At 36.7% G+C, this 63,794-nt stretch overlaps 2 protein-coding genes across 2 annotated transcripts; one reads left to right on the top strand and one right to left on the bottom strand.

The window, feature by feature from the left end:
- Nucleotides 1-7,181: 7,181 nt before the first annotated feature.
- On the top strand, nucleotides 7,182-47,024 carry LOC110446892 (G-protein coupled receptor GRL101-like). Its single transcript, XM_021492235.1, is given in 20 exon segments — nucleotides 7,182-7,486; nucleotides 13,770-13,843; nucleotides 18,215-18,535; nucleotides 22,568-22,613; nucleotides 23,457-23,617; nucleotides 24,350-24,428; nucleotides 24,961-25,112; nucleotides 26,084-26,266; nucleotides 26,508-26,618; nucleotides 27,525-27,650; nucleotides 28,212-28,421; nucleotides 30,159-30,519; nucleotides 36,779-36,939; nucleotides 38,167-38,316; nucleotides 38,914-39,030; nucleotides 39,461-41,038; nucleotides 41,228-41,358; nucleotides 41,916-41,958; nucleotides 42,589-42,812; nucleotides 44,814-47,024. Coding segments are annotated over 20 exon segments (4,659 nt in total). The 3' UTR covers nucleotides 44,940-47,024.
- Nucleotides 47,025-56,006: 8,982 nt separating this feature from the next.
- Nucleotides 56,007-62,759, bottom strand: LOC110446848 (cathepsin L1-like). Its single transcript, XM_021492172.1, has 5 exons — nucleotides 62,409-62,759; nucleotides 59,875-60,049; nucleotides 58,468-58,679; nucleotides 57,790-58,021; nucleotides 56,007-56,736 (listed from the first exon to the last, which is right to left on the bottom strand). The coding sequence occupies exons 1-5, from the start codon at nucleotides 62,652-62,654 to the stop codon at nucleotides 56,639-56,641; spliced, it is 963 nt and encodes a 320-aa protein (XP_021347847.1). The 5' UTR covers nucleotides 62,655-62,759; the 3' UTR covers nucleotides 56,007-56,638.
- Nucleotides 62,760-63,794: the final 1,035 nt, after the last annotated feature.

The following is a 63,794-nucleotide window of genomic DNA, read 5'->3' as shown; positions in this document are numbered from 1 at the left end:
GAAAAACAACTATGTACATGTCGTTAACTAACAATGTTATAACAACTATAAAAACTCACCACCATCTGTAGTTTGTGCTTGCTGACACCTGACACCTTCTCAATAGCGATTGAGCAAATCTACGTGTGGCTACTCATGGCTACCTGTTGATCTCTAATTGAAACCCGTAGACGGATGACCAAACTCCGGCTTAGCAAATAATATTTCAATTACCCATGTTATCAATGAAATTAGGTTAACATTAACAAAAATATATATTATTGATCGTGACACCATACATACCAGACAACAGGGAAGAGATTACCAAAAATATTGTTTAGTACAGCCTATACATACCAGACCACAGGGAAAGGATTATCAAAATTATTGTTAAGTACAGCCTATACATACCAGATAACAGGGAAAGGATTACCAAAAACCTTGTCCAGTATAGCCTATACATACCAGACCACAGGGAAAGGATTACCAAAAATATTGTTTAGTACAGCCTATACATACCAGATAACAGGGAAAGGATTACCAAAAACCTTGTCCAGTACAGCCTATACACCCAAGACCACAGGGAAGTGATTATCAAAAACCTTGTCCAGTGTGCTAGACCACAGGGAAGGGATAATCAAAAGCCTTGTCCAGTGTGCTACACCACAGAGAAGAGATAATCAAAATCTTGTCCAGTGTGCTAGACCACAGGGAAGGGATTATCAAAAACCTTGGCTAGTACAGCCTATATATACCAGACCACTGGGAAGGGATAATCGAAAACCTTGTCAAGTACAGCCTATACATACCAGACCACAGGGAAGGGATTACCAAAAACATTGTCCAGTACAGACTATACATACCTGACCAAAGGGACAGGAATTCAAAAAACCTTGTCCAGTACAGCCTATACATACCAGATCAGAGGGAAAGGATTACCAAAACATTGTCCTTTACAACCTATTCATCCCAGACCACAGGGAAGGGATTACCAAAACCCTTGTACAGTACAGCCTATACATACCAGATAACAGGGAAAGGATTACCAAAACCTTGTCCATTACAACCTATTCATCCCAGACCACAGGGAAGGGATTACCGAAAACCTTGTTCAGTACAGCCTATACATACAAGACCACAGGGAAGGGATTATCAAAAACCGTGTCCAGTACAGCCTATACATACCAGACCATAGGGAAGGGATTATCAAAAACCGTGGCCAGTACAGCCTATACATACCAGAAAACAGAGAAGGGATTACCAAAAACCTTGTCCAGTACAGTCCATACATACCAGACAACAGGGAAGAGATTACCAAAACCCTTGTCCAGTACAGCCTATACATACCAGACCATAGGGAAGGGATTATCAAAAACTGTGGCCAGTACAGCCTATACATACCAGACAACAGAGAAGGGATTACCAAAAACCTTGTTTAGTACAGCCTATACATACCAGACCACAGGGAAAGGATTACCAAAAACCTTGTCGAGTACAGCCCATACATACCAGGCAACAGGGAAGGGATTACCAAAACCCTTGTCCAGAACAGCCTATACATACCAGACCACAGGGAAAAGAATTACCAAAAACATTGTTCAGTACAGCCTATACATACCAGATAACAGGGAAAGGATTACCAAAACCTTATCCAGTACAGCCTATACACCCCAGACCACAGGGAAGTGATTATCAAAAACCTTGTCCAGTGTGCTACACAACAAGAAAAAGATTATCAAAAACCTTGTCCAGTGTGCTAGACCACAGGGAAGGGATAATCGAAAACCTTGTCCAGTGTGCTACACCACAGGGAAGGGATAATCAAAAACCTTGTCCAGTGTGCTACACCACAGGGAAGGGATTATCAAAAACCTTGTCCAGTGTGCTAGACCACAGGGAAGGGATTATCCAAAACCTTGTCCATGGTGTTAGACCACAGGGAAGGGATTATCAAAATCCTTGTCCAGTGTGCTACACCACAGGGAAGGGATTATCAAATACCTTGTCCAGTGTGCGACACCACTCGGAAGGGATTATTTAAAACCTTGTCCAGTGTGCTAGACTACAGGGAAGGGATTATCAAAAACCTTGTCCAGTGTGCTACACCTCAAGGAAGGGATTATCAAAAACCTTGTCCAGTGTGCTACACCACATCGGCCAACACACAAGGACATCGTACAACACACAAGGATATCGTACAACACACAAGCACATCGTACAACACACAAGGATATCGTACAACACACGACGACATCGTACAATACACAAGGATATCGTACAACACACAAGGACATCGTACAACACCCAAGGATATCGTACAACACACAAGGATATCGTACAATACACAAGTATATCGTACAACCCACGACGACATCGTACAACACACAAGGATATCGTACAACACACGACGACATCGTACAATACACAAGGATATCGTACAACACACAAGGACATCGTACAACACACAAGGATATCGTACAACACACAAGGACATTGTCAACACACAAGGATATCGTTCAACACACGACGACATCGTACAACACACAAGGATATCGTACAACACACGACGACATCGTACAACCCACAAGGATATCGTACAACACACAAGGACATTGTCAACACACCAGGACATTGTCAACACACAAGGACATTGTCAACACACAAGGACATATTGCAACACTCAGTGACATCGTACAACACACAAAAATATCGTACATGTACAACACACAAAGGCATCGTCAACACGCAAAGCAATCGTCATTGCACAAAGACAACACACAACACACATGTACTTCGTTAACAAACAAGGATATCGTACAACCCATAATGACATCGTACAATACTCAAGGATATCGTGCAGCAAACCAGGTCATTGTACAACACTCAAATGTAACGTTTATACACACATGAACATCATCAACACACAAGGACATCGTCAACACCCAAATGGTATCGTCAACACATATCGTCAACGAACAAAGACATTGTCAACACCCAAAGGGCATCGTCATAACACATCGACAATGCACAAGGACATCGTCAACACACATAGACATCGTTTTACACACAAGGACATCGTACAACACACAAGGACATCGTACATCACATGCAGACATCGTACAACACACAAAAGTATCGTACATTTACAACATCGTCAACACACAAGGATATCATCAACACATAAGGGCATCGTACGACACACAAAGGCATCTTCAACACACAGAGACATCGTACAACACACAAGGACATCGTCAACACCCAAAGACATCGTACAACACACAAAGGCATCGTCAACACCCAAAGACATCGTACAACACACAAGGACATCGTCAACACACAAAGGGCATCGTCATCACACATCGACTATGCACAAGGACATCGTCAATACACAAGGACATTTTCAACACACAATGGCATCGTACAACAATCAAAGGCATCGTCAACACACGAGGACATCGTACAACACAACACAGGCATCATTCAAACACAAGGATATCATAAAACACATAAGGGCATCGTACAACCCATAAAGACATCGTATAACACACAAAGGGCATCGTCAAAACACATGAACATCGTCAACACACATGAACATCGTAAACACACATGGACAGCGTCAACACACAAGGACATCGTCAACAAACATGGACATCGTCAACACACAAGGACATCGTAAACACACATGGACATCGTCAACACACAAGGACATCGTCAACACACATGGACATCATATAACACATGGACATCGTAAAACACTCAAATGCATCGTCAATACACAAGGAGAGCGTCAACACACATGGACATCGTCAACACACAAGGACATCGTCAACAAACAAGGACATCGTCAACACACATGGACATCATATAACACATGGACATCGTACAACATGCAAGGACATCGTACTACACCCAAGGGCATTGTCCAACACAAAAAGGCATCGTCAACACACAAGAACTACATCAACACACAAGGGTTTGTCCAACAAACAAGGGCATTGTCCAACACAAAAAGGCATCGTCAACACACGAGGACATCATCAACACACAAGGACATCATCAACACACAAAGGCATCGTACAACACACAAAGGCATCGTCAACACACAAAGACATCATCAACACACAAAGGCATCGTCCTAACACACACAGGCATCGTCAACACACAAAGGCATCGTCAACACACAAAGACATCGAACAGCACACAAAGGCATCGTCCTAACACACAAAGGCATCGCCAGGACCCACATACATCGTTAACATGCAAGCGTAAAGGGCATTCGTTCCTAAAGACAACAACAGAAGTGTATAGGTCACTTATATAAAAGACATTACCTTGCGGAAGAGATAGGCACGATGAAGGATTGTTTGTTCATATGTGTTGTTCATGGTGCTGTCTGTTTTCATTTTATGTCTCCTCTGTTCCTGTTATTGTTCTCTGTTTTGAATTTCCGATTTGTTCTTTTTGTACTTCACGCATGTTTGATCACCAATATTTTTAAACAAATTTGGATAAAGAATGAGAAAAATAAGATTGAGAAAGAAAAACAAATCAACATAAGGAAGGAATATAAAAGTAACCATATGTTTCACCAATCTGAAGTGACCAGTTGTATATTATTAACGGCGTTTGTTATACTTATTGTCGATTCCACTGAGTTCGTTTACAAACCAGATAGTAATGAGATTATTTCAAGATCTACCAAATGCATTACCCCGTGGAATTCACATTAACGAAGTCTTATGGTAAACTTTCCTTGAAACATATTCATGTTCCCGTACAGAAAAATTAATGAAGACTTATGTCACATATTTCAGTGATTTCAGCGCAAATCACTAATTTTTTTATGTGACGTCACTTCCATTTTTATCTTGTTGATGTTACACATAGTGCTACTTAATTATTCGAAACATAGCTAATATTTGGTAGTCTCATTGAGACAACATTTGTTGGTACTACTGTCAATTCTGAATTAACAAGCAAAATGAAATCTTTGTACAAGTTTTACAGACAAGAACATGATCATATACCAATTTGGTCTTAGAAAAACGTCCGGACAGGCACCCCTCTATGACAAAAATAAAATGAACTCGAATCCAAAAGTTACAGACTGCAACAGAAACTTTGGAGACAGAAACGCTAAAAGATATGTATTGTGAACGCCAATACAATCCTAGGAGGGAACAAACAGATCGTGAACGATGTTTCTAGTACATTATGTAAGGAGGTGTTGCCATCGATACCGCCAAACCCAACCCCCACAAACTTTTGGAATTTTTACGGTACTGGTGATCTGAAGCTCATATGATTTCAATTGATATAAAAAAAATATATAACGCATACAGATAGAAACACCAACCATACGTTTCCGATGCATAATGAAAAGGGAATGTAAGTGTTACTCATCTTCATTTTCATTATTATATACCCGAAGCTATACACACCCATGCACAGTGGTCGTCTTTATATTTTCCCTGTTCAAGATTTGAATTAAATTAAAACGATACGTAAAACAGACATTGTACTTCAGTCTCATAATTCAAAATCAGAGACGTATAAAAACAGACTATAAACTATACGGACCCGCGAATGAGTTACAATAATGTTTGTTTTGACTTATCCCTGATTTGTCGGAGTAATCATTCTCCCGGGTGTTGGTTGAGATACATCTAATTTATACGATTTCGTGGTAGATACTAAATACGCCGACAAAAGACGTTCTTGCGACTTGAGACGCTTAAATATTTTCGCGGGTGTTGTTGGTAGGAGGAAAGCATTTATTTCGAGAGATATTATTCTTTACACAGCGGGATAGGTCCAAACAAACCAACTGTAGCCGGGTCCCTGTGAATGAACTTTACCTTCGAAATAACAATAGCCGCAGGTTACAGGGGTTATCCAACGTTTAATAAATTATAAACTATCTGTATATGTATCTGTTTAACCAACTTTTTAGATTAATATCAATGTTCTGAATACCATGCAATCAGTTCTGAGTTTCCGCCGCCTCTGACATCAGACTAAAACAGTTTGACAGATAGACGTCTGGTTTGGGACCAGAGCCCACTAATTACTATGTTTATGCACGGATTTAGATAATTCCGTGGTTTATGAAAACGTAAAATTGTCCGAAACCGTTTGGTATCGGAGAGTTTTAATTGAGATGCTGATAACAAAAATCTACTATGGCAAACACAAACCTCACATACATCGATAAATGGATTATTTATTGATCCAAATCAGCTCTTATTATTATCAACAGCTGCTGAATTCCGCCAGCAGAGTCCTCGAATTGCAATCGTTCAAAATTTCCCACCTGAACGATCGCCATTTTCTAGATCATGGAGGTGACTTATCAACAACAAAGAATACTATTTTCTATTTTCGGTCCGGATCAGTACGCTTTGTTGATTAGTCAATTCCATGACCTACAAAATGGCGTTCATTCAGGTGGGAAATTTTGAACGATTGAAATTTGTAAAACGCCGTCCTGACACGTATTGGACATACACATCAGAACGATTATCACTTACAAAATCTGGCCTTAATTCATTGCTAATATAATATGGTATTTCATGTAACAAACAGGCATATTTACGATATGTGGTAGGACAGTTCTTCCGTGAATATTTGCACGTACTACGTGATTCCGTGATTATGGTTACAATTCGCTAGCAATCATGTATTTGAATTTAAATCGTGCCGTAATTGTCTAGGTATACCTATACATTTGTGGTTAATCAGTTATAACATAGATTAAACGACCACTCTATTCAAACAAATATATGTTGTAGAAATCGTATCATTGACTAACATGCAGTGAAAGCGGCTGCATAGTTCGTTCGTTCGTTCGATCCGACGCTATCGGCCAGGTATCAGTTTATCGGTCGATAGCGGCGAGGAATCATTAAGCAGTTTATCGGCCGGTAGCGATCGTGACATCACAGAAAGTGAATTGGACCCTCCTACTTCCGGTGACGTGAGTCATGGGAGAGTCACGTAGTCCTATGAGTCAAAGACTGTTATACAGTTAATACGTTAAAGTTTGATAATCCTGACGAAATTGTAAACGGAATGATGACGTCAGAGAAGAGGAATTGGACCCGACTACTTATACGGCGCCAACAGACCAATGATCGAATGATCGTGACGTCACAGAAGGTGAATTAGACCCGCCTACTACCGGAGACCTGGAGACATGAGTCATGGGAGAGTCACGTAGTCCTATGAGTCAGGCAAATATGACGTGTGGACCCGCCTACTTCCGGAAAGGTGGCGACATGATTCATAGAGACTGTGACACAGTTAATACGTTGACGTTTGATAATCCTGACGAAATTACAAACGAAATTATGATGTCAGAGAAAGGCCGTGTCATTGCGTGGGTGGGGAATCATCGTGAACGGATCATTGATCCTAAAAATAACAAACGGAATGATGACGTCATAGAAGGTGAATTGGACCCGCCTTCTCATACGGCGCCAAAAGACCAAGGAATGGGGATCGTGACGTAAGTCGATGAACAAAGACAGGATGGTATGTCAATTTGGTCTTCGAAAACTATCCGAAACGGCGTTCTTCTATGACAAAATATTAACTCGAAGCCAATACTAACAGACTGCAAAAGGAACTTTAGTGACATCTAGAAATATGATATTTATTGTAAACCTAAACAAAACCAGTGTACCTCGGTTAATCCTGTCATGTGCGTAGGGCAGTAACCATGTCAAGCTTAAAATGTTTCAATCAGAATAGATAGTTAAAATATCAAACAAGGGAGTTATCAGGACATCCATTACATTATTTCAGCTTAAACTTCTCAGATAGAAAGCTTTGCAGCTTGTTCGTCCAAAGAATACATCTATCGAAAAATTCCTAGAACAGTATCTGGAGTTAGGACAACTCTAACATATGAAAACCATTATCAGAAGAGCCTGGTATGTTTATACCGAGGATTATAAAAATACCAGTCATTGAATTGAATTTGTCATTATTCACATGTAATTGTATCGCACCCATACAAAGTGTAATACAATATTCCATTCGACTGCAGTTTTTATTTTAGAAATAATTAATACCGTATAACAGAAATTGATGAAAAGAGCGATATTGCTATGACAACTCGATCAACATACCTGTAATACACACAAGTTATCATGTTTCCAAATGTATTATTGAAATATAAAGCATCGATAAAAATTGATCGCACAATGAAATAACGCCATTGAAGTACCACTTGGTTAAAAAGTTTCCAAACATTTAAAAAAAAAAAAAATGAAATCGGTTGTGTTGTTTATGTTATTCCTTCACAATATAAACAGCATTTCATGGTTACGTAACTACATATATTGCATTCCAACATCACGTATGATTGTGCAACCACCAAACTTATATAAATAAGATATTTCAGCGTAATAGTACCACAGGATATGATAGCGAAATCTAAAACAATTCTATGTCAATTTCATTGCCTGCGTTTGTCATGTCAATCAAGAGTAATCATGTGGAACAAGACTGCTCAATTCAATTACACATTCATTAGAAGCATTGGTTGGAATCACTACATTTTCATTAAAACACATATGCACGAGTTGGGATTTGAAAATAGGCACCCTTAAATAATACAACACAAATGCTCATTTACATACGTAAGATAAAAATACAAATTTTGAATGAAGATAATGCATGATCTCGTGCGTTGTCCGGGTTCTCAAAATGACCATCTGCGGCACCAAACCATTACCTTCGGACCATTTAAACCTCCTAGTAAGTTCTGGGCTAATACATCACAAAATGAAACACTCACGTTGGAAAGCGTCAACATTTGACCAAACGAAACCATCAAATTAAAACGTGTGACCACTACACGAACATTTAGCCATCACATTAGAAAGTTTGACCACTACACCAAATATAACTATAAAAATCGAAAAATTGACCATTACATCAAATATAACTACCACATAATGTAAGGTGTGACCATTACACCAAATATAACCATCCCATCGCTAAGTATGACCACTACACAATATTACAGAAGTATTAACGATAGGGCCCGGTTGTTCAAAACTATCGTTAAGCTTCAATGTAACGATGTCGTTAGCCGCTGATTCTGCGTTAGTTAACGCACTGCGTTGAATCCTTGTTGGCCCTAATTTATCGATTTTTCAGTCGAATCATGCTTTAGTTGACTCTTTGCTATGTTTTTTTTTCTATAACCATATATGAAATTGTTTAGTAGGATAGGATTAACATTAAAAATGAAGGATTGACCTCGGGGTATGGCTTCGTTCTTGAGAGACTTAGTTCCTTGGTCATAACTTTGAAACGGTTGAGATCCCCCCCCTTTAACCACATACACATTTACAGGGCAGGAGAAAAAACGAACGCAATCAAACTTCCAAAATCGGTTCAGATAGAAGAGCTCTGTTTATAACATAAATGTATTTAAAGTTCATATAGATAATTTTAACGATCTATACTTAACGATTAACATATTTGATCATACAAATGTACCATTAACCATGTTTCTGTCGAAAGTATTTTACGAATGTGTTTTTTAAAGTGTACTTTCAAGTAAATATCGATCCATATTTTACGAATGAAAAAGTTAAGCTGACATAAAAGTGACACATTCAGATCCGGTAAACATTGGTTGTGTATTTTTCGACATCATAATATGAGTGGAAAATATTCTACAACAGTTTATATATACCTGTTTTATACATATTAACACAGAAGTATTAGCCATTTGTTTGTTTTTTCTTAACATTTTTTTTCATATTTGGTTTATTTTCACAAACATTAACGACACAATATCAGCACAAACACACACGTACCTACATACAAATGTTCATACCTGTACATCTAATAAATTGATGTATACCACAATACTTTGATAACATTGAAGTTAATTTTATCATTTCTAACAGAGATTGAAATATTCTTCAACATTTTTAATATATACCTGTTGCATATCTACAAAGGAATGTTAAAGTTTGACACATTTTATTTTATTTTGTTGATGGATTGATTGATTGATTGATTGATTGATTGATTGATTGATTGATTGAACATACAAACGTACACATAACTACACACATAAACTATACAAGTAATATATATCACAAAACATTGATATAATTTGAATTGGCTTATCATTTGGAACAGAGAAGTCATTCTACAACAGTTTTATATATACTTGTTCCATATTTGAACTAATTTCAATGCTATAAAAGTATTGTGCTATACATCACTTCATTAGACTATGTAATAGGTACGTGTGTGTTAGTTTGTGTCGGTATTTTAGCCTTGTGCTGTGTATGTCTATGAAAATGAAAAAAATATATAAATAAAAAGGTGTCTTGAAGTCCTTAGTAAATATGATACAGGTATATATATAAAATGTTGTAGAATATTTTCATTTCTGTCTGTTCGAAACTTATTTAAATGTTGTGAAAGTATTCTTCTATATAACACTTTAATAGATGTATGCATGGATGTTTATTTGTTTTATGTTTCTATTTTTTTGTCTGTGAAAATAAAAATGAAATAAAATAAAATAAATAAGATGAATAAGTGTCCAACATTTCTTAGTAAATGTTATCAAAGTATTGTGTTATACATCACTTTATTAGATGCACAGGTATGTACATTTGTATGTAGGTACGTGTGTGTTTGTGCTGATATTGTGTCGTAAATGTTTGTGAAAATAAACCAAATATGAAAATAATTGATAAGAAAAAACAAACAAATGGCTAATATCTCTTTGTTAATATGAAACAGGTATATATATATAAACTGTTTTAGAATATTTTCCACTCGTATTATGATGTCGAAAACTACACAACAAATGTTTACCGGATCTAAATGTGTCACTTTTATGTTAGCGTAACTTTTTCATTCGTAAAATATGGATCGATATTTACTTGAAAGTACACTTTAAAAAAAACATTCGTAAAACACTTTCGAGAGAAACATGGTTAATGGTACATTTGTATGATCAAATATGTTAATCTTTAAGTAAAGATCGTTATAATTATCTATTTGAACTTTAAATACATTTATGTTATAAACAGAGCTCTTCTATCTGAACCGATTTTGGAAGTTTGATTGCGTACGTTTTTTCTCCTGCCCTGTAAATGTGTATGTGGTTAAAGGGTGGGGATCTCAACCGTTTCAAAGTTATGACCAAGGAACTAAGTCTCTCAAGAACGAAGCCATACCCTGTGGTCAATCCTTATAGTTTAATGTTAATCCTATCCTACTAAGCAATTTCATATATGGTTATAGAAAAAAAACATAGCAAAGAGTCGACTAAAGCATGATTCGACTTAAAATCGACAAAACTAGTTCAAAGTCTGAACAAAGGAAAGCATTACATGGAAGATCCGTCACGTCCTCAGATAGCCCGGGTAGTGACAACAAAACCCACAAGGGACATTAATGCATACTATCAAAAACATAGACCTCCATTTCACACAAAGTGGTAGCATTTTTCCGTATGAGATTATGAAAGCGACCATTACACTTAGTATATAGGGTAGTGACCTGAACTGTTGCCATGTTATGACCACGTGACTAAGTCCTTAGGATCGAGTCTGGACCCCGCGGGAATTCCTGTTGTAGCAATTTTGTGTATGGTACCCAACCATTGATACATCTCCATTTTGATCTTCTGTTCTCTCCGCATCAGGGGGAGTGGGACCACCAACTTTCGTTTTACAGCATGATGTAGTTTGACAGAGTGATGCTCCAGACCAACTAACGTTCAAATCCCTTCACCCTAAATGAGGGTTGGACCCATAGAGTCAATAAAACAACGCTAAGGACACAATGTACGTAAATCGGGATCAACACACGAACACAGAGGCAAAACATTAACGGCATGCAATCCCGTCGACCTCAAATTTTACACCTTTACACATACATTTACTCAGTACGGAAGGATCGTACATCCTACTCAAAATAACGACTAAGATGTATCACTAGACATCAACATCCGTCCCAGTATTTATAAGTTAGCACTGCCACCAGACCAGAATCAAATTTAACGTTAAACAAGTGAACCGGGTTAAAACGTCGACTGTTGGACAGTGTGTACACCATCAGGCGTTGACCCTACTTTTGAGGGCACGAATACAAATCCCAAATTGTGTCGATGGTTTCTACATTACTTGTCTTCTACAACACATACTTGGTAACAGCAGGTGTATTCTTTTCTCATTCGGGGTCTACAGGAGTAGACAGCAACGTCCAACGCACAACAACCTATCATTTGTCTGATACTATTCAATGATATTTCATATTCAGCAAATGTACTCTGCTATTCGAAAGTTGCACGTTATGTACACAGGTGATTACACCTTTACAAATTTGTTAATATGAAAATGAATTACACTGTATCATACAGCTGATTCGTCTTTCTAGGACTCATTAGTGATGCTCGGGGACAACCAGCTGGGGTCGACATTAGTCTGAACTACTGTTGAAACAGAAATGAATTTGCAAAAAGAAATTAAAACATTATGTGATGAATTTCAAAATTTACAGACGGACTAGTTAATTTCAAATTACATAATGAGTACAGTGTATTTACATGTAGTATGTACCATGTCACTAGAAGTGTTTTTACATGTAGTATGAACCATGTCACTACTACATAATGAGTAAAGTGTATTTACATGTAGTATATACCATGTCACTACTACATGATGATTAAAGTGTATGTACATGTAGTATATACCATGTCACTACTACATAATGAGTAAAGTGTATTAACCATGTCACTACTACTCAAAAGAGATTACTGTGACCATCCACGTAATGGCTCACCTTGGGGACCAAGGCATCTACCAGCAGTGTTTACTACCTTGTATCTTGAAAGATGACAGTAACACACACACAGGTGATAACACCTTTTAAGATTGGTATTAGACACTTTGGTAACAGTAAGACAAAAATAGAACTAATGATACGAATAATTTTGAATAGCTGTTGGTTATCTTGATAAGATAGCAATCAGTTGTGGCAGGCTTTATTAGACACTATATGACTGGAGTTCTAATTAGTCAGAATATTTAATTTTTATGCGAGCGATTCATAGGGAATATATTTTAAGATAAAATCCTACTTACAAAATTAGGGAATCAAGATGGCCGCTATGGTCTCTGATGACCTGAGACAATAATGGTTATAACTTTGGAATCCTATTTGACCGACTTTGTTGATACTTTGTGGGATTGAGACATAGAAAGAAAAAAAAGGCCAATTTTATTTTTTTGATTTAAAGATGGCAATCACGTCATCTGATTGACTGAGAAATAAAAACAAATTGTAGAGCCAGGTTATAAGTATGTCTGTAGTTAAGAGTTCTTGCTCGACATTTTGCAATTTATATGGATACTAAATATCGTTTCAGATACCATTTACGTGTAACAATGAACATCGAAAAGTCACTGTTCCGCAAATTCAAATCTAACTGCAAAACTATGCATTCGCGAAGATTAAGTGCAGTTGACTTTGTTCGTTATTATAATACATTTATAAAGTAAACATAAAGGAACTCGTGGTATATTTTAAAAAGACGATAATATCAGAATGAACAATGATAAGTACTATTTTAATACATGGTTAACAAGTCTTAAATTAACACTGACATACTGGATATTCATCCGTTCCGCGAGACAAATAGAATGAAGACACATACCTTCGCTTTTATTTCCTGATACATTAATTAAATACCATAATAGTAAAACTTATAGTATATTAACAGAATCCGTTGTTATTTGCAGGTACATCATCATGTATGGTTTTGGAGTGATAACCCTGCTATTCATGTTTATAGCGTGTGACCTAGCTAATGAATGTAAGTTAACATGACGTTTGAACATGACTATATTTTAAAAATGTTTTATAATGATTTTTCTTACTCATATGTTCATGTAGTTGAATACAGAAAACTTCATTATCTGATGTTATCGTAATGACATGGAACGTTATTTGCACGAATCACATAATTGCATCGTGTTACATAAACACTACATTCCGAGAGATATTGTTTTGTTTTGTATTTTTATTTGTGATATTGACCTTTAATTGAACTATACTTTAGATTGTTATCATTTAACAAATATTTTAACGAATATCTTACACTAATGAAGGTTTTTATCTTTTTGACTTCAGAATAACTTAAAAAAAAAAAATTGTAAAATACGTCCCAAGTTGCTTTGAGCGTAAAATTTATAACGATGCATATAATCATCATAGAGTTAATTGCAAAGTATAAAAGTCCTCAACCGCTAAAGTGGGGATAATGTGGCAGATCTTCAAATCCTTAAATTTACTTTGATAATAGATTTATGTTTTGAAATAGTCCTCAATAAACCATTCCTTTTTACAATGAACGTAGTGATATTGCGAAAATCAATTATCACCCAGAAATAGCATTACCTCCCAAAGCGTCTCGAGGGCTACATGTACATACATTTTATTTATCCTCCAGGATTTTCAATAAATTAATATCACCCTCCTTTTTTTCATGGCATTCACCTAAAAAGTATTAACATAAGGTCACCTTCTTTTGGTCACTTTGAAAAGAAATCATGATCAATATAAATCCCCTACCGATTCCCAGGGGGAACTATAGGTTTGCACTCCGTCCGTCCTTCCGTTCGTCCGTCCGTCCGTCCGAGAAGTTTGTGTTGGACTTATCTTCTATACTATTACACCTGGAGTAACGAGCTTTGGTATACTAAGACATCTTAGGATGGCGGAGTGCACAGTGCAAAACGAAGGTCACTATGACCTCACTGTGACCTATTCTTTGACCTTTGACCTTAACTTTTGAAAATGTTTGTCCGGGGCATATTTTTTATACTATTCCACCTGGAGTAACCAGATGTGATGTACCATGGCATCTGGGGATGGAGGAGTGCAGAGAGCGAGAATTAGATAACTGTGACCCATCACTTCACTTATGACCTTCACTTTTGAAAATGTTTGTCCGGAGCATATCTTCTATACTATTTCATCTGGAGTAACCATACTTCGTCAACAAAGACATATCGGGATGGCGGCTTGCGGAGTGCAAGAATTAGGTAACTGTGACGTATGACTTGACCTTTGAACTTTACTTTTGAAAAAGTTTGTCCCTGGCATATGTTCTATACTATATTACCTTGAGTAAGCATATTTGGTGTACAAGGACATATTGGGATGGGGTATTGCAAGAAGTAGGTCACGATGACCTCCCTGTAACCTATGCTTCCTGACATAAGTGTGCTGTTTTGTAAACATGGAAATCATTACCGGTGGGTGACTATGAATTGCCTTGCAATACTTTGCCTTGTTTTACTTATTTTGTAATCAATATTTCTGCAACTTGCTTTTTTTAATGAGCCAGAAGCTTGTATTTTGTCTGAAGTAACATGTCAAAATTTATTTTATACAACTTTTCATTTTGCTTCATAGTTTTGCCAAAATAAAATACATGAATTTGAAATAATCTATCAAAATTAAATCCTTTTGTCAAGCAAAAAAAACCAACAACGTTTAAATGACCCTGAATTCTGGACCCTTTATCCAGCAAAAACAAAACATGGGATAAAGGATTTTATTCATGTCATATAATCAGTATAAATAATTTCGTAACATTATTACTAATAAATCTGTCCTTTAACCACCTAGGGATGATTTAATTGTTCAAACTAAATCATTACAATACATTCCGGATATTGTGAAACGATATGGGGATATTTTACTACATTGTACTTGATATGTATTGATATTTGTAAACACATGTGGCATCTACCGGAATTATTAACGTTCGATGTTCGGTGTGTGACGGATACATGATAAAGTAAAATTCGAATTGCTGGATTTCAAGTTATATCCTATCGATGCACATTCGTCGTTGTGCATACTCATCCAATCACATTACGTTTGGTTAACAAAACAAGCATCAACATCAGCTTCAGGAGCACATGGTTACAGACGGATCAATACTTGCTCACGGCAGTGCGCACGCAATCCTCTGATAGAGCCCAAACTAAATATGTGCATTTCAATTTCGTAACAACTTCGTAGCTACACATGTATATTGACTCGCTTAATTTTGATCTTTTGAATCGTTTTTAAACCTAAAACATTTTGATCTGAACACACAATCACTTCGGTAGTAGAAGAAGCTTATGCCAGATGCAGTCATAAATAGAAATACGTATGCAAAATGCATCTTTGCCATAAGGGACACCAATGTAAGATTAATAGAATCCCTCAACCCTTTGGGGAAAGCTTCTTAAGTTGCCAAACACCCGTTCTTGGGATTTTTCCCAATATGTTATTTTTTTATTGATATTTTTGATACGATGAAACTGGATAAAGTTGATATACTGGTATGTCGTAATCAGCCTACAAAATGACCTAGTTTGTCAGATGATCGATCGGTCTTTCCATTTCGATCTTCAGACCAGATCCACGCCTGGCACTTCTTCCACTTAAGTCTGTTCAAATATGTTTTCCCCCACACTATGAAAAACAATCATTATATACCCTTTTCTTAGGACAGGAAATTGATGGGAATGCTACATTACTAAGCAGACATATCTGAAATCGTTAATACTTATGTTTAAATAGTTCAGTAACAGCGATCATCTTACGATTCATATCGCCATCAACTGGCGTTAAAGCAGAGCCCAAAATGTCCCAATATTATCTATCAGGGCAGTGCAATACTTTATGTGTGATACCATTTTGTCATTGATTTTGTTTACATTATTAAAAACATATTTCTACTTCTGTCGATTTGCATCAACACAAACATAGAAAAAACTGACATTTTTGCAAGCGTCCAAGAAATAAGGAATGTTTAGGGGGGACAACTCTGCATATTGCTCCTTTTTGGCTACTACATAGTAGGAGGGACAACTCTGCATTTACCTCTTTTTTTGGCTACTACATCTTCTATAAAGTTGGGGGGCAACTCTGCATTTTACTCATTTTTGACAACTACATCTGCTATATATTTGGGGGGCAACTCTGCATTTCACTCCCTTTTGGCTACTACATCTGCTATATAATAGGGGGGGGGGACAACTCTGCATTTCACTACTTTTTGGCTACTACATCTGCTATATAGTAGCGGGGACTACTCTTTTTAGCTACTTCATAGTAGGAGGGGCAACTCTGCATTTCACTCCCTTTTGGCTACTACATCTGATATATAATAGGGGGGGGGGCAACTCTGCATTTTACTCATTTTTTGCTACTACATCTGCTATAAAGTAGAGTGGACAACTCTTTTTTGGCTACTACATAGTAGGAGGGACAACTCTGCATTTCACTCCATTTTGGCTACTACATCTGGTATATCATAGGGGGGGGGCAACTCTGCATTTTACTCCTTTTTGGCAACTGCATCTGCTATAAAGTAAAGGGGATAACTTTGCATATTGCTCCATTGTGGTTACTATATCTGCTATATGGGGGGGGGGGGGGGGGCACCTCGNCTGCATTTCCTCTCCTTTTTGGCTACTACATCTGCTTTTAAGTAGGGAGGGCAACTCTGCATTTTACTTCTTTTTGCGATTATAACTGATGCAGTGGTAACCTTTACCTTTACAAACTACCAGAGTAAATCGATTTACCGTTATTTCGTGCGTATTGACTACTTCGTCATATTGCTTGCACACCTGAACGTATTGTGTTTAGGAAATAAAGTCTGCGTATTGTCCGCAGGTTACCTGCTATATACGAACTATTATCCGCAGTAAATACTAGGTTCAATTTTAAACGTTAGTTAAACAGAGCTCTCACCCTTACTTACCTAGCTATCTATCAATGTTAAGATTCAAATGTGAGTTGAATCTATATATCCTTGATATGTTTAAGTACCATTCACTACTCTGAGGGTTAACATATATGGGGACTTCGAGTACTCCACGTACATGTTTTAACCCAAATATATGACTCAATTTTCAGGCACACGATCGATGATACGGCCTGATAATGTCTTTCATTTTGTTGTGGTTTTGCTTATATTTGCAAAAGTATAAGATTTGGATTTGAAAGATAACGCATAGCCTGCATGTTTTAGAGCATCGTCTCATTACCCGTTTCATCAGATATACAAAGGCATTTTAAAGTGAATAATCAAAAATCCCCGGGCAATGAGCAAAACATTAAGGTACTGGTATTGTATTGTAATACAAAAGTGCATTCTTTGTGTTTTTCTCCAAAGCGTTCGCTGTAACTGGGCCTGACGAGCTGAAATTCCAGGAAAATTTGACGTTGACGTGTACAGCCCCCTATCCATCAATGTTACCCCTAACATGGTTCCTCGTCGGGAACAGAACCAACGTCAAGATAGAACCAGACCAGGGCAGATGGAAGTACAGGACGACAATAACAACAACAACCAACCCCGATCATACCACGTTGAGTGTTTTACAAATTGAGTATTGTTCCATCCAAGACGGCAGCATGTATGAGTGCCGTACGAGTGTTCAGAAGGACACAAATACTTCCACTTCCGCGCTGCACAACGTGTCTGTTTCTTACGGTAAGTACAGTTACATGCTTTATGCTTTAAGGCAGAATATTTAGGAAATCAGAGGATAACAACCAGTATTTACTATAATGTTTAATTATTTGTTACTGTTGGTGAGGACTTAACAATTGCCTGGCGATGCACAATGATCTAGGAATGACAACACACAACGACGAGACGTGTTCATCATTTGTATTTCAACACATATCTATACATATAGTGGAGAGTGTACAATGTAACAAGGGATATAACTCCATGCACAAATACAGTATGAGTAGAGCGGAACTAAACATGTACTGTAATGTGTCATTTACCAAGGCAGAGTATAAAGTACATCCGAGAATAACACCAAGTAAAATATCTGGTTTATCTGGCAATAACACCGGGCATATACCCAGGGAGAATACCCATTTATTAGAGGATAACACCAAGTATATACATGAACGCTTAAACCAAGATAGAAAACCCCAGTATATGAAGTAGAATATCAGAGGATAACACCAGTGTTTACCAAGATAGATTACAAATTGTGTCAAGTACAACGGCGGATAATACCACTAGATATCACGGTAGACTATCATCTATAACGGAAGATAACACCCAGTATAGACCAAGGTAGAATACCCAATATATCAGAGGATAACATCCAGTATATACCAAGGTAGAATACCCAATATATCAGAGGATAACATCCAGTATGTATCACGGTAGCATAGCCAATATATCAAAGGATAACACCACGTATATACCAAGAAAGAATACTCAATATATCAAAGGATACCACCCAGTATATATCAAGATAAAAATACCCAATATATCAGAGGTTAACACCCAGTATATATCAACATATAAAACCCAATATATCAGAGGGTAACACCCAGTATATATCAAAATATAATACCCAATATATCAGAGGATAACACCCAGTATATATCAAAATATAATACCCAATATATCAGAGGGTAACACCCAGTATTTATCAAGATAGAATACCCAATATATCAGAGGGTAACACCCAGTATATATCAAGATATAAAACCCAATATATCAGAGGGTAACACCCAGTATATATCAAGGTAGAATAACCAACATATCAGAGGGTAACACCCAGTATATACCAAGGAGGAATAGCCAATATATCAGAGAATAACACTCAGTATATACCAAGGTAGAAAAGCAAATATATCAGAGGATAACACACAGTATATACCAAGGTAGAATAGCCAATATATCAGAGGATAACACCCAGTATATACCAAGGTAGAATAACCAACATATCAGAGGGTAACCCCCAGTATATACCAAGGAGGAATAGCCAATATATCAGAGAATAACACTCAGTATATACCAAGGAAGAATAGCCAATATATCAGAGAATAACACTCAGTATATACCAAGGTAGGAAAGCAAATATATCAGAGGATAACACCCAGTATATATCAAGGTAGAATAACCAACATATCAGAGGGTAACACCCAGTATATATCAAGGTAGAATAACCAACATATCAGAGGGTAACACCCAGTATATACCAAGGAAGAATACCCAATATATCAGAGGATAACACCAAGTATATATCAAGGTAGAATACCCAATATATCAGAGGATAACACGCATATAACATGACAGCATAGTCAATATATCCGAGGATAACACCTAGGATATAACAAGGAAGCATAGCCAATATATCTGAGGATATATATCAAGGTAGCATAGCCGATATATCAGAGGGTAACACAAAGGATATGCGAAGATAGAACACCCAATATATCAGAGGATAGCACATATTATATACTAAGGTAGCATAGCCAATATATCAGAGGATAACACATATTATATACTAAGGTAGCATAGCCAATATATCAGAGGATAACACCACGCATATACCAAGGAGGAATAGCAAATATATCAGAGAATAACATCCAGTATATACCAAGGTAGAAAAGCCAATATATCAGAGGATAACACCCAGTATATATCAAGGTAGAATAACCAAAAATTCAGAGGGAACACCCAGTATATACCAAGGTAGAATACCAAATATATTAGAGAATAACACCCAGTATATATCAAGATATAATGCCCTATGTATTAGAGGATAACACCAAGTATATACCAAGGTAGAATACCCAATATATCAGAGGAAAACACCAAGTATATATCAAGGTAGAATACCCAATATATCAGAGGATAACACCCAGTATATACCAAGATAGAATACCCAATATATCAGAGGAAAACACCAAGTATATACAAAGATAGAATACTCAATATATCAGAAAATAACACCCAGTATATACCAAGGAGGAATAGCCAATATATCAGAGAATAACACTCAGTATATACCAAGGAAGAATAGCCAATATTTCAGAGGATAACACACGGAATATGCCAAGGTAGCATAGCCAATATATCAGAGGGTAACACCAAGTATAGATCAAGGTAGAATACCCAATATATCAGAGGATAACACGCATATAACATGACAGCATAGTCAATATATCCGAGGATAACACCCAGGATATAACAAGGAAGCATCGCCAATATATCTGAGGATATATATCAAGGTAGCATAGCCGATATATCAGAGGGTAACACAAAGGATATGCGAAGATAGAATACCCAATATATCAGAGGATAGCACATATTATATACTAAGGTAGCATAGCCAATATATCAGAGGATAACACATATTATATACTAAGGTAGCATAGCCAATATATCAGAGGATAACACCACGCATATACCAAGGAGGAATAGCAAATATATCAGAGAATAACATCCAGTATATACCAAGGTAGAAAAGCCAATATATCAGAGGATAACACCCAGTATATATCAAGGTAGAATAACCAAAAATTCAGAGGGAACACCCAGTATATACCAAGGTAGAATACCAAATATATTAGAGAATAACACCCAGTATATATCAAGATATAATGCCCTATGTATTAGAGGATAACACCAAGTATATACCAAGGTAGAATACCCAATATATCAGAGGATAACACCCAGTATATATCAAGGTAGAATACCCAATATATCAGAGGATAACACCCAGTATATACCAAGGTAGAATACTCAATATATCAGAGGATAACACCCAGTATATACCAAGGTAGAATACCCAATATATCAGAGGATAACACCCAGTATATATCAAGGTAGAATACCCAATATATCAGAGGATAACACCCAGTATATACCAAGGTAGAATACCCAATATATCAGAGGATAACACCCAGTATATATCAAGGTAGAATACCCAATATATCAGAGGATAACACCCAGTATATACCAAGGTAGAATACCCAATATATCAGAGGATAACACCCAGTATATACCAAGGTAGAATACCCAATATATCAGAGGATAACACCCAGTATATACCAAGGTAGAATACCCAATATATCAGAGGATAACACCCAGTATATACCAAGGTAGAATACCCAATATATCAGAGGATAACACCCAGTATATACCAAGGTAGAATACCCAATATATCAGAGGATATCACCCAGTATATACCAAGATAGAATACCCAATATATCAGAGGATAACACCCAGTATATACCAAGCTAGAATACCCAATATATCAGAGGATAACACCCAGTATATACCAAGATAGAATACCCAATATATCAGAGGGTAACACCCAGTATATATCAAGGTAGAATACCCAATATATCAGAGGATAACACCCAGTATATACCAAGATAGAATACCCAATATATCAGAGGGTTACACACGGAGTATAAATAGGGAACACACCTGCATCATCGGAAAGTTTCTTTTTTACCATGAGGGAGTACAAAATGTATGCACAAAAAATGCACAAACAATTTTGTAAGATTATCCAATGCATTAAAGGCATAACGAGTGTAACTGGAGGAGCCATTCATGCATGAAGGCAAAACATCCAATGTGACAAAAGAAAACATTTGAAATAATGTTCTTTGATTTAATGGGATGTTATTGCTTCGGTTGCCAATCTGATGACACGATTTTGCTCGTCGTTACGTTTTGGTATGTTCTGGCTTGTAGACACCTGCATAGACAAAGATGAAGTAGATGGTATATATGTACGAGGGTAAGTATACTGTTTATATCTATTGTTTCTTTGAATCTTACTTAATAGGTAATATTAAAAATAAAGTAAATGAGTTCAGGGGAAGAATTGGCGGTTTGGATATATTCAGGGCCGACAGGTTGTAGAATTAGTTCAAAAGCCCTTCATTCAATGAACAATTACGTGCATAATATATTTCACATGCGACTGTAAATGATCATCAGGCAGTGAAAACAGTGCTGCAGCGAAAAAAGTGAATAGTCATTTTAAATACAAACTAGATAATTATCGGGATTAATATATGTTTGCAGACCCTAAATTAAAATCGGTTTATAGCAATTCTACCGGTGATATATGAAGAATCTTATATACATGTACATGATAATTCATTGGTGAAAATATGGAAAGAACTTTGACCTAACAAAACAAATGTGCCATTTGACTGTGGCGTTAAATGAAACTACACAATATGATTTATGGTGGGTGGTTGGCAATTTGTTTTCGTCTTTAGAAATGATCAATAGATAATAAGGTGCGTGTTCGTAGTATTACAAACACTGTCTTCTTTTTCAAATGTAGTTGGAAAAAAATCACAATCGTTATGTAAATTTTATTCATCTGGAAACCATTGGATATCCCCTAAATATTATGTGTCATTATGAAATTAATGAAATGTTCGGGTCAATGAGAAGACTTAATTTAAATAATATTGTTGCGGATTTTTTTAATCACCATTATATATGCACCTTTGCTTTCAAAGAAAAACAAAAAAAAACAAGTACATGTATTAGCATGTTCGAATAAACAGGTTATTTTGTTTTGTCCTCTTTGTGGTACACAATTCAAAATTTGTTTTTGTTTTAGAAAGGGTTGCTTGTCTGTAAGTGACATTGGCAAGCGAAGGCAATGGAGTGACGATTTCTCTATTACTCACTGGAAAGAACAACTAGTGGCGTCGGACATAATTTCTAAATACGTTCACCAGGAAGGAGTGTTACCTGGTTTAGAACCACTTTTCCCGATTAGTAAGTTTGTTAATCACACTTCAAATTCTTTAACAGTCTCTATAAATGTATTTCATTGAGATTGTATGTATTATTTACCATGTGTATAGATATGACCCCCCCNATACCGGTAGAACAATTACAAAAATATAATTCCTCCATTTCTTTCATCCTTTAAATAAAGCAATCAGATATATATTTTATATCCATGCTTATTTGGGTGTCAGGTAGGGCATAAGGTATTTTCTGTCAATGATCTTATTATACAATCATAAAACATAGTTTACATTATCTATGTTGACAGTACTCTTAGTGTTATCGTGATATATGTATAATACCGTCACAATCTGTCGAGTGATCTGAGTGTTGAGTTTGATTACCGAAACTTGTTGCAGAACGCTTTGTTGTGTTTTCTCTTTCTTATTAAATTTCCCAATCTGCAATTTGCGTAAGCCTCTTTATATAATGCAATCATCCAATTGTTCTCCCAAGTAACAAATGTAGGACACAGATTAAACAAAAATGAAGGAAATTCATTTCATTGTATATCAATACGGGGGTTTATTCTGGCCAACATAAATCCGTCAGTGTGAATACTCCATAATAAAGCATGGAAGTGGGAACCTTTTGGATATTTAACAAGATTTCGTTTGAGTTTCGTTCCACGTGATGTATATTTTTAAGTGATTGTGGTGATATTTATAATTCATGTGTTTGCGATGTTTTTGTCGGTCATCAATGAATTTGAAACAGAACTGATCAATGAAGAAAGAAACTTTCAATGGAAAGACTTCAAAAGAGACATGTCTAAACGACTGACTTTCACAGCCTGGTAAGTATTTCCAGTGTTTTGTTTTAAACATTAAGCAGTGTTGTAAGTTTACTTCTTTCATTAAAAATGACTTTAACGCCACCATTCAGTTTTAATGACATTACTAAATAAGGATCACAGCAAGTCTTGGTATTCTTATAGAAGAATTACATAACACCTTTACAATCCTGAAATAACGTTGAACTCATATTTGTTAAAACAAAAGTATCTGAACATTTCCGAAAATACTAGAAAAAGAGGTCAGGCAGCACCTATTAAAAATGTTGTTGCTGATGCAGAAAGCTTAACAAAGTATAGATGAAAAACACGAATATTTAAACGTGATGCCAGCAAAATTCTCACATATGATAAAGCCGTTTACGATACAAAATAAGTGTGTTGGTTTGTTTTTAAAATTGTAAATTGCGGTATATTTCATATGTCCCGCTGACATGTTTTGGTGACACCTTCAGCTTTTTTCAACTCGTACCATTTTTTAATTATTCTTCATCACACCTGTTCTAGAAAGCAATGTTTCAAACCACTTTTTCAGGATGGACTACGGTTATGTGGATAAGCAGAGCACGTGTGTATCTATTTCTATAAGAGGGGATACTTTCAGTAACTGGGTATACAGTAGATGCTTGTCGTGGTATACAATCTGCCTAGATTCCATCGAAAAGGAGGTGGAAACGGAACAACAGCGTACGTCAACTGATAGTTGCTTTCCGCATACAGAAATGTTTAATTAACATGCCTGCCTCATACACAGGTCAAGTCACCTCATTCGGTTATATCCAAAAGTTTTCTTTATGTAATATTTCACCTCATTTTGTTCTTAAGTCTAGAAATGATATTAAAATCAAACAGTGTAATAGAGCCAGACATATCACTTATAAATAGTAATTGATATTATCATAGAAACACTCATAGGAGACAAACACACACGGCATCAGTTATAATTGATACACTTTTAGATATACTCCTAGAGTTACAACAGAGGATACAAAGCAATACTTTTAGTGTTATATAACTCATACTTACAGGGCCATACATTGTACTAATGCTGAAAAATGTGTTGCTTTTTCTTACCAAAGGAATAGAATGGTTAAATTGTATCAATATTATCATTTATTGAATGTGTATTACTACTTTGATAGTAGTGTCTAATATAACACTATAGAGAATTTACATACATTCGCTAAACCTTTTCGCCAGTAGTTCCCTGATCGATACACACCAAAAAAGTACCAATGACGCGTTATCATACATATAATTAATAGAAGAATAAATATGAATAAATTAATGCAGTAACATGTCATATGTCTATTTCAATGTGATGAAAAATGTGTTGCTTTTTCTTACCAAAGGAATAGAATGGTTAAATTGTATCAATATTATCATTTATTTAATGTGTATTACTACTTTGATAGTAGTGTCCAATATAACACTATAGAGAATTTACATACATTCGCTAAACCTTTTCACCAGTAGTTACCTGATCGATACACACCAAAAAAGTACCAATGACGCGTTATCATAAATATAATTAATAGAAGAATAAATATGAATAAATTAATGCAGTAACATGTCATATGTCTATTTCAATGTGATGTTTAATACAAAATATGTCATTTAACGTACAATGACGTGTTTTGGAAATATGATGCCGTCAGCTTATATTCCAGCTACACGTATACCTGAATCAAGTGACGTAAACGTGACGAGTCCGGACGTCTTTGACCGCCTGTTCCGGTGTACCCAGACAGGGGAGTACATCCTGTCCTACTTTGTGTGTGACCATCGCCCGGATTGTATGTATCAATCAGACGAAAGTCAAGCGTGCCAGACTTCCACTAGTAAGCCGACGTCCTTCTCTATCTTGCTTCTTCTAAGCGGTCTATATAACATGACACATTATGCTTAGAATTATCTCCCTTGAACACTTGTATTTAGCATTATCTTATAGATTTTTGAATAACTTTCAATTGCGTCCTCTGTCTGTGAACTGAGATCAATATGCCATTTATAACATACCCTTTGAAAGGAACTAGAAAAGGAAGTTTTGTTGCTCTTGCTCTTGACACTTCTCTACTACAGGCGAGACTAACGTGGTAAACTTCCGATGTGACAATGGAAACTACATCTCGTTGAACTTGGTGTGTGATTTTTACCAGGATTGTTATGACGGATCGGACGAGCGTAACTGTTGTAAGTTTGTCACGAGTTTATTTAAACGCCGTTATATTCGTTGTTACATTTATATAGCTATTAATTAGTCTTAATGTATAACATATACGATGTTATAACACTCATTTTGACGTCACATATTTCAATGAGATGACGTCATCAGCTCACGATGAATTGAGGTGTTTGAGGATATTTACTTCAATCTTGCACCAATAAATGTTATATTAAGGAAGCAATGCCCGATAAAAATAATCTAAACAGGTTCCCTTTCCATCGGAATTTATAATAAACTCGCCGATGATATTTTAAATTAAAAGATACTGACATTGAATCAATTGAAAAGAATGAAATTTCCTTTTTTGTTTTCATTACACAGATGACCTCATCATTGTACAACCTACTTCTGTCTCGGTCTTTAATGTAGTTTCTTGGTGGTTTTTTTTGTTTTGATTAGAGACATATCCTTTTTTATGGCGGAACATCGAAGCAAGACATCTTCAGCAGCACGAAAACATAAATTTTCAAACAACTTGAATGCTGTTGCCAAAAGGACCGAAAAACCTGCATAAAAAAACCCATTCACATTTCTGCACGAAATTCATCAGTTTCAAGCATGTATAACATCATTTATATCTGAATCTATGTTTAATTCCCCATTCAGTTGGTTTGATTCAAACTTCAGTAGCCACCTTATTTAGTTGACCATGATGCGTTCAAACAAAATGTGAGGCCGCATTACGTTTTTCAGCATTACTTTTCCACCGATGGAAGGAATCTACTTAAAGAATTTTTTTCAACGTAAGTGACGTCATGATATTGGGTTATGCAGTGGAAACTAATTCAGATACTCTTTATATGGATTAACCAAGCTATGTGCACATTATTACATTATGACATATCGTAATTGTACTTTTATATTTTCGGTAGTTAAGTCGACTTGTTTGTGGGGTCAGTGGACATGCCATAACGGCCAATGCATCGCCGGTTATGACGTCTGCGATAGTGAGAGGGAGTGTGCAGACGGATCGGACGAATGGTCAACAACATGTAACGGTAGGTACCATAACATAACATCGAATCACGCGCCCAACATTTGAAGAAATATATCATTTCATGAAAAAACTTTACCAGACGTTTATAAGAAGCGATATATTAAGATTATATTAAATTTCATTTGAGAAACATCCTGTATTTCTGTTAATGAGCGAGTACAGTTTTCTTGATTGCAACACAACCACGAAAGTAGAAGTCACGAAAACTTAACTGATTGTAAATGTAATTGTCACTTTCTATAAAAGAACTGAAATATAACTTGAAACAAATATGGAAAGGTCAGTTAACGACATGAAGTGGGCCGAACTAAGGCCAAATAAAATTAATTACTTGGTTCTCAGNGCCTGCCTGTGTATTTTTAAAGACGGCGGCTGGCGCATTCACGGTTTTATTTTGATACTTTCACGATAAAATCGGCAATGCGGTGACCTAAATTGCGCGCGGGCTTGAGAACCAAGGAATCAATCTTTTTGGGCCTAAAATATGTTATTTACAGCTTATTGCCAAATTTTGGAAAGACTTCCAATAGTTCTTCTACTAAAATGATACGGTCCTTTCTAGGTTATCCTAAGATACAGACCGTATGGCCATGTCCATCCAAGAGACATGTACCTATATATAGAATGTGTGACAGGATTCCTGATTGTTATGATGGAAGTGATGAGAATGAGAAGGACTGTAACCTTGGAAACCCAACATATTCCTGCTCGACCCATTGTCACGAGCGAGTGTGTAATGATACTTCGGTAAGAGTGCACCTTGAAAGCAATGGTGAGTATTTTAAATTTTATACATGCTGCAAATGGTGTATTTTGTGAAATGGAAAAATCCACTTTTTTTTACTTTTAATAATCGACCCGAAATTAATTTTAACTGCGCAATTCTACACACTCGAATACCTATACCACGAATTATTTAAAGATTCAAAATAGGAAAATTTCATAATGCAAAAAAATAAAACTTCACTAATTTCACTTCTCAATAATAATACTTAACTTCAAAAGTAACACTGTTTTCTCGCATGAATGTATTGTTTGTGTAATGTACGGCAGCGGATAATCACACATATTACTATAAAGGAGGTTAAATTAATACCTTACGTTGTATACTACACATAAAAAACTCACATGATGGTTACATATATAATTTCTTCCTCCTAGAAAATGGTGATTATTAACTATGTCGATATCTACTGAATATCTTTCAGCTGTTGTTTAACTGTTTCGATCCATATTAGGTACCGATATGTTATTATATTGTTTGGAACGATACCAGTAAAACAAGTAATTTCTGAAACGATACTTATGATTGCATCTTAACCATTATGTAACACTTAAGTGGAGACATTTGGCGGCAGGAAATAAAGTCCGATTTTAGGCAATATTTCTCTTAAGTATCTTCCCCTAGTTTAAATAATATAAACTTGACTTTTTGGTAAACTCAATATTTTATGTATTTCGAAAAATAAGTATTTCTACTTCTAAATGGTACTTACCAACTTCAACAATTTGAAGATAAAATGTCAGACGAGGAGTGAAAAATGGAAAGAGATTTTTTTTATAAGATACGAGATGGTCTATTTGCGTTTGAAAAGTGACGGTAGAGGGCTGATTTGAATAATTCCGTTGTGGGGCTCGAAATAATGTCAGGTGGGAGTTTATTCCATTCGGGTATAGTTCGAGGGAAGAATGATGCCTTTCTGGTCTGGGTTCTTGAGTGGGGAATTTGATACGAAAACTGGTGGTTTGTTCGGGATTTTCTAACTGTAGGGATTAATCTGTCTGATTTTACGATAGCGACTTTCTGGTTGACAATGTTATGATACATGGTCAGACGAGCATCTCTACGTCAATCTGCTAGAGGGCGCAGCTTTAGGTGGTCCAAAATTTCTGACACAATGGAGGTACGAGTAGCAATTTTGTAGATAACCATCATTTGCATTGCGTACACTAATTAACACATAAATAAATATATGTTAGCAAAGTTCACAACACCCCTAACTGTCTCTAAATCTAAAATGGTACATTTTCACATACATGGGAAAACAACGTACGTGATATGATAGCTGTCTATGTTTAATTCTTTGATTTACTGTTTATGGCAATGTTTGCATCAGTGTTTCTGGGTTTTTTGAGAAATTCGCGGAAACAACAATCCTTCAATTTCACACGGCTGCTAAGTGGTTTGTGAAAGGAGAACTGATGCTATATAGAACGACAATATGACTTATTCAATACTGAGTGAAAATACATATTTAACGAAACTGAAAAAAGTATGCGCCGAACGAAAGCTGTGTGTAAATCACCTGCCAGATATAATCATCGTAATGGTACACAAAATTTTCTTCTGAAATTAAACGATTTTTTTGTCTTAATTTCTTTTTCGATTAAAAAAAAAAATCTAAAAAGAAATTAAGACAAAAAATCGTTTAATTTCAGAAGAAAATTTTGAGTACTCTACAGTTACTACATTATGACGTCATCGGTAACATATTTATGTTGTCAATAGGTTATGAAGCTGTCCACTGCTCATACAGAGATGACGTAGCACTGATGACCTGGCCGTTCTCTCCTTTAGTCGGTACGATGGCGGAACAGAAAAACTGCTATTTCACTACGGGAAACATCGGGTATACCACCATCATGCTGATTAACGAACAACCTGTCTCTGTCCAATACAAAAGTGAACACATCCTCGAAGCTCTAATCAAACACTCACGGGATTGTTACCAACTAGTGGAACATTGCTACAAAGTGTCCATCGACTCAGTGCGTATACCATCCATCCAGTTTTCTAGCGAGTTGGACGGGAGACACATGCAAAACTTAACCTACTGTGGAAATGTCGGAAGCCTCTGTCACCACTTCGGGTCAGTATATTCAGTGTAGTTAAACTGAGTGTCACATGTGGTGGTACAGTGCCCCTGCCTTTTTTATTTATCTCTATTTATTTATTTATTTTTATTATTATTATTAATTATTTTTTTTGGGGGGGGGGTAATATTGTTACGCACGTCCGTCTCATTCCATTGATATTTATTGTCATGGCTTCACTGATTTCCTTTATTATCATATTTTATTCAAAATTCATACAAAGGTCAAATTTGAGCATACCTTGGAGGAGACCTAGCACCAAGGCCAAGCTATTTATAGTTCAACTACAGGGTCAAGGGGTCATTCATGTCTTACATACATTCTCTTGCTGAATTGGCATTGCCTCCCCAGTGCGTAATCTTTCAGTCGACTTTGATTTTGTATACTTTCCTTTAACGAGTCACTGAAGAATGTACGCGTACCATATTATTGCTGTCGTCACAAATATGGTTGTTCCACAATACAGTTAGATTATACGAGGAGCTATTCTATTTATTATACTCTTCGATAAGGTGTTTCAGGGACCTAACTTTGCTGCAATTTACTCATTCGTACCTACGCGTCTACTTGAGAGAAAAAAAAAACAATAATAAAAAAGATTAGTTAAATATCAGAAAATGTCTGTTATGTAGTTGAAAGTATTGAGCTGTTTTCAGTTGGCAATCATACAGAGTATACATACTACTCTTATTACCGGAGTGTTTCATGTCCCGCACTAGACGACTGCTTTAGTCTGTCTCGTGATGCGTGCGCATCTTGGTAAATATTACAGACTGTAAACATTTGTAGCGGAACGAAATACAAGATGTGTTGCATCTTTCCTCCTTTTTAAAAATTTAGACGGAATTAAATGACAAATTTACTTAAAGGCTGAAATGACTAGAAATTCATACGACAAATTCTCTAGGTAGAAAATTATGAGTTTTAAATTCTAGAAGAATGTATTTTGATAAAGTTCATAAAGAATTTGTCCTAAAGTTTCTACTGCACAAAAACTATATTGTCATTATAATAATAATAATAAACTTTATTTATTGAGGATACAAAACCTGTTTAGCAAAGCTAATCTTCCACAGTGTCCTCTGTTAGTAAAATTGGTTAGTTAAAAGACAAAGTAGTATCACATCAAATAAATGTACATAAAATAATTGTTGGTCTACTAAAACAGCAATTCATATCACAGTTATTTCATAATTTAAACGGTCGTTCAATACAATTACAATAAAATTATCACAGAAGCACGAAATATATTCCGTGCTTAACCCATTATGGTTTTCATTAAAAGACAAAATGTCTAATTTACATATATGCTAATGTAGCAAAAGCTAAAAATTGACAGAATACACGCCAATATAGCGAAAATAAAACAAATCAAAGCTGTATCTAAAAAGTATAATAGTAAAAATAAAAGACAATTAAACCGCATTCTTAATGTTACCAATCATATTTTGTTTGAGTTTTTTCAAGGAGGAAGAGAGTCTTACTTCAACCGGTAAATTATTCCAAATCTGGCTCCCTTGTACCAAAAAGTGTTTGGAATAAAATGTGGTACGGTGTTTGGATACCTTGACAGAGTTTTGGGATGCTGATCTAGTATATCTGTTGTTAGACAAATTAAATTGATTAGAAAGATATCCTGGAACTAGACATTACCATATTTATACTAAAGTGTGTGACCTATGACACAGACATTACCATATTTATCCAACAATAAGTCCATGCAAATCTATTAATTGCTGTTCAGAAGAAATCAAATCAAATGATACTTTATTGTCATTATTGGTAATTAGAACTGTTCCACTGTAAATAATCTTTAAATTTCAAAGGAAGAGCCACCTATCCGCCTGACCTGGTCCTGACACACATGTTGGGTGGTGCTTTAGGTGGTGGTACCAAATTGGTCTCGACATATGGTTCCTGAGCAACATGTGGTTCCTTCTCCATTTCCACATTCGGTCCAAAATCCTGAACTTCCGGCGTGAAGTTCCTTTGACAGTCTCATATGACGTCGGTTTCGCCGATACGTTCTTCCATCCTCAGTGGTGACGTCATATGACCTTTTGTTTACTTGTTCCTTTACAACTCCACGTTTCCAGGTTTTTTGGTTATTTAGCATACCCTCATGTGGGACTATTCTTTCAACTTATCCATTACCTAGAGTTTTCAGGTTTTTCGCAGTTTGATTGTAGTAGAAAGTTTGTCGTTCCTTAACACCCTTCAAATGTTTCTTAGCATTTGACGACAACTGAACTTCTGGTTTCGGTGGCATCAGTGTTTTTGTGCGTCTATTCATGATACGCTGTACAGGGCTACTGTCCATACCCTGTGACGGAGTGTTTCTGTAATCAAGGAGTGCCAGAAATGGGTCTTTGTGTGAAGTTTTAGCCAACTTCATTAACCTCCTACCAGTTTTGACTGCTTTTTCAATTTTCCATTGCTTTGGGCGTAACCTGGCGACGAGGTAACATGATCAAAATCCCGTCTTCCCATTCTTTGCTGAAACTCAGGAATTCATCAGAGCTAAACTGAGTACCATTATCACTACACGGAATATCAGGTATTCCATGACGCACAAACTGACTCCGTAAGGCTCGGATTACCGTCTTCGATGTGGTGTCCTGTAGGTAGTCTATTTCCTAATAATTTGAGAAATAATCAATTTTAATTAGATAGTTCTTCTGATCAAAATAGAACAGATCTGACCCAGGTTTGCCTAAGGCCTATCTGGTACATCATGTGAAATTAAAGTCTCTTTCTGTTGTTTTGTGTCAAATGAACGACATACACCACACTGTTCTATATAGTCGCGTACCTCAAAGCTCATCCTCGGCCAATAAACTGTTTCACGCGCCCTCCGCAGGAAACCTTCGACTCCAACATGCGAAGACTGCATAATATCTGCTCTCAGTGTCCTAGGAATCACAGCGAGTTGCCCACGTAAGATAATTCCATCCTGGACCGCAAGTTCATCGCGCACATGAAGTACATGTATGGTTGCGCGAGAGCAGGTGTCTTTGACTTGGACTCAGGCCAACCTTCCAATATGGCTTCCCCGAGAGTTTGTAACGACTCATCTGTGCTAGTTTCCTTCTGTATCTCGTGCAGTCGTGGTTCCGAGATTGGCAAGAACTGTGCCATATTTACAGTCTCTCTGCATCATCCAGCTGAGCGGTTTTGTCCCCGACATCAAGATATGCCCTGCTCAGAGTGTTAGTAAGATACATAGTTTCACCTTTCTTATACGTGAGTACAAAGTTGTACTTTTGCAGTCTTAGTAGAAAACGCTGTAAGCGTTTTGGTGCATTTTGTAGAGATTTCTTAAGAATCATCCCTTATGGCTTGTGGTCACCCTGTACAGTTACCGGTCTCCCATATGTATACTGATGGATTTTTTTCATGCCGAAAACCACTGCTAGAAGTTCCTTTTCGATCTGTGCGTAACGCATTTCCACATCTGTCAGTGCACAACTTGCATACGCCACAGGTTGACCCATCTGCATTATGGCGGCTCCTAAGCCTTTTTCAGAGGCATCACATTGTAGTGTCAGTTCATCTTTTTGGTCATAGATTTAAGTAAGGGTGACGACGTGACCAATCGTTTGATGTCTTCCACAGCCTTGATGTCGGTTTCCAACCAACACCATTCCACATTTTGTACTGTCAATTTGCGTAGCGGTTCACATCTGTCATTCAATCTTGAAAGGAATTTGTCTAGATAATTCACAAACCCTTGAAAACGTCGGATTCCAGTGACGTCAGTTGGATTGGGCATTTCTAGCATTGCCCGTACTTTTTCTGGATCGGGTTTCAGACCCTCAGCAGTTATGAGATGGCCCACAAATTTCACCTCCTTCTGCCTTAATCGTAACTTATCCTTGTTCAGTTTTAGACCTCTTTCACGACATCGCTCCAGTAAGCAAGCAACTTCTTATCATGATTCTTAGTTGCTTCCTCCTCTGTTTAATCTTCACCATAAACAAGTATATCGTCAACTATGCTGTTAACCTCTGCTAAGCCTTCAACAGCTTGGTCCTACCTCCGTTGAATTTCCTCGGGAGCTCTGGACAAACCAAATGGCATTCTTAGCCGTCTATATCGGCCAAATGGTGTATTAAAGGTTGTTAGCAGTGAGCTTTCTCGATCCAGCTCAAAATGCCAGAAACCCTAACGGGCATCAAGGACACTAAAGACTTTTGCATTGTGGAGCTTTGGCAGTATGTCATCTATTGTCGCTAGAGGGTAGTGACTACGTTTCAGAGCTTTATTTAAATCCTTTGGATCAATACAAGTCCTGAGCTTGTTGGGTTTAACAACTACAACCATGCTTGCCACCCATGATGTAGGTTCAGCTACAGGCGTCAACATACCTAAATCTTTTAATCTCTCCAGCTCAGTTTTCACTCTATCGCGAAGTGCAATTGGCACCATTCTAGGAGGATGTACCACAGGCGGTATTGTTTCATCAGTAATAAGGTGATACTGTCCCTCTAAGTAGCCATTTCCTTCAAAAAAGTCAGCATACTTTGTAGTGATGTCATTAATACTTAACACACTTGACATGACACTTTCGGTTTGGCCCACTGCCAAAATGTTCTCATGACAAACTTGAATCAGGTCCATGTCTACCATACTCCTGGTTCCTAATAGTGGTGTGTAGTTTTCTTTCACTACGAAGAAATCTAGGTTGAATTTAGTGCCATTTTTTTATTAACAACCTTGAGAACACATTTTCCTTTGGGAATAACTGTTGTTTGCACTGTGCACCACTCTCTAACAGAAATTGTACATGTTGGTTACCTATATGTAACCTTGTCATCAGATTGTTGGAGTTAACTGTAGGCACAATACATTCTGAGTTCTATTGTGTAATAGTATTTAGTTCAAAATAATCTTCATTACTGTCTGACTGTTCTTCCACATTGTGCACCCTTTGTGTGTTTCTTCTCCATGGCTGTTAATAAGGTTTCGGTTTGAATTCTTTACACTTCACATCAAAGTGGTACATTTTCTGCATTATTGACCGTATGCAGGACACTTTTCCTTTTTTTGTTTCATGAATCCTATCACAGAACTTGCTTTTCTTTTCCTGCCCTGAATTATTTGCCCTGTTGTTTGGTTTATCGGCTTTTTTGCAGGCCATGTGGACCTTCTCTTTTTTTAACCCCGTGTACTGGTGACATGGTTGCAGTCTGTTCTAATGTTCTTACACTTTGTTTTGTTGTTTCGCTTATTCGGCACATTTCCGCAACTTTATCTAGTGTAACATCTGCTGTCCTAAGTAATCGTTCCCGAAGATGAGTGTCTTTAATACCACAAACTATCTTATCTCTGACTAAAGAACGATAATTCACCAAAGCTACATGTCTTGGAGAGAGTCTTCACATCCGTGATAAATTTTTCCATAGTTTCCTCCCCTTGTACTCTGATATTGAACTTAAAGCGTTCCACAGTCTCGTTTTTCTTTGGCTCACAATACCTGTCAAAAACATCCAATTCATTCTGAACAGTTCGTGTGGTTTCATCCCTTTCCCATCTCTGAGTATAATTTATCTCATGATCTTCAGGCCAAATAAGATATTTCATCATTTCAGTTTTTCTATCTGCTCTTCACCTTTTAGCGCCAACTCGCTAAACAGCAGAATTTCCTCCTTCCATTTACTCCAATCTTCCGTAAGATTAGCCCCCGTTTTGGTGCTAAAGATTAGTTTGCTCGGAGGAGGGAGCCGTCCTATAGCCATACTTGTAATATTTGTATTTATACTAAAAGTGTTAAGCCTCTCTCCCTCGTTTTCAATATCTGATTCAGATGATTCAGAGAGCGGGTTCTCGTCGAGCACGTGGTCCGAGCGTCTGTTTCATGTTTCAAAACAAAATGTTCAGACCGTCACTATTCATTGACATTACTTACAGACGTAGTGAAAAACGACAGCATTCACTGACTGGCACTTCTGACACCATGTTTCATGTCCGCACTAGACATGTCATTTACAACTGGATGGATGGGGAACAAAACAACATTCAATCATGGACGACTGTTTTATTCTATCTCGTGATGCATGCGCGTCTTGGTAAATATTACAGACTGTAAACATTTGTAGCGGAACGAAATACAAGGTGTGTTACACGGAACATCTTATAAACTTTATTTTCATATAACACATGCATTTACTGTGATTGTCAGCTGAAACTGTACAAGAAAAACATGTGTATACGTGTAATATAAATAGAACGTCCAATGTTTGTTTCGTTTTAAAGATGTTTTGCCGAACCGTCACAATCAAACCCTCATCCATCCTGCAACGGAACGAGCACAGTTGTGATTAGAAAGAATGTACCTATCCGCTGGATCAAACTACAAAGGGACGACGACAAATCTATACATGCACTGCGCATTACCCCACCCGTGTGCACGGAAGGTAACACTATTATATCAACCTTTCAAATACTATAAATTTCCTCACTTCTGACTCATTAGATAAACCTGTAAGGAGTAGCTAAGTCTGTTGGTGGTTACCCACTAGTGTATTAACTCCGGGCGTTATTTCATTTTTCAATTTTCTTATAAGGACGTCAAGTATCAATACTTCCCGGCTCCATTTCTCATTGTGACGTTATAGTTTACGGCAATAGTTTCCCATATCGAAAAACAGGAAAAGGTATTTCCTAGAGAAATATATGGTTTTCTAGTAGCTTTAAAATCTTAACATTGTGGAATAAAAGTGTCTCCAAACTTGTGATGGTTAATAATCATAATTATCTAATTCTAAGTAATTATTTTCAAATTCTAAAAGACACTCGGTAACCCTTTTGTTTTCATACGATTTGAAAGTTACCTAACTCGGGATAAACATGATAACCAGCTACCTCTCGGTTGGGAACCTCTCTATCAACATCATTACGCCAACGCACAGGGACACATGTGAACTCACAATCGATACGAAAGGGCAAAAGGTGTTAACAGGGAGACACCAAATAAAACATAACTACGATAAACCTCATTACAAAAAAGAGAGAAAAAAATCGTGGTTAGATAGTGAACAAAATTTCAAACGTGACAGGCATTAAAATTACATAGCTGACCACGATGGCAACTGTAAATATCCTTGCCGTAGAGTGAAGTCTCGCCGACAGGAAACGTTTGCTTAACACAGGTAATCTATTGATCATCAGGATACGTATATTAAGAAAAATATGGATATTAATCACATGCTCTAGAGTTGTGCAATATAAATATTGATATTTTGAGTTCTGTCCATGAATAGTCTTCAGGTTTCCGGAGTCACTACTCCAGTTCTAGCTTCGATGACATGAAATTACTGGAATTGGACCTGGATTTGCAAAGCGGGATGCAAATGCGCTTACCATTCCGGAACACCTTATTCTTCATCTAATTTTTTTCTCAAGGGTTTCGGTAAAAAAAAAAAAACTGTAGATCAGTTTTTGCCCTAGTTTCAACGGTCTTGAGTTCAAATATCGGTATTCTCTTATGTTTTCTTTACTTCCAGGTTCTTTTATTCTGTTATGATGATATAATTCTACAGATGCTGTAGTCTGTATATTTCCTTTTGATGTCCTTTTGTTTCGCTTTTGATGTCCTTGTATTTTCATGGTTGTTAACGTTAACTTTACTTTGGCTTTCATAGATAAAACTTTAATCGACCCAAAATACTTGGAGCCGCAGCGACTGTGTCAGAATGGAATGAGTTATTATCCTCATCATCGCTGTTTGATGGACTTTGACGTCACTGGTGAGCCGAGTGCATGCAGAGATCTGACACATCTACAAAATTGTGGTAAATATAACTCTCGGTTCACCTCTGTTTCGAGAGTTATACATGTATATCTTGCGGTAGTTCATTGTTCAGAGGTCAACAACCTAAGGTCGTAGGGATTGATACGTCAGAGGTTAGCATGTGACTGCATGTATTCTTTTGCAAGACACATTAGTCTTGTTCCCTTGTTGCTCTTTGCATTTTGCCTAGAAATGAGTACACTACGATCTACATTGGATATTGTGTTTGATTACACTCACAATTTCACGAGAACGACCTGAAAGACAGAAGCAGTATGGGACCATCCTAATTTTAAGTTTTATCTTGTTTAGAGTCAGTGTATTCATGCGCATCCACTTGTTTACCTTTTCGATTGAGACAAATTGATCTTGGGTGAACTGTTTTGTACTTTTCTGATCTTGATGTTTTCTTCTTCTCTGTGATAGTGTTTATTGACGATTCACAACGTCTGTGATACTTGAAAAGGGACCTTGACGATTTATTTCTTGATGTGAAAAAATATTGGCAAAAATCACTGGAAACCCAAGTGTTTATAAACATGACTACTGGCACGGTATCTGTTTACAGAATTCAATCTGTTTGTTGGTTTCCTTTCAGAAAAATTTTCTTGCCCAGAAAACTTCATGAAATGCCCAGACTCCTACTGCCTTCATGTCAGGTTTCTGTGTGATGGCGTACCGCACTGTCCAAACAACGAAGACGAACAACTTTGTGGTAAGTAACCAGACCAGAATGACGGAATATGCAACTGTTTGGACGAAGGTTTCAAGACCGACTGGTATCTTTGTCAAGCTATGACTAAGTGCAAAATTTGTATTTTTACTAAGAACAGTGCGTATACAATCTCTATCGATAGGCGAAACGTCCCGTGTCGAGTGACATATGAAATAGACTATTTCGTCACAATGTTGCACAGGTAAACAATACAAATCGCTCAATCAGCCATAGCTTGACAAAAGGGCCAGTTGGTCTTGAAACGTTGCGACACCTTAAATACATATACGTACATTGTTTGTGTATAAAGTAAAACTTTGATATGAAAAGATATGACAGTATATTGTTCAGTTATATCAAATTGATGTATGCTGAGTTTGTGCACCATTATTTTATCGATGTTATATATATGTTCCCTCTTGCTTTTCAGATTCCTACACTTGTCCTGGTCATTTCAGATGCCATGGCAGTAGAAAGTGTATACCGCTCAGTCAGGTCTGTGACGGAGTTGGTCATTGTCCGCGAGCTGATGACGAGCGACACTGTGACGTCATCTGTCCGGACGGTTGCTCCTGTCAAGGTCTAATATTTCACTGTATTGACAAAAAAGTCAATAAATCTCGAATATTTGGCGAACTTCCCGAAACGTTGCGAGGACTAACTATACAAATACGTCTTAATGATTGGACGGATAATCTTCCAATACCATTACCTGCAGTGTTCGTACTCTCTATGCAGCACTGCCACATTGATTCGTTATCCTTTAGTAATCGTTCAGTTCTGACTGGACTCAACTCTCTCATAAGCCTTGACATCAGCCATAACAACATAACTAATGTACCCGCCCATACATTTGCAATGCTTTCGAGGTTGAAATATCTAACCTTGAATCATAATCCTATCGTCTCCTTAGATGAAATGGCGTTTTCAGGTTTGCACTTACTGAAAGAGTTTTTCCTCATTGGATCTCATCTAAACAATCTCTCCTCTGACACATTTGTCGACTGCAATGCCTTAACGTATTTGAATCTCAGCTCCCACCAAATAAATTGGATTGCTCATGACGCATTTAACAATTTAGCTTATGTCAAGACACTGGATCTTCGGAACAATCGTATTCAGCTAGCAGAACACATATTTAAAGGACTTACAAGTCTAGGCTATTTGTACGTTGATTCCTACACGCTTTGCTGAGCCAAACCTGTCTCGGTAACTGATCCGACTTGCTTCGCCCCTCGTGACAGTATCTCCTCGTGTACTGATCTAATCCGTTTGTCCATTTTGAGAATAGCTCTTTGGATCATAGGGCTATGTGCAGTCTTCGGCAATTTGTTTGTCTTGGTATACCGACTGAAGTACGATCGGGGAAATCTGATGAAAAGTTACTCCATTTTCGTCATCAACCTGAGCTTGTCTGATATCCTTATGGGTGTCTATATGATAAGTATTGGCGTTGCTGATGCAGCGTACAGAGATCGCTACGTGTGGGAGGAAGAAACCTGGAGACGCAGTATTACATGTACAGCGAGTGGCATTTTATCAACAATATCCAGTGAAGCATCGACCTTTGTCATCCTCTTTATAACTCTTGATAGAACTGCGGCAATTGTGTTTCCATTTTCATTAAAGCAGTTTACAAAGAGATCTGCTATAGGGACATCTGTTGTCATATGGATCTTCTCCATAGTTATAGCCGTACTTCCGGTTTCTAGCTTCAAGGATTACTTCAAGGGAGAGTTCTATAGCTCTTCCGGTGTATGTCTTGCACTTCCGTTATCAGATTCCAGTACACCTGGCTCGGAATATTCAGTCGCCGTCTTTGTTGGACTGAACTTTGTTATCTTCATTGTGATAGCAGTTTGTCAAGTTGTGATTTACCGAAAGAGTCGGACCCACATGACACTGAGGAGGATGACTAATAAACAGGACACAGACATCGCTGTGGCACGGGCACTCACTGCAGTTGTCGCTACAGATTTTTTCTGCTGGTTTCCTATTGGTGTCCTTGGTATGTATAGAAGAACGACTCTCTTTCTTCAATTCTGTTATAAAGAGGGGGTCCATGGTCGAAGGGAACCAGCAACTTGCTATATCTCAAAATTACATATTTATCTGTTTTATTATACCAAAACGAAAGTACAAACATAAAGCAGCTACGTATTTAACTGCAAGTACCGAAATCCCATGTATATTGTAGGTATATGGACGTCACTGGGAGGTAGTGTGTCGGGGGATGTCTACGCCTGGGTGATGGTCTTCGTCCTACCAATCAACTCCGCTCTCAACCCCTTCCTCTACACATTTGCAAATACATGGAAAAAGAGAAAGGTATTCTGTGTTTAGTCTTCTTGATTATGTGTATTATTTAGAATAGGCCAATCGTTAGGTCATTGAGAAGACAAAAACGGAAAACAAGTCATAATAGGAAAAAGGCGTATATAACCGATATGCAATTTGAGTAGATATGGTTATCCTTTTTAAAATTTTGGGTTATCATTTAAATATATGTTTTAACATTTAAACCTCTTCATGGTGTTGTCATTCGTTCGACTGAATTTGACATTATTCAATGAGGGGGAGGGGGGTCAAAATGGGTTGTTTAGAATCATGAAATTGGCTATCAAAGGAGGGCATTATGTCGACGTTTGATTGTATATAACGTGATTGCAGCTGCAGGAACCGTAGGTCTTGGTCAAATTTATTGGACCATAATAAACATTATCTATGGTACGATAATGTAATATTTCAAAATAAAATATAATCGATCGGACCTTGAGCTACGATCCACGCACCTTACGTGATTGTTGATGCTTTAACTATTGTTTTCAAGAGTTTTGTGTTGCAGAAATATCATATTTGTTTATTATCACTATATCTTGTTACAGCTCCAAATGCAGCGAAACTCGAGCTACAAAGGCACGAAATCAGGTAAATAGATCGCCACTCACAAATATAACTAAATGATAACTAATCTTACAATGAATGGAACAAATACAAAATGTCACCCGTCATAGGGTATGCACAAATACCAAACTTATCTTAACAAAGAGCTTTCTGACACATTTTGCCATTTTGACAGTTTCCACAGTATAAACAGCTTTCTAAACTCACTATGACGATACAGACAGTCACATATAGTATATCACATAACAAAATAGCTACGGGTAACCCGAAGTGAGGCAAAACATATTTAAAGATTTACTTTCTCGATGCAAAAATGTATAAACGTTTAAATAACTGCTATTTTTTCCCCTTTCTTTCAATGCTTGCCAAATACTCGAATCTATTTGGTTAACCACTCTTGGAGGTACACTAAAGGAATCGATTTCAAAGGCATAATGACATTAGTTCATTTGCCCTACCCGCAAGTTGGCAATTTAGTGATAATGAATAATAAGAATAGATTTCGTCAATTTTGATGTGAGAAAGAAACTATATGTGAATATATTGATTCAAAGGCTTGAAACTTGTTTTTAAACGATGAACAATCTACATATAATTTATTTATTTGTTTTCATAATGCAAATCGTTATACGAAATTGTTGTTGTTTTCTTCAGAGACTGAAATGACCAATGTTGTTTTGGAAATGTTGAAAACATTCCGCCACAAGAAAGGAAGTAAGCCGCTGACTGAATTTCTTTGTAACTCTGGAGAGTTACGTGTGAGGGACGCTTTCAACATCATTCAGAGTTTGTCAGAAAGTTTAGTCTACCTTCACAGCCAAAATCTGGTCCATGGAAACATTTCTGCTGAATCCGTACAGATATCTTCAAAGAACGATGTGAGTGGTATACTAGTGCATCTTATTATACACTAAAACCCCACTTCGTCGAACTCGGTTTATTCGAATACCCCTCATTCGTCGAACAGTTAGTTTGGTCCCGACCGAGTTCGTACATATTCTTTGTAAAGAAACCCCGGATGAGTCGAACCGTTATTCCTCGAATACCCAGTATTCCTCGAACAAAAATGTGTCCCCGACTCTACATTGTCATAGTTTAAATCCTATCTATTCGAAGAACAGGTGTGATCACCTGTCACGCCTGACAGATATTAAACCTATACATCACATGACAGTTACCGGCACTGCCGTCGATATGTCTCGAGGCACATGCTGCGTTCCACGCTCATTGTGCTTATAAAAGGTGTCGGCTAGACGTCAGATAATTAAAGTATTAACGTGTATTGACCCTGCAGTGTATGGCGTACACGTTTATTGCCGTTTGGTGTTAACGTGTACTTACCCTGTAGTGTATGGTGTACACGTTGATTACTGTATGGTGTTAACGTGTACTGCCCCTGTAGTGTATGGTGTACACGTTGATTACTGTTTGGTGTTAACGTGTACTGCCCCTGTAGGGTATGGTGTACACTTTTATTGCCGTGTGGTGTTAACGTGTATTGCCCCTGTGGTGTATGGTTCAAACGTTTATTGCCGTATGGGGTTAACGTGTATTGCCCCTGTAGTGTATGGGGTACACGTTTATTGTCGTATGGTGTTAAAGTGTATTGCCCCTGTAGTGTATGGTGTACACGTTTATTGTCGTATGGTGTTAACGTATATTGCCCATGTAGTGTATGGTGTACACGTTTATTGCTGTATGGTGTTAACGTGTATTGCCCATGTATTAAATGTTCGAACACTTATTGCCGTATGATGTTAACGTGTAATGCCCATGTAGTGTATGGTGCACATGTTTATTGCTGTATAGTGTTAACGTGTATTGCCCCTGTAGTGTATGGTGCACACGTTTATTGCTATGTGGTGTTAACGTGTATTGCCCCTGTAGTGTATGGTGCACACGTTTATTGCCGTATGGTGTTAACGTGTATTGCACCTGAAGTGTATGGTGCACACGTTTATTGCTGTATGGTGTTAACGTATATTGCCAATGTAGTGTATGGTGCACACGTTTATTGCCGTATGATGTTAACGTGTATTGCCCATGTAGTGTATGGTGAACATGTTTATTGCTGTATGGTGTTAACGTGTATTGCCCCTGTAGTGTATGGTGTACACGTTTATTGTCGTATGGTGTAAACGTATATTGCCCATGTAGTGTATGGTGTGCACGTTTATTGCTGTATGGTGTTAACGTGTATTGCCCATGTATTAAATGTTGCAAACGTTTATTGCCGTATGATGTTAACGTGTATTGCCCCTGTAGTGTATGGTGCACATGTTTATTGCTGTATGGTGTTAACGTGTATTGCCCATGTAGTGTATGGTGCACATGTTTATAGCTGTATGGTGTTAACGTGTATTGCCCATGTATTGTATGTTGCAAACGTTTATTGCCGTATGATGTTAACGTGTATTGCCCATGTAGTGTATGGTGCACATGTTTATTGCTATATGGTGTTAACGTGTATTGCCCCTGTAGTGTATGTTGCAAACGTTTAATGCCGTATGGTGTTAACGTGTATTGCCCATGTAGTGTATGGTGCACACGTTTATTGCTGTATGGTGTTAACGTGTATTGTCCCTGTAGTGTATGGTGCACACGTTTATTGCCGTATGGGGTTAACGTGTATTGCACCTGTAGTGTATGGTGCACACGGTAATTGCTGTATGGTGTTAACGTGTATTGCCCCTGTAGTGTATGGTGGACACGTTTATTGCTATGTGGTGTTAACGTGTATTGCCCCTGTAGTGTATGATGCACACGTTTATTGCTGTATGGTGTTAACGTGTATTGTCCCGGTAGTGTAGGGTGTTAACGTTTATTACAGTGTATTGTCCCTCTAACGTATGATGTAGCATTGTTTGTTTGTTTTACAGAGAGTGACAGACGCAATATTTTCAATGGATCATCATCAAGTTCCCCGAGACTTCGAACAATTCAATGATATGTACGACTTCGGTATGATAGTGAAGATCCTGCTGAGGAAAATCAGGCTACCGTGAATACAATCACGTGTGTCTAAGAGTGTCAATGAGCTAACTTCATTGACATACATAAATCCTTTGACACGTCATGAGTTTTGTTGGTGAATGCTCTGTGGACCTAACAGAATTAGGAAACATATGTTCACGATTGTTCTGTGTTTGGAAATCTCGCGAATGTTTGCGGCGAACTGAGTACATTGTAGGCGGGCGGACAAAAAACGCTTCAAACATTCACCCTACTGAACATTTCTCAGGTTTCCGGAAAGCTCCTTTGGGCTTCTTATGGAAGCACATCGGTAATGTGGATGTTCTCACATAATTTTAATTTTGAATAGAAAAAAAGTTGCACGGAAATTTAAGATGATAGTGATATACATAAAAGGTTCTAATCCGACACCCATTGGAACACCATACCGGTTTGTGAGAAATCGTTCATGATCGTGTGGCTTTATCACAATACGCATGCGCTGATATTCCAAACTCCTTTGCTTGATGTATAAAATGTACGACATGATCATGTTTGTGAAAGTTGATTGATGAATGATCCATAAAGATGGAAAAGAAGGAATATTGACGTTTAGATTATCACCTTGGTCAGCAAGGACAGGTTAAGGAATGATCATATTGAATGATGTCATCACGTACACCGATTCATCTTGCATCGTGTTGACTAGATTAGTGAATGGTTCCAGCATTTCTGAGAAGCATGGACTTAATTTACTTGTCTTTACTGTGTGAAGTGTGTATTATGTAAGTCCATGTTTAAGATGTGGCTAATACTTAGTTCTGTATGAAATTCATTGTTCGTGTAGTGTCTTTTATGGATATTTTAAAGTTTATTACGTCATTACATTTTTACACATATTTAATATATACATTAATTTAATGAAACTAATTAATCGTTAGCCTATATATTTAAGGTGTATCTAATGTTCGAGTGCTTTATTAAAGTCATTTAAATTCATGTGAAGTAAATATCTTTTGGAATTATTTCGTAAGTTTTTTCTGTTATGCTAAAGTGCCTGATAAATGAATATTAATTAAACAATGTTTATATATATATAATTTCTTGTTATCTGTACTTTTATGAACTAAACTTTAAATATTACACATAATAAGGGCTATTGTTCGACACTCAACATTCAGGGTCACCTGGCCAATATAAATATCTACCTGTATACCATAAAGAGTATCAAATGATACCAAACAGAGATAATATTTCACTGATCACGTGATGGTCCTTACATAGATTTATTTTTATTTTAGTAATGGTTAAAGTGTTATTTGGCTATATTCTATTTAAAATCTGTCTGATTAAGAACTCAGGTATATTGTATATGTCAAGTTCTATTTTTACATGTTTAATTTATTTCTAAATGTGCTACTATAGAATGTTGTGAAAGTTATTATTCAGTACAAATTCGAAATCTAGGTACTATTAAGACTAGTTCTATTTTTAATAAATCTGAGTGAATATGCGCATCTGTTTTTAAATTATGCATAAAGTGTATATGAATTACAATTGTATTGTTGACTTATACAAGTATTTTAATTGCTATGTTTATAAAAGGCAGATATTATTTAAAGCAAATAATTTATTACATTCCTCGAAGAACGAATAGAATAGGCAAATAGAGCTCAATTAAATAAAAAAAATATGAACTAGTAAGAATTATGCAATTTGAATTTATAAGATTATCACTGACTATACGAATGCATAGGAGATCTTAGTAAAATTGTCGAATATTTTTGTATTTAAGTTACATGTATTTCACTGTATTAGATATACGATTTAAGAAGAATTAGGCAAATTCAATTACACTAGATATTATTACTCAAGAAACACCCGTTGCCTTACACATTACACTTTAATCCTACATCTAGATTGATGTAACTGTTGGTTAGTATTGACTTCATACTTTCTGTGATAATATTTACTTTGTCGGCAATCTCCTCCTACATTTTTCGACCGATCTCTTTGAAACTTGGTAAACATTATAATCATGATATGCAGTTATGTCTTCCGTAAAAAAATTGATTCGACAATTTTTGCAAAAGTTATTGCCCTTTACACTTTGTTCATTTGATTTTTGTCCGACAATCTCCTCCTACATTTTTCAACGGATCTCTTTGAAACTTGGTATACATTATAATCATGATATGAAGTTGTGTCTCCCTTAAAAGAATTGTTGATTTGACAATTTTTCCAAAAGCTTTTGCCCTTTGTTCATTTCAGTATTTGATTTTTTTGTCCGGAGATGTCCTCCTACAGATTGCTTTGAAACTTAGTAGGCTAAATAATCATGATATGTTGTTGTGTTTGCTTGAAAAGAATTTTGATTCAACGAGTTTTGCAAAAGTTATTGCCCTTTGTTCATTTCAGTATTTGAAATTTTTATCCGGAGATTTTCTCCTGCATTTTCATAGCTTGTCAGCTAATCACTCTTTGAATGATGCAGATCTTATTTCAATGTAAGAAAGTATATAACACTATATGGCATTCAACGGGCGTATATTGTTCCGCCCCGCGGTACCCTTGTTTTTTAACTGTACTTAATGATTTTTATTCATTTCATAACCAATATTGGATATATATGTATATGCGTTCATATTATTGAGGAAAATATAACAAGGGGAGAAAAAGTCGGAGAAAATGTATCAACGTTAAATATTAAGTTATATACTACCATAATAATGAAACATTTCTTGATAATATCTGTTCTACGTCACGAAAAGGATATCAGCTTCACTTCTGGTGCTACATCCTTTCACTATAAGACACGAGGCCTAGACCAGCAAAGTATTCAACTTAGACTGTCCTTTTGTGCTTACAAATATTTATCTTGTGATGCCTCGCCGATGTGATAGAATATCGCTTATTGTATGAATTCCTTAACTACATGTAAAATGCTTCTTCAAAAATGTACAGTTATCGGCATGTTTCTCTTATATGTTGTAGTTGAAGTGCAATAAAAAGAATAAAACAGATTCCAATCAACTGCTTGTTATGTGTTAAATTGTAACAGACTATAGATGACCACGGGTCAACATCTATTGTCCTCTAGTAGCTAGTTACCTGTCCTATAGTAAAGTTGGGAAAGTTGGTTAAGTGAGACGACACCAGCGTGATAATTCGATAGCTACAATATTTATTATGTATACGTTTTTTAAAAGCGCAAAATGTAAATATAATAAAAAAAGTTTAATTTATTTTTGACTTCTGAATATATTGTAGATTGTAAATTGTTTTTTATTATATAGTCTATCATTTTAGTATCTCTACTTGCAAACTGTTTTAGATCTTTAGGAGTGGCTTCTAGCATTCATGACAGTGTAAAGCATGTACAAAATGTTGGAAGGTGTGACTGATCTGCATCGTAATGACATACTGTATAACGTGAACATTATTGTAACGGTGGAATGCTCGCGTTTTACGCGTTGAGTAAATCAGCGCAAAGATATCAACACGCGATTAATTATTGTATACTATAGACATAATAATATAGATACAGAACCAGTGTTAACGCGAGCATTTCCAAACCGCTATCAATTAAAGGAGGAAACCACGAATATTTCTACACGCGAGAAATACCACTTTAACAGTATATGACGATAAGTTTAGCTGATTGTTGTCCTTTCTTTTGGTTTTTGCTATTACGCAAGTTGTTAAATCTAAAAAGGTAAAGGATACTAAATCGATATCTTTATACTGGGATTGAGTAGTGGCGTTAATGTTTCAAAGATAAAATGCAACAGAAATACAATTAATAATTTCCCTTTTTTAATTTTGCAAATCACATTTAAAAGGAAATGTAAAACGTGTCAAAAATATAATTAACAAGAAAAGATCAATCTTAAATGAGTATTGGTCCCTGTTATCTCATGCCCCCTGTGTCCGATTTTATATCCTTTTCATCTCATATATCAGGTGTCAACTCATTTATCCTTTGTCATCTCATATATCAGGTGTCAACTCATTTATCCTGTGTCACCTCATATACACGGTGTCAACTAATTTATCCTGTGTCACCTCATATACCAGGTGTCAACTCATTTATCCTGTGTCACCTCATATATCAGGTGTCAACTCATTAATCCTGTGCCACCTCATATATCAGGTGGCAACTCATTTATCCTGTGTCACCTCATAGATCAGGTGTCCACTCATTTATCCTGTGTCATCTCATATATCAGGTGTCAACTCGTTTATCCTGTGTCACCTCATATATCAGGTGTCAACTCATTTATCCTGTGCCACCTCATATATCAGGTGTCAACTCAATTATCCTGTGCCACCTCATAGATCAGGTGGCAACTCATTTATCCTGTGTCATCTCATATATCAGGTGTCCACTCATTTAGCCTGTGTCATCTCATATATCAGGTGTCAACTCATTTATCCTGTGTCATCTCATATATCAGGTGTCATCTCATTTATCCTGTGTCACCTCATATATCAGGTGTCATCTCATTTATCCAGTGTCACCTCATATATCAGGTGTCAACTCATTTCTCATGTGCCACCTCATAGATCAGGTGGCAACTCATTTATCCTGTGTAGCCACATATATCAGGTGTCAACTCATTTATTATGTGCCACCTCATAGATCAGGTGGCAACTCATTTATCCTGTGTCATCTCATATATCAGGTGTCATCTCATTTATCCTGTGTCACCTCATATATCAGGTGTCATCTCATTTATCCTGTGTGACCTCATATATCAGGGGTCAACTCATTTATCATGTGCCACCTCATAGATCAGGTGGCAACTCATTTATCCTGTGTAGCCACATATATCAGGTGTCAACTCATTTATTATGTGCCACCTCATAGATCATGTATCACCTCATATATCTGGTGTCAACTAATTTATCCTGTGCCACCTCATATATCAGGTGTCAACTAATCTATCCTGTGTCACCTCATATATCAGGTGTCAACTCAATTATCCTGTGCCACCTCATAGATCAGGTGGCAACTCATTTATCCTGTGTCGCCTCATATATCAGGTGTCAACTCATTTATTATGTGCCACCTCATAGATCATGTATCACCTCATATATCTGGTGTCAACTAATTTATCCTGTGCCACCTCATATATCAGGTGTCAACTCAATTATCCTGTGCCACCTCATAGATCAGGTGGCAACTCATTTATCCTGTGTCGCCCCATGTATCAGGTGTCAACTCCTTTATCCTGTGTCATCTCATATATCAGGTGTCAACTCATTTATCCTGTGTCATCTCATATATCAGGTGTCAACTCATTTATCCTGTGCCACCTCATATATCAGGTGTCAACTAATCTATCCTGTGTCACCTCATATATCAGGTGTCAACTAATTTATCATGTGCCACCTCATAGATCAGGTGGCAACTCATTTATCCTGTGTCATCTCATATATCAGGTGTCCACTCATTTAGCCTGTGTCATCTCATATATCAGGTGTCAACTCATTTATCCTGTGTCATCTCATATATCAGGTGTCATCTCATTTATCCTGTGTCACCTCATATATCAGGTGTCAACTAATTTATCCTGTGTCACCTCATATATCAGGTGTCAACTCATTTATTATGTGCCACCTCATAGATCATGTATCACCTCATATATCTGGTGTCAACTAATTTATCCTGTGCCACCTCATATATCAGGTGTCAACTAATTTATCCTGTGTCACCTCATATATCAGGTGTCAACTCATTTATCCTGTGTCATCACATATATCAGGTGTCAACTAATTTATCCTGTGTCACCTCATATATCAGGTGTTAACTCATTTATCCTGTGTCACCTCATATATCAGGTGTCAACTCATTTATCCTGTGTCACCTCATATATCATGTGTCCCCTTATACGTATTTCGTGTCAACTTATGATCATTTATCCTGTCACCTCATATGTTCCCTTATATGTCATGACATGTGTCAACTGTAATAGCATGTCAACTTATTTATCCTGTGTCACCTCATATAGCATGTGTCAACTCGTTTGTCCTGTGTAACCTCATACATGTATATGTTGTTGTCACCTAATATACCAGGTCACCTCATTTCAGGTCACCTTTTTATCATGCGTCAACTTGTATAACATGCGTCAACTCGTATACCATGCGTCAACTCGTATACCATGCGTCAACTCATATATTGTACATATACTACTCACATTTTGCTAAGGATCACATATATATTTAAATCAAAGTACTGAAAGTACTGAAAGCTAAGGCAAAAGATATATATATTATTTTTGGAATGGAGAACAAAATAAAGACGAAGTTCCCATCATACTGTACAGAAGGATTTACTGTTAATTTGTTATGAATCAAAGTTTTATGTAAAAGTGTACCACTGTGAAGTTATTCTTCTTGTGTGTACAGTATATCTTTATAGGTTTGTCAGAAGAGTGGTACCAAGTTTCCTCTAGAATATATCATTTTAAACCTTTGGATAATTAATTTGCATAGGAATTTGGAATTGCTTCCCTTTGTCCATACAATGTATTTCATAGAACATTAAAAACTGAAACTGGCATTTACCCCTTTGACCAATACCTGATTATTTTAAACCATTGAATAGATTATGCACAGATTGTGAACATCTTTGAACTTTGCCTTTGTTGTTGAATAAGATATCAACCCTTGCCTTATCTAACAAAGTTACTTGGCATAAAACCATTGACCAATCAGAGTACAGTATGCTAATTAATTAGGCATGGATTTCACTCAACTTTGAACTTATCGTCTAAGTTTGTATATTGATCAATATATATTCAAGCAAGTTATCTTGTAAAGTGTGCACATCGACCAGGGTTGGCATGCTTTTTAATACGTGTGAATTTTGTTCAAGTTTCAATTTTGCATCAGTCAGTGTATATTGTTACAGAACAATATTTATAAGGATGTTTACTTGCCGAAACTAAATTGTGGATAAGCAAGTGGATTACTGCTACCCATAAATTTACAAGTCTCTCAATAATTTTGAAAAACTTTTAAATAAAGTGTTTTACATATTCACTGCAGTGAAAAGGTCTCTTCTTATGAAAAATGGAACTATTTTGAATCTGTGTTCCCATGAACAAATAATATAAAAAGCACTCTAATTCAATATGATACATTGTTGTATGTTTCAATATTGAATAAGATAAACAAAATATAAACATACATACTCACACACACACACAAGATTAGGAGAGTTACATTATTTTCCCTCTATTTCCATTGCATAAATTCTTCACAAAGAAAACAACAACTTTATAGCATATGTTCAGCTTTATCATCTTCATAGGCTAGCATTTGAAATAAGATGCACATATTAATTTCAAATACATTTCAAAAGAGTACTGCAAATGTACCAGCTAGAACACATACTATGTTATTACAGTTGTCATGATTGTTGGTTTCAGAACTGATAGCATTGTGCAACAAATGTTGACAACAGGACTTATTGAAAGTTGAGGTTGCTTGTGTATATGCAAACAGGTAGTGCATGATTTAATGTTGAGAATGATGGATCAAGGTTTATAAAATTTGGTTTGAATACTTAGTTAGGAATGCACTGACAATTTCTCTGTCACATGTACATGAACAGGTTGTGAAGCTGTAGCCTTCACCTTGACTGAATGAAATTGACCTTAAAACTGTCTTGAACAATTGATGTATGAAATTTAGAAATGAAGTTTCAAGAAATATGGTTGAAAACTTAAGAAATAATTGCTTTCATTGACATTGATACAATCTTGTGTGCTATCCCTCTCATATATCACACAAGATTTAATATCAAATGTTGGACACAGTAAAATCGAGCGAAGTTAACAAATATCAAGTTACATATTATAACTTTTATTTTATTTTATTGATATTGATCATAAGCATTGTTAAAAGTACAATGTATACCAGGGATCTTACATTTCTTTTACTACTTAACATTTGCGTTGACTTTTAATTCATTGGACAAAAACTAAAAGGAAGCCATGACCAGTATTTCTATCTTTAAAAACATACTTTTAATTTTTTTTCCAATTTGCTCCCACCACCCATAGTGTTATATTGATCAAAACAAACGTTGTTTCCAACATTTGTGCCCTTAGTCAGTAGTGGGTGTTCAATCACATTCATCAGGGTTTCAGCATCAAGTAGGGGCTGTTCAATCACATTCATCAGGCTTTCAGCATCAATATTCACAGATTCAATCTGTTCCAAGTAAAGATCACTGACTTCTCCATTAAGGAAAAGTTTGCGAGGAAAGCATTTGAACTACATTTGAACTATTCGCTGATGGAAGGATCTGTGGACTCGGCTTTCATGTGTCTGAGAGAAAATGATTTAGTCAGAGGTTCCTCCTCTATAAAGTAACTGACAGATTTCAAAATGTCATGTCACTGTTGGTATAGTTCTTGCAGCCTTTTGAAAAAGTTCATGAAGTCCTCAAAGGTATGAGAGAGTTGGTACAGTTCCTATTTCTCATCCTCCTTTCTCCCATCAATAACCATCCCTGTCTGTTGTAATATTGATTGCTTTCCCCCCCTAAAATAGAACATAGTTACCATATAATTTCTGCACCAGCAATAATGTTTAGAGATGATATTCAAACAAATAGGAGGCATAGCAATATGAGCTTGTATAGTGAGAAATAAGGCATTAAAGCTGAGGAGTTCATTAAAATGTTTCAAAAACATTTCAATAAGTCAATCTCTTTGGTAGCAGAACTAAATATAAACAAAATGTACATTAAATTCAACTTATAACAGCACATCATATGGGGGCTTAAGACATCTAATTCCTTAGGTGGTAAAACATGTGTACATAAAAAGGTACCAGTAAAAACAAAACAAAATTAGTTTAAACACACGCACTTAGATATTCACGGTTTTCATTAATACAAAAGATGAAGCAGAACATCACTCTCCCCTGGTTGTTTCCATAAAGAAGAAATTAACCAGGAAACATGGAGATGTCCATTGCACTCCTTTATTTTGCTTACAATGTGCAAATGTGCCTACTATGTGCTAATAAGCTTTCCATGTTATGGTTTTGTTTTTTATGTGCTGTATGCAAATGTTCTAAATGTGCTTAAATTACCATGTGCTGATGTGCTTACCGTGTTCAATGTGCCTATTAAGTGCTTTCCAAGTGATAAACTCTTTTTCTGAGCTTACAGTATACTACATGTACATACATGTTTTTATTTTATTTTTCCATGTTGTAATATTTTGGTCTCTGTTATTATACTCATGTTTTGTCTTTGTAGCTTATGTTGTATGTTTTGCAAAATGGACGTAAAATATATATTTTTGTATCTTGTACGTGCTCAAGGATTTTATCTGTAGTTTTTGGGACTATATATAGAAAAACTTTACCCCAGTATGAGGAATTGTTTTACACATTTATCATAAAACAAGTTATGTTCAGATTTCAGACAGAAGATACTCTAAAATTGTACAACTCAGAAAAGGTTGAAAAATATTTATAGTTCATTTTTTTCTGCTTAGAAATATTTAATCTCTAAATTACAAATGATAACTGTTTTAACAGGTCTAGTTTCCGAATTGGAAACCAAACCCTGTCTGACCTATAAATGATCATTATATAAGGCCAATTAAAAGTTTAAAACAAATATTGAGTTTATGCTAACCCCACAGATACTGGACACACTAATAGTAATATGATGTGTATAAACTATGATATATTATACACACTATACTTATTGGTGTGTTCGACACCAGTGTGGTTAACCAGACTTATCTCAGATTTGTGTTCTACAATACCCTTAAGTTTTTATATGCACTGTTAAAGTCAGAACTCCTGCTCTATATTAGCGCAGTAAAGATATTTTTCAAATTAACAATAAAATGCCTAGCTAATACATACCTACCCTATTTTTTTCTGATAGTAGAAACACAAGTAATTTGTTTGGCCTAATGTTTCTGTCATTTCATAATATTTAGAACTACTATACTTGTTTAAGTTTCCAAAACATCAAGTAGTATAACAATTGAAACTTCAATGAAAGCCAACATCACAATGAATCTAATAATACAATGTTTATAACATGNCGTCTGTGTGAAATCGACATTTATGAATATCTGAGCTCATTAACTAAAGTAATACCAATAGCTGGCGGCTAACGCCTTAGCTAATAAAAAAATGAAAATGTTAGAAAGGATATCATATTTTCCTTCCGACTGTTTTGGGCGAATATGTTAGCCTTCCAAATCGTCCCGTGTGGGTGTGTTCAGTCAACCATAAATGCGAGCGCACGCTTTTCCACGCGTACAACCCTTTCAAAAGCTAAGCTTGGCTAAGTAAGGCGTTGTTAAAATTTAAGGAAATTAATTTCATGAATATTCTTTGCGTGTTGTTGTTTAAATATGGCACAAATACGAAACAAACAACTATTAAATGACGGTGAAATGGATAGGGGCATCGGAATGCTGCAAGCTAGCATGTCCCAACGTCAGGTTGCAGCAGACAATGGTGTGTCTCAAAGTGTGGTGGCAAGAATGTGGAATCGTTTCCAAACTTACGGAAACCCTTCCAGACGTCATGATGGAAGTCGTTCTAGGGCTACAACGAAGCGCCAATACCAATTTTTGCTCGTACAGACACGGCGTCACAGGTTCCAGACTGCCACAGCTTTACGAAATGACCTCCTAAATGCTTCTGGTACCCGGGTAGCAACTCAGACAGTTAGGAACTGTCTCGACTTCATCGATAGGCTCGTTAGAGTATGGAGACAATGTGGAAAGAGGTTCCAGGCAGGTAACGCTGTGAAACATGACCGATATGGCGGAGGTTCAGTGATGGTGTGGGGAGGCATAAGCCTTCGTGGGAAAAGTGACCTACATAGTGGTACCGTTACGGCCCGGATTTACTGTGATGAAATCCTTGATGCCTATGTCCCGACGCTGGCGCTATCGGCCCTGACTTCATCATCATGGACGATAATGATTGGCCACACAAAGTAAGGGTGACTGAGCAGTATCTACAGCAAGATACTATTCAACGAATGGACTGGCAAGCCCGCTCGCCGGATCTTAATCCCATCACGTGGAACATGCTGCAAACAGCTCTCTCTCTCTCTCTCTGCCAGAAATGTTCAGCCAAGAACGTTCCGGGAGCTGAGAACAGCTTAAGTAGTTCAATGGACGATATCCCACAAAACCGGATATGCGATCTCACTCGGGGCATGCGCAGACGTTGTGAAGCTGTAATTGGTGCTCATGGGCGTCACACTCGATACTTAAACAGTTTGTTTATTTAGGATGAGTTTTGTTCAATTTAAGTTTTTTAGTGAATACCTCGTTGTTACCAACTTTAAGGGTAGCCCTTTGCCTGTGGCTCTTTTTACGACTGTAATTACGATTTTTAGAATTTTTGCATGATGATGAATTAAAAGAACAATCAATTATTAAAAAACAATCTTAGTATAAACCAAATAAAATATTTATTTTCACATATAACCAAAAATATAAGTGATCCTTAGCAAAAAGTAAGTAGTATATAATTCTTTCGCTTATCATGTGTCACTTTTTCCTATAATATCTCTTTTGTTAATTTGTATGATGTTTCAGCTTTGCATAATGTGTAATCTTATGTATAATATTTTACCTCATATATCATATTTCATCTTTGTGAATGCATCTATGGAACTTGTGAATCTCATTGTCAATTTCCGATAGGGCGACATTGTACAACAACAGGTAACAGACAAGTACAGTTAACCGAGTGCCGGGAATGAGGCAGCACTGGCGATACCGCACTGATTATTTCTATTCCTGCTCATCAATATATATCCATGTATTCCCCAGTTTATACCTGCAGGAAAAAAAAGAGAAAAATTTAACACCTTAACAAAATTTCCTAACAAATCAAATTCGTAATTAGTTTAAAGCAAAAAATCCGATCAAATATCAACCCAAGATGCAAACTTAAATTTTGCAAATATGCCATTTACTTTCTGTTTTTTATGGCGTATTGTCCCATAACTTCAAGCACTGTTCCATTAGTAATATGTCAAGATTGGCTACACTTGACATACATGTAAATTTGTTTTATCACAATTAAAACAACGAAGTTTTCAGTTATGTTAAATCAGCTTCTTAATGATCTAGAGGTGGAATCGGAATCCTTATATGTACTGTTTAGAGGCATTGTACACATGAGTAGACTGTCATGATACAATTGTTTCTTTATAAAAGATTCACTATAATTGCTTTAAATATCATACTTAGTTGTATGAATGTAAAACGACAGGCTGGGTGGCCTCAGCTACTTTTGATCTCTGAACAACCATTCTCGATACTCCAGGGCCCGTATTCATGAAACCGTTCTCATGCTCAAGTATGGAATTTGTGCTCAAATCTAATTTCTTGTTCCGGTTATAACTGGATAATAAAATTTTATTTTTTCAATTATTTGGAAAAACTCAGAAGAGACTTAAAGTTGTATACTGTTTTCATTGATTTCACTTGACGTTTTGATCGTTTGAAGTGGGTTACAAGATAGTTGGTTTGAGCACTAAATCCATGCTTGAGCATGAGAACGGTTTCATGAATACGGGCCCAGGGGTTACGCTCACTTTCGCTCCGTGCATCGGTGGAATATGTCACAGCAAAATCGAAATTTCAGTGTGCAACACCTTATGTATGACACGAGAGGAATAGTTTGATCCGTTATGTGTGTCAAAAGAATCACGCGGTCGCGTAAAGGTAAAATTGAATGGCCTTGAAGTCGGATATCCCTCCTCTATAATATCAAAGGACAGGTATAAGCCAAGCGATTGGTAGGCTTTTTTACCCGATACCAATCTGACATATATTCCAGAGGTACAAAGAGCGAAAATGAGCGTAACCGCTAGACCACACTTACCCCAGCTATTTTTGACGATCCAGAAATCTTTTCCGTCTTCAACTCCGAAGCCCACGACCTGGACCGCGTGATCTAAGCTGGTAGAACTGCACTTCTCTTCAAAATATATACCTCTTTTGTACATCTGGAAGGAGGCATGGCTTGCGTCGATCATGGCCATAATGGGTTGGTCTAGTAAATGTTGTTGAAGAAGATCCTCCCTTCCGCTTGGAATTTTAACGCCCCCTTGTACCTTTGTGTGAAAAACGTGTGTTTCAGATTATTCATAAAACCGGTCTAAATTAAACATGTTTATAGCTATAGGCCAGTGCAAGTGATACGGCGCTGATTTTCGATATATTTATACACCCGCAGCGATTATTTACAGGGTGAGAGGATAACGCACTCGCACAAAGGCGGCTGCGGTTGGAGTCCAAGATCAGACGTGAAAAGGTATGGGATCACCTGCTCCCCAAAGTGGGTTTGCTCCGGGTTCTCCGGGTTCTCCGGTTTCCTCCCTCACTAAGACCCCCGCGCGCTTACACTCGGGCCAACTAAAGTGATTGGTATAAGTTGCAATAATTTGTCTCATAATTGTTGTAAAATAAAGTTCATTTTATATACTGATGCATTTTTAACAAGCGATTACTTCACAAGATACACGAATATTTATCGTGTAGTACGATCAATCCAGCATACCTTGACCATCGGTGTACATGAGTCGTTTCTACACCTGGCCGGCCCAGTCTGGTTCGGGTACCCGGCCTCTGAGCACACGCCACCTATGTCGTGGAGGCAGTTGAAAACGTTTCCCATTAAATGACCGCCTCCGCCACAGCAATCGGAGATCTCTCTCTCACTCAGTCTGACCATATGACCTGTCTGGATCGCCTCTGATGATTCCAGAGTCTCTGAACAAAGAAATAATGTTTAGGGGTATGAACGACTTATGTAACCAAAGATCTTTCGCAATAGTCTAATCTAAAATGTGTTCGTCATGTTACCTGAAGGATTGATTCAATGCCACAAGCAATGTAAAGTCCTCATATTGGCAAGCATGACATAAGACCCTACGATCTTTAAATTATATCACGTGATTAATTTTGATAACCAATTGTATTGACCAATAGGTTTGTGTAGTGGTGGTGAGTATGCCAAATATGAAAGAACAACAAACATGTCAGTTACATTCTTGCTTTAGTTGTCTTATCTAGAGCTACCAGTCTCATTGCAAATCATAGCAATCTGTAAACACTACCAAAACAATTGGATTAGTATCATTTTGAAGCTTATATCCAATGTCACACATTTAGGTGCCGTTAAAGAGTGCCAGATCTACCGTTTGCACTTAAATACTAGTACATTGTGCAACAGATGCTGCAGCATCGCAAATATTAGGTAATAACTGTATTATGATAACTAAAAACCACAAATTTACAATGTTGATACACGTAATCTTCAACATTAATTGGGTGTAGCCTATTTCCATTCATGATCAGGCCCGTTTTGTGCATACATTGTTTTATAGTCCGGAACTATTTTTTTGTTAAAAAAGTTTTGAATGGAGAATAGGTTTCGATGATTTCAACCGAACATAACAGTATGGTGATGTGACCTTATTGATTCCTCTTCCACGTGTTTTTGTTGTGCGATTCATGTTTTCCGGGAAATAAATCGTTAATTCGAAATAATATTGCACCAAAAAGATTAGAATGCATTCATTTGCAAACGATAAATCTACTGAATGACACTCATTTAAATTGCGCGGATGTACACATTCACTCGTGTGCTATTCACACGCAGAGTGATGTATTCTTCCACAAAAATAAACTTTATATCTGGTATATCTGGCATTTTCAGGTAGACCTAAAGGACTATGTGTGATATTGCTCTTAAGTTGCTTTGTTGCTTAATTTGTTTTCTCTGGAATAATCATTTGTGCGTCGCACTCTCAACGTTGCCGCGGACAATGAATGCATGAACTATATATTATAAATGTCCCGGACAATACCAATATACATCGTACATGTAACTCAAATTTTCGATCACGTCTTACATTTTACAACAGCTGATAAAATGTCACTTTTTGACGAAACTATAACTCACCTGTGACAACTATTGATATTGAACTGCCAATCTGGCCCTGGTTAGAGACAGGGGCGATAACTCCGCGTGTCCTCCAGTCGAATGACGTCGGGACATAAACCAAACTGTTATCCTGCAGACTGTTAGACCAACCTTGTACCAGTTCATTCACTTCTGATCGGTAGTCTCTGGGAAGCTGCAGATATGTATGATAATATTTCACCAACAGTCAATGTTATCGGCGTATATCTGATCGGATTACATAACTAATATTGTGTGCAAAGTAATAACAAAACAAAAGTGCGCCACCTCGTTTCATATTCTAAATTTGCTATCATTTGATTAAAATATCCGGGACCAAGGATTTCTCTTTATAATGGTAACTTTTAATTATAAAAGCGGGAAAAAGAAATCTATATATGTGACATATATGTATCAGTTATGCTATTTGTTTCGAGATACAGACAGAGACGCAGCGTGTTAAGTCTTCACGAAACAGTTTAAATGGAATAAAAGATTGCTCATCGTTTTGAACAGTCCCTAGGTTAATAAAATAACTATGAACGTGTTCCATGTTTTATCATAGATAAATGTAAAACATTTATATGAAGCTGATTTGTTACTACTGCTCCGCTCTGTTGACAAAATAGGTTCGGATTCCGCAATGAAGGATGTAGTTTTATCTTTGTCCATGACACGTGATCCTTTAATGATCAACTTGCAACTCTACCCACATTTGATATTACATGTTTGTGTTGTTGTATAAAAGTAGTATGACACTTTTTAAACAAGTAATTAGAAACACAGAACCATACCAAGCAGGACACGTATTCAACTGTCTACACATATACATGTAGGAACGTGCACATAAGTGACATTTCAAAAGAAGATCGGTAGTTCGTTCTTGTGTTTGTCTATTCTAGCACTCGCTTGATGAAGTAGAATATTATGTGTTCGTCATCCCTTGAATGTTAGTGCTTTGGATAATTTTCCCGAGAACAGATAGCGACCTATAAATACAGGTAACCGTACAATGACATTAAGCAATGTGACATTACTAGTGGAATATCCTTTGGTTATATTGGTAATGTTGTACTTTCGGAAGTACCTCCCACGTATGTCTGGATATTGTGTTCCGCGTAATTATCAGTTCACAGTGTAAAATGTTCGTGATTTTCACTGAAACAAAAATTCGCAAATTTTAACTTGGCTGCGAAATTCTCTGTTATATACTGCTAAATTAACTCTGCCTGATACATTTGTACGTCAAAGCTGCAAAAATGTTAGGAATCTGTTAGTGATCGGCCCTTATCGTCAATTAACGCAAAATGTACTGTTCGAGAAATATGCCTGAAGAAAATACGTGAAAAATCAAAGCAATACGAATGGTACATACTTAAATTAAATACTTAATACTTAATACTTTTAAATAGCTACACATGGTACGCAATACATACATTCACTCTCTCGATCTAGCGCGATAGCTTCTGGGTTTGAACATTAGTCAGGAACATTTCGGGTGATGTTTATCTTACTTATTGGGTTCATTTAAGCATGGATTCCCTCAGTGGTCATTTTCTGTATTCTTAGTGGCATGAATGCCAATTGAAAGTAATTAAATATTTCTTTTACTTTATAACTTTTTCGCAGGCATTTTTTTAATGTTTTTTTATTATTAAGTGCTACTTTTTTCCATAAATACGTGTGGTAGGTTTAACTGACGGAACAGTGCCTTTCAAGTGCATGACTATATAACAGACGAACTTGTGGTTTCATGGATATTAAAAGTCAAAGTCTATGTCTAGCGTCATACATTTGATTTATTCTTTACCTTTCTATATTATGTATGCGCGGTATAATTTTGCATATTGATACTAAGTAACCAACAATTCATTGTTTGTTTATTTTGTTGACCACATGAGCAAATTGACGTAATCTGGTCATAAAGCATTTATGGTACTATGATTGCCAAAAGAATTTGGTAGACGTTTTAAGCGAGAGTGAATATGACCACACTAACTCTTAAACCGCTGCATATAGCAAAACAGTGAAAAACCCCACCATGTTTGCTGATCACTATATTGCTGATGGAGGTTATTGGGTGAAAAGTTGGAAATAGTTTAAGGCTGTATGCTACCATATGATTATTGTTTTAGATTTATCTCCGTCAAAACGGTTTCATGAATATTGTGTAGTACTTTGGAGTTCCCGGTGTTTATGAATGCATGCATTCTTGTGTAATTTGATACAGGTTTCGTCATTCCAAAACTTAAATTGAATCATTATCAATGAAAGATATTTACATTGTGAGTTGCGTCTATGTGTATGTCTGTTAAGTATTCGTTTTTTAAAGTTTTGGGGAAAATGAATACGTACAATTGTACATGTAAAAGCTGATAGTACTTGGTTACATATTGTACTGTGGGTGTGGTTACATATTGTACTGTGGGTGACTATGTTGTAGAGGAGATTCATGTCGTAATAAGTTACGCAGCGTATATCCTTAACATTTAACAACTATTGCCGCCCATTGATTTCTTCAACCGGTCACTTACCATATCGGCCCTTGAATTCATCCCTACCGAGAACGAGAGGTCGCCTGGTCTGTTGCCATGGTGACGGATATAATAAAATGCCCTTTCCCATGCGTGACGCCGTTCAGTCTCCTCCGTTTGGTTGCTGTATACCTTGTTGTAACGTTGTTTCCATTCTCTCCATTCACGTGCAACGTCAATGTTACCCGCTGTAACCACCGTCACAGTGAACAGCACTAGAACCACTTTAGCAGTTGTTAGCACCATCTTAACGGTATGGTCGTGTAACTGAAATGTCGGATATTTATAGATTTGCAAATAACTCGCGTGACGACTCTAACACGAGGTGTCATATGAGTCGTCTTAGGTTCAACGGACTACATAGCGTACATTATTATACTACCGTATTTATCTTTTAAACCGCCACAATGTCACGCTACTGAATACTATGACCAAATAAGCATATATAAATAATGATGATCAGGTGGCGAAGCGGATAGCGCGCTCGACTTAACCCAAGACGGTTGGGATTGTATTCCCCGATAGAACGTGAGAATGCATCGGGTCACAACGTGGATTTTCTCAGAGTACTCCGGTTTTTCTCCCCCACATTAAGAACATCTGTGCGCTTCCATCCGGCCCAACGGGAGTGAGTGATATAAATTGGAAAAGCGTTTCATAATGGTTGTAAAATGAAAATAAAAATGTAGAACAATACAAAAAACCAGGACAACATCGGGGTACACTACTTTACCACCAGGACGTTATCGGGGTGGACTACGGTAATACAACTGTAGTTATACGATAACGGCATATGATAACATAGCAAATGGTGTCCACATGTGGTTGACCTGTGATTTCTGACGAATCACGGGATAAGAGAACACTTTTAAAACAAAAATCATACGTTCTCCACGGTTTTATTGTAGTTTGTCTAGTTTGGGTATTTTCTTTGTAAAACAGAGAGATGTTAGAATAACAAAAAAAAACTAAAGCAAAAATAAGAATACCCAACAAAAAAAAATAAAAAAAATACGCAACCACGTTTTGTTCCCTCTATTAAAAAGATCGTACTTGTATAGAGCATCCTTTAGAAACAGCAATGACACGTGAAGTGAATTTTAACTAAGAGCTGTTTAGTTACATATATTTTCGCGGTTTCATAAAAATAAAAGTTTAAGTTGATATGGCGCTGCATTAAAGATTGTTTTGTTTGTGTGGATCAAGAACCTTGTTGCACACCTGTATTTATATCAAAATTGGGCAAAGAACAGAACCTTGTTGCACTCCTTTTCTTACATCAAAAGTGGACGAAGAAAGAACCTTGCGGCACTCACAACTAATTGGCTTAACACAGGTGCCCTCTGTTTCAACAGTAACTTAGACAGTCAGCAGAGAAAGCATTCA

This window comes from Mizuhopecten yessoensis, unplaced genomic scaffold (genome assembly GCF_002113885.1).
Source record: "Mizuhopecten yessoensis strain PY_sf001 unplaced genomic scaffold, ASM211388v2 scaffold3023, whole genome shotgun sequence".
Taxonomy (NCBI): domain Eukaryota; kingdom Metazoa; phylum Mollusca; class Bivalvia; order Pectinida; family Pectinidae; genus Mizuhopecten; species Mizuhopecten yessoensis.
Note: the sequence above shows the minus strand (reverse complement) of the source record. Positions and strands in the feature narration are given on the sequence as shown.

What these genes read in the sequence shown, in the direction of transcription:
- LOC110446848 (XM_021492172.1), bottom strand. Translation starts at nt 62,654, where the DNA reads ATGGTGCTAACAACTGCTAAAGTGGTTCTAGTGCTGTTCACTGTGACG. An exon ending in AATATCAATAGTTGTCACAG is followed by an intron (nt 58,680 to 59,874) that starts GTGAGTTATAGT and finishes TTCTTTGTTCAG; the next exon opens with AGACTCTGGAATCATCAGAG. An exon ending in GATCGTCAAAAATAGCTGGG is followed by an intron (nt 56,737 to 57,789) that starts GTAAGTGTGGTC and finishes TTTTTCCTGCAG; the next exon opens with GTATAAACTGGGGAATACAT.